The sequence below is a fragment of the Lissotriton helveticus genome, chromosome 4_1 (genome assembly GCF_964261635.1).
Source record: "Lissotriton helveticus chromosome 4_1, aLisHel1.1, whole genome shotgun sequence".
Classification (NCBI taxonomy): domain Eukaryota; kingdom Metazoa; phylum Chordata; class Amphibia; order Caudata; family Salamandridae; genus Lissotriton; species Lissotriton helveticus.
Window position 1 is genome coordinate 2,132,473,703 of NC_136063.1, and position 72,089 is coordinate 2,132,545,791.

A 72,089-nucleotide genomic window follows, 5' to 3' on the forward strand; every position below is an offset into this window, starting at 1 on the left:
ATAGCATCTTTCACAAACCAGACACCTCTGCTCGTTCGAACTCCTGCTTACGTACAGCCAACGCATACGGAAAACCTGAGTGAGCGATTAAGCCTCCTGCTACATCACTCCTAAAGTGTGGAACCATCTCCCTCAACATATCAGGGCTTCCTCCTCACTTCTTGAATTCCTCAAGAAGCTGAAGGCCTGGTTTTTTTTAGTAGTCCCACTAGACCCTAGATATGGCTAGACTCACACCTGCTCAGCGCCAGGATACCCTCCCAGGTGTTAGTGCGCCCTACAATTCTGCATTACATAACATTAACCACAGTTAGGCTTAATTTGATGGATTAAGATGGGGGTATTCACACAATCTTTTGTAGGAATGTCGCTGTTGTCCAATACATGTTTTGCCGAAACTGCTTCAGGCATTAGAATAGCCGCCCCGTCTTCCACGAGCACAGGTTCGAGCTTAGGCCTGGTCATGTCCCACAGCATATGTTTTCTACTGATCTTGTGATTCTTTGGACAAGATGTTTACCGCCCACTTGGATACTATTTATCGTCTGGCAGTATCAAGTGGAAAGTGTACACAGCATTAGGGGTATAACTTTTTATAAGGCCTCTGCCTTTCCTGGTGACACTCTCTCTCAAGCCTTTGATGTGATTTCAAGCAGCACAGGCCAGCTTTGTTCCCTATTATGTTCAATAAATCACTGAAGCGCTGGGTCTCAGATTTTGCAGAAAACTCCAGTCATTGGCGGTAGTTGGGATGTAATCCAATTGTGGACAAAAGGAATATAAATTACTAAACTGAGGTCGCTCCTGGTGAGAGTCCAACAGTTGAAGAAACAGATAGTTTGATACGATACAGCAGTATTAGGAAGAGGAATGCTTTTGTTTTCGGTACAAATATGAGAACCAGTTCGTAAAATGGCGGAATGTCGACGTCTCGGCTATAAAATCCATAAGAGACGGGGAGGGCGGAGGATTTACGTGCGTGCGTGCAAGCGGGTTTGGTTTGTACTGTTTGACTGTCCATTTGCTTCAGGTATTAGTTGCAATGAGCAGGCTGGTTTGAAGCCACGTTTCCAAATGTCATAAGCGTTTTTTTTTATTGCAGAACAGCTTTGCAGCTGTTCAGAGTTTAATGCAATCTGAGAATGAGTGAAATGCAAAATGATAGTTCATATTATTACGTAACTCTAATGCCTTGCTGTGCGAGCGATCCTTCTTTTTATTCTGGCCCTAATGCCCCCTCGCGTTTCAAGTAAACAATATTTTGACTAATTGTTTCTTTGCACAGTTGTGAATCAATGTCACATTTCAAATACCTCACAGAGAACTTGTAAAATGGAGCCAGGCTGCGGGGCCTCGTTACGCCAGGAAACTGCCTGTCTGGATTTCCCCCACGCTCGCAGTTACCAATAAGGTGTGTGTGTGGGGGGAGGGGGCTATTAATATCATTAACTCCAGAAGTGAGGACAATTACAAGTGGGACCCGAGGATCGTTTTAGAAATGACCAATTTCCTAGGGAATTTGTTATTCCAAGTCCGAATCCCGCCCTAAATTCTTCATTTTCTCCCTGATTTTTTTAGGGAGAAATCGGCTTTTTGCAACCGAAATCTCATTGTGTGCAAAATACACAGGTGTGTGGACCCGTGATGCTCATAGTTCTGATGGGGCCAGTAACAGTAGGGCATTAAGAGGCCTCTCTTTGGGCCAGATGTAGGTAATTTTAATTTACCACCTCTTAAATACCGATTCATACCGAATCGGTATTTAAGAGGTGGTAAAATAGATGGGGGGAGATGTAGGTATTTCAGGTTCAGTAAATACCGAATCGTTAAGATTCGGTATTTACCGATTCTGTAAATACCGATTCGGTATTGCCCATTGATTCCTATGGGCCTTGCAGCCCATAGGAATCAATGGGCAATACCGATTCTGTAATTACAGAATCGGTAAATACCGATTTTAGCAAGGGTGCAGGGGGTGTCACTTTGACACCCTCTGGCACCCCAAAAATAGGCATGTGCGCCATGTGGCACAGAGACATGCCCTAAGGGCATGTCTGTGTGTCACATGGCACAGGTGTGCATGCACACATGTGCATGCACACCTGGATTCGGTATTTTACCACCCAATTGGATTGGGTGGTAAAATACCGATTCTTAAAGCCCTGTGGCACTCTGACATGTGCCAGCTACATCTGCATTTACAGAATCGGTACGGTAATTTTACCGAATCGGTAAATACAGAATCGGTAAAATACCGATTCTGTAAATGCATGCCCTACATCTCAAAATCCAATTACCGGTCGGTAACGGCCGAATTCGGCCGTTACCGACCGGTAATTGGCCACCTACATCTGGCCCTTAATGAGGGACTGTGTCTGGATTGTCAATATTACTCAAGGTAGAGCAGAATGTGTTCAGGCCTCACGGTACTTGACCAGCATAATAATAATGGAGTCATCCGGATTCCTGCAACACGGTGTAGTACCCGGGTGTTTTTAGGGAGATGGCACAATCACAACACATGAACTTGAATACTGTCAGGGACAGATAAAGCTATACATTCTCTCTCACTCTCTTTCTAACTCTAAAAACAAATAGGCAATGCAAAAGGAACCTATTATATGCAACGCTCATCACAAATAATCGGAATTGGCAGAATTTGGGTTACTCCGCGAAACACTTGAAATGTGGAGCTCCTGCCAAATTCCATCAATATGTGCGTGGCGAAATTATTCTGCCGTTAGCGCATCACAGGAACAATAAGAGGCTCAATAACGCGTACTTGTTTGCGCGAGCGAGATTTGATACCCCTGGTGCAATTTCAATCACCACAGAGCCTTCCAGTGGCCATATAACACAGGCAGACGCGAGTGATCGGGATCAGAAAAAGCTGCACTTTGAATCGATTTTCTGCAGTTCGAGTAGATTTCCGACTTGGAATGGCAGCTAAATCAACTTGAATGGCTGCCTGCTCTCGCTCAAAGCATGGTGCTGTTCAGTGATTTTCAGTGCTGCTCGCGCCACCAGCACTAATTTTCAGTGCTAGCAGCATATGATCTGCCTGTTGGTGGGATTCCGAAGAATCTCGTGGAGTTTTCCTGTAACTCCGTGGAATTCTACAGAGTGAAACTGAGTTCCCTCCACGCCTAATCAAAAGCCCCAAACAAGGGCTGGTCTGATTAATTGATACGCTCTCTGTTCCTTCAAACTCAAAAATACACACTTGACGGTCCAGACATTGTGGGGGCAGCCACAACCTTTGGTATAGATAACCATTGTGCTGTCTTACAGGACCTGTGACTTCAAGTACAGACATAAAGCCTGAAGTCTCCGGCTGGATTAAAAAAATTAGACATTAGTTTGAGAAATGGTGGCAATCAAAAAGGAGTTTGAACCATTGTACCTTGCTTTGGTGCTGATCCTTGTTATCCAGTGTTCAAGAACTGTAATCTTGCCACTTCTTCACGGTTCTAAAGACAAACGCTTTGTCTCCCTGGAACATGTCAAACTACCCCTTGTGGCGGATTCTAAATAGTAAGCCATGTTGTGTCACTGCTACTCCACGAGACATTACTTGCAGCCTATGAGCACCACCAATGCTGATACTCCCTGGCTCAGGGGAGGGGAGGCTAATTTCTCAACCTGCAACATGACGAAGTGGGACCAGACTCTACTGCTGAGACATCTGCAGCTTGTTGGACAGGCCACATGAAGGGCCGCTCTCCCCCGGCCCAACCAGGCCCGAACCAGCCACGCAAGTACCACACACCGCCATTACACGTCCACCGTCCCCGCAGGGACCCCTACACTCGAACCTGTTGACCGCGTAGGCCGACCCACTACCGGCCTGCGCGCCCATCCTGGGCGCCATCTTGGACACTCCACCACGAGGCCGCCTGGCCCCCGATCGACCTCAACCCTGGGCCTGGCCAGGCCTCAGACATTCCGGCACCAACATCCACCCAGGAGGTGAGCGGGCTACTTGGTCAGTCAATGGGAGCAAGAGGTGTCGATGGCTCTCCCCCGCCAAGTACCGCTCGCCCATCGCCTCCCCGGGCGCTGGCTCCACCCCCCTGCTGGGTGTCTGAACCCCCTCATCCCGGACCTCCCGACCTCCCAGTGCGAGGGTCCGGACATCAAAGCACACCAGCCCTATAACTGGGGCAGCTCCAGAGCCGGACGGGAGTTGTATCTTGGAGTCGAGAGACGCAAAGAAGAACTCATCCTTGACGGACTACTGGCGCTGCCGTAGCTCTGTCTTGTGCACCCTCGTCTTGCCTGCTGGCGCTGCCGCGGCTTTGGGAACCACCCTATCCTTCATCGTCGTCGGGACCTGCTGGCGTGGCCGCGGACCGTTTGTAACCACCACCTTCATCGGGACCTGCTGGCTCTGCCGCGGACCGTCGTCTTCCTTCATCCATCACGGGACCTGCTGGCTCCGCCGCGGCCCGTTCATCTACACCACCGAGCTCGAGGATTGAGAGCTATTTCCATCTCTTTGGTAACAAGACTGTCCCGCTACCCTTTTCCCAAACAGAGACCAGAATAGAGGGGACCCCTGAGTCCAGACCTCCTTGTACCATTCTACCGTACTTGAAGAATTGCCTATAAAGTATCGTTGAACTTTATCATTGTGTGGTGTCCGTCTGTGGGGGGGGAGTTACTTGTCTGTACGATTCACTGGAGACGGCTCTCCCCGGAGACCTCTCCCCTTATCCTCGGCCGACCCTCCCGGTCCGTCTAACATTGGTGGCCAGCGACGGGATCCGAATCACCGCATAAACCGTACAGAGAGTAGCTCACCCCACAGCGAATCACGATGTCAACTAAAGACAGCGGATCAACGGAGAAATTCCAGATGGAGAAATTGGACGAGTACAGCCATCGTGAACTTAAACAGTTCTGTATCGAATTAGGTATCGCTACCACCGGACTAAATACCAAAGATGACTTTAAGCAGGCCCTGGAATCTTGGGCAGAAACCGGGGCTGCCGGAACCCCCGATCAAGACATCGCAGCACAAACCCCCATGGCCCCTGAAGAACGAAGAACGGGTCTCTCGCCAGACGAGATCCAGGAACGAGAAAGAACCCGACTACACGAGCTGGAAATGGCCCGGCTCAAAATGGACGTTGAACTAAAGTTGGCCGAACAGAAAATCAACTTAGAGCACCTGCGTCTCCGAGAAGAAAGAGAGGAGAAACAGAGACAAAGGGAGCTCGAGGAAAAGAAACTGGCATATGAACATGAGCGGAAATTAGCTGAAATCGACCTACGCAAACAGAATAAAGAAGCAGGGGTGCCCGAGCAACCCCACACTCCAGGGGCAACAGAGAAGAAGGTACACATCCCCAAGGATGTCGTTCGAGAATACTTCCGAGAGGACGACATCCAGCAATGGTTTAAGGCCTATGAAATCGCTATGACTGCACACCGGATCGATAAAAGCGATTGGGGGGCCGGTCTGTGGGGGAGATTCCTCAATGAGGGCCGCGACGCCCTGCTGCAACTCCCGGACCACCAGATGACCTCCTATGACCATATGAAAGCTGCACTCCTCACCCGCTATGGCCTCACACCCGAGATGTACCGTCAGAGGTTCCGAGACTGCACCCGCATCCCAGGTACAACTTGGGTGGACTATGTCAATTACTTTAGCCGAGCCTTCGAGGGCTGGATCAAAGGAAGCAAGGTCACAACCTACGAACAACTGTTCAATCTTATGGTATGGGAGCATCTGTCGAACAATTGCTTCATTGAACTTCGTCAGCACCTCCTCGACAGCAAGTTAACGGATCCCCGGCAGCTCGCAGCCGAAGCAGACCGGTGGGAGATCACCAGAGTGAGTCGAAATGGGTCCTCCGAACAGAACCGGAACAACAATGGTCAGCACCGTCCCCGAGGAGGTGGAGGCCAAGGACGCGGAAGAAGCAACGCTCCGGTCACCCTCACTACCAGCCCCACCCCCCCGGCCAACCGGGGCAGCACCCCAGCGCGACCGGGACATCGAGCCAATGTTACCTGCCATCGATGCCAACGAGTCGGACACTATGCCAACGACCCAAACTGCCCCCAGTACCAGAGCCCAAGACCCCGCCAAGTAGCCGCTGCTGCTCTGGGGGAGGAACAGATCTCAGAGGAACAAGAAGAATATGAACAGGAACACCAAGAATGGGAGCCAGCCGCCATGGCTCTCGCCTGCCTAGGGGGGAGAGACATGGTCCCGCGGGTCCCCCTACCCGCTAATACCCAGAAGTACAGCCAATGGGTGGGCATCAATGGACGCCGGGCTGAAGCCCTTCGTGACACTGGGGCCAGTGTAACAGCCGTCCGCTGTCACCTGGTGACCCCCGAACAATACTTACCAAACATTCTCTGCCCTGTACGTTCAGCCGATAACTCAGAAAGTCTGTGTCGGATGGCCTGCGTCCCCTTCGAATGGGGAGGGGTCTCCGGCATGTTGAAGGTGACGGTCCGAGATGATGCCCCCGTAGACTGCCTCCTGGGTAATGACCTGGAAAGCTCTCCATGGGCAGCAGTCGAACGAAAAGAGCACCTGGGGATGCTGGGCGTCCCGGACTGGGCGTGCGTCACCACCCGGTCCATGACCGCCCGTGCCAACACCCGCCCAGAGGAACTCGAATGGCCGGCGCCACCGCCTCCGGTCGCCCCCGCCGAAACCACCGACCGTGACGTCCCCCCCGAACCAGCTCAACCTCCAGACCTCGCTAACCTCGACCAGTGGCCTCAAGAGGGGGGGCCCACGCAAGAACAATTTCGCCAAGAACAAAAGACCTGTCCCTCCCTCGAGGGACTCCGCCAGCAAGCGCTAGCCCAAAGCGCAGGGGATACCTCCGGAACTCACTGGGTCTACTGGGACAATGATCTGCTGTACAGTGAGCAAAGAATCGCGGAGCTGGGGGCCAGCCGAGTCCTAGTGGTACCCCTCCGTTTTAGAGACTTTCTGCTAAACCTGGCCCACGATGTCCCCCTGGCAGGACACTTGGGTCAAGACAAAACCTATAGCCGCCTGGTGACCCACTTCTTCTGGCCCAAAATGAGGGACAATGTACACCAGCATTGCCGATCTTGCCCCACGTGCCAAGCCAGTGGGAAGAGCGGCCGCAAACTGAAAGCCCCCCTGCAACCTTTTCCCGTGGTCACCACCCCGTTCGAGAGGGTCGGAATCGATATCGTAGGGCCCCTGGACCCGCGCACAAAACAAGGCCATCGATTCATCCTGGTGCTAGTGGACCACGCCACCCGCTACCCGGAGGCTGTTCCCCTGCGGACTGTGACAGCCCCGGTAGTCGGCCGGGCTCTGATGGGGATCTTCTCCCGGGTGGGCTTCCCCCGGGAGGTCGTCAGTGACAGAGGCACGAACTTTATTTCGAAATATATGAAATCTCTCTGGCAACAGTGCGGGGTTACCTACCGGTTCACGACCCCCTATCACCCTCAAGGAAACGGCCTCGTTGAGCGGTTCAACCGCACGCTCAAAGGGATGATCGGGGGGTTGGAAGAGCCCCTCCGTCGCCAGTGGGATGTGCTGCTGCCGTGCCTCCTCTTCGCATATCGAGAGGTTCCCCAGAAGTCCCTGGGCTTCAGCCCATTTGAACTGCTATATGGACACCCCGTGCGCGGGCCGCTCAGCCTAGTTAAGGAAGGCTGGGAGATGCCCCCTCTAAAGAACCCACCAGATGTTTTCCGCTACCTCCTAACACTCCGCAACCAGACCCGGCGATTCCGAGGACTAGCAAAAGCCAACCTAGAGGCCAGTCAAGAGGACATGAAAAGGTGGTATGACCGGAATGCCTCCTCCATCGAATTTGAACCTGGGCAACAGGTATGGGTGATGTCCCCCACCGAACCCTGCGCCCTACAAGACAAGTGGACAGGGCCCTTCAAAGTGGTCGAGCGCAAGGGTCCGGCTACCTATCTCATCGACTTGGAATCTTCCCGGAACCCCCTCCGGGTCCTCCACGCTAACAGACTGAAACCGCACTTTGTACGGACAGAACTCAGCCTCCTGATGGCCACAGACAATGGGGCTGAAGAGGACTCCGAGCCCCTCCCGGACCTCCTACGAACGCGGGAGAAAGATGGTTCCGTAGAGGGGGTCCGACTCTCAGAGGCCCTCACCCGAGAGCAACGCCAGGAGTGCCAAGTTCTCCTGTCACAATTCGCCAGCCTGTTCTCCCTCACCCCAGGTGTCACTTCCTGGTGTACGCACGATGTGGACACGGGGGACAGCCCCCCTATCCGCCACCGGGCCTACCGCGTGCCAGATCGGGTACGGGCCTGCATCCAGGAGGAAGTAGCCAAAATGCTCACGCTCGGGGTCATCGAGCCCTCAGACAGCCCCTGGGCCAGCCCTGTAGTACTGGTCCCCAAAGCAGCTGCCCCCGGCACCACACCAGAACTCCGGTTCTGCGTCGACTACCGGGGCTTGAATGCGGTCACCAGGACAGACGCACATCCCATCCCCCGGGCAGATGAACTAATCGACCGCATGGGAGCTGCCCGCTACCTCAGTATCTTCGACCTGACGGCGGGCTACTGGCAAATCGGCCTCACACCCCGGGCACAAGAACGTTCTGCCTTCTCCACTCCCGATGGCCATTACCATTTCACAGTCATGCCCTTCGGCATGAAGAATGCCCCAGCAACATTCCAACGACTCGTCAATCAGGTCCTGGCGGGGCTCGAAGGATTCAGCGCCGCCTACCTAGACGACATCGCTGTATACAGCAACCAGTGGTCCGAGCACCTCCGCCACCTCCGAGCAGTGCTGCACGCCCTTCAGCAAGCTGGCCTCACGATCAAGGCCAGCAAATGTCAAATTGGGCAAGGGTCTGTAACCTACCTCGGGCACCAGGTGGGAAGCGGCCTTGTGGCCCCTCTGCAGCTAAAAATTGCCGCCATCCAGTCCTGGCAGCCCCCCATTACCCAGACCGAGGTACGAGCCTTCCTGGGCCTCACGGGCTATTACCGAAGGTTCGTGAAAGACTATGGTACTATCGTGAGGCCCCTCACAGAGCTCACGTCAAAAAATCAGCCCCAGAAAGTCAACTGGACCCCAGAGTGTCAAGCTGCATTTGAACAATTGAAAGCCGCCATGTGCTCCGCCCCTGTGCTCCAGGCCCCCGACTACAGCCGGGAGTTCATCGTCCAGACGGATGCCTCCGACCATGGCATTGGGGCAGTCCTGTCCCAAGTGAACACCGAAGGCCGTGATCAGCCGGTGGCCTTCATCAGCCGGCGACTCCTACCACGGGAACAACGCTGGAGCACCATAGAGAGGGAGGCCTTCGCGGTGGTATGGGCCCTCAAGAAGCTCCGGCCCTACCTTTTTGGCACCCCCTTTCGGGTACAGACCGACCACCGACCCCTGCAGTGGCTGATGCAGATGCGGGGGGAAAACCCGAAGTTACTACGCTGGTCCATCTCCCTACAAGGGATGGACTTCACAGTTGAACACCGGCCTGGGCCAGATCACGCCAACGCAGATGGCCTGTCCCGGTTCTTCCGCCTCGACGAGAAGAGTCCCCAAGAGAATGGGTAACTCTCCCCGCCTTCAGCTGGGGGGGACGCATGTTGGACAGGCCACATGAAGGGCCGCTCTCCCCCGGCCCAACCAGGCCCGAACCAGCCACGCAAGTACCACACACCGCCATTACACGTCCACCGTCCCCGCAGGGACCCCTACACTCGAACCTGTTGACCGCGTAGGCCGACCCACTACCGGCCTGCGCGCCCATCCTGGGCGCCATCTTGGACACTCCACCACGAGGCCGCCTGGCCCCCGATCGACCTCAACCCTGGGCCTGGCCAGGCCTCAGACATTCCGGCACCAACATCCACCCAGGAGGTGAGCGGGCTACTTGGTCAGTCAATGGGAGCAAGAGGTGTCGATGGCTCTCCCCCGCCAAGTACCGCTCGCCCATCGCCTCCCCGGGCGCTGGCTCCACCCCCCTGCTGGGTGTCTGAACCCCCTCATCCCGGACCTCCCGACCTCCCAGTGCGAGGGTCCGGACATCAAAGCACACCAGCCCTATAACTGGGGCAGCTCCAGAGCCGGACGGGAGTTGTATCTTGGAGTCGAGAGACGCAAAGAAGAACTCATCCTTGACGGACTACTGGCGCTGCCGTAGCTCTGTCTTGTGCACCCTCGTCTTGCCTGCTGGCGCTGCCGCGGCTTTGGGAACCACCCTATCCTTCATCGTCGTCGGGACCTGCTGGCGTGGCCGCGGACCGTTTGTAACCACCACCTTCATCGGGACCTGCTGGCTCTGCCGCGGACCGTCGTCTTCCTTCATCCATCACGGGACCTGCTGGCTCCGCCGCGGCCCGTTCATCTACACCACCGAGCTCGAGGATTGAGAGCTATTTCCATCTCTTTGGTAACAAGACTGTCCCGCTACCCTTTTCCCAAACAGAGACCAGAATAGAGGGGACCCCTGAGTCCAGACCTCCTTGTACCATTCTACCGTACTTGAAGAATTGCCTATAAAGTATCGTTGAACTTTATCATTGTGTGGTGTCCGTCTGTGGGGGGGGAGTTACTTGTCTGTACGATTCACTGGAGACGGCTCTCCCCGGAGACCTCTCCCCTTATCCTCGGCCGACCCTCCCGGTCCGTCTAACACAGCTGAATTAATTTATAATGATCCACCATTGGTGGAGTCACCTTTGTTGGACTTTTTCAGTCTTGCTATTGAACCCAGGCCTCAGTTTTTTCAGCTAATTACCTCTGGGTATTACATAGATAAGGAAGATTTTTCTTCAGACAGTTCTTCTGTTTTGCATCTGCCTCCGGCACAGATTTGTGTTTTCATTTGATGGCTGAAATGCACAGATCTATTTCCACATTGGATATATGTTAGGATAATTCTCTTCCTGGCTATCTTGTACATGTGGATTGGATTTGCGACAGTTTTTTTTCTATTGATCAATGGGCGCTACCTCCCAGAACGTTCTGCTATGGAACTGGCCGATGGGCTGTTGGTCCCCCAATTTTTCTTCGCATAAACTGAAAAGAGACTTGTCCCTCATCAGCATTTCAGCTATTCCACTGACTGATGGAATTGTCTGAGATAAAGTTCTTTTCAATATATTCAGCCCCATGGAGATCCTGGAGACATCATATGTGTTCAAACTTTCTATGGGTGACATAGTAGTACCTGGGTTACATTAGATTATTGGGATGTTGAAACTGTTAATTCTATGCTTTCAGAGCTGGAATATTATACTGTTTTTGAATCGGAGAACCTATACCTCGATTCTGAAAACTATACTGATATGTTCTGTTATCGCCATTATGGACAACATTTTTCACATAGAGCCAGTAGTCAACGTACCTTTTTTAAATTATACACAATGGGAACATTGTCCAACTCCCCCGCAAGGGAGTTCTAAAACGCATAAAGATAAATTCACGTATTTCACAGGAGATTACATTTTACACCCCACGTCTTATTATTTAAAATTAGTGCCTACCCTATCAATAAAAATATATGCTTACACAGACCAAGCTAATATATACAGCTTCATTTGTTAACTGTTTAGCCCATAAAGGCTATGATTACTGACTGCAAAGACACAATTGATTTGGAAACAATTTGGAGAACACAACCTTGTCAGATCCAGGGAACGGAAACCTTATTTCTGGCCTGCTTAATTCCAACACAAATGGTCTTCTTTAATGACACCGACTACATGTCTGGGATTGGGAAAAATTAAAGACATGAATGCCCCAAATATTTCCCCCACTGCCCGCTTTTGATAATTGGCAAAAGTTTGACAAATTATAGCAAAGAACAATTCAAAAGCATGGTGCAAAATTATAAATATAATTCCACACTTTCAGGTCCTAACAGGTGGTTATTCTGGACAGTAGACACTAATGGTCGTCGTGCTTGCTTTCTGAATTCCGCACCTGGGTTCAAATCAAGCAGACCCAATCCCCGATATTTTCACTCTAAACATTCTGGTATTGTTACCACATATTCAGAGGGTAAATTGTGTGAACAATGGTTGGAACATTTCACACTGTCTGCAGTGAAACATCTTCCTATCCTAGCTGAAGACATGGATTTGTCAGATTTGTTTGGGGTGCCACATTTTCACAAGCTAAAAGATTTAATTATGCTATTTATATTGAAATTTGGAAAAAGTTCCAAATGGAAGCTGCGACATGTTTAAGACAAATAGATCAGAATAATTTGGATAAAGTGCTTGCTGTTGTTGATAATAATATTAATACGCTGTCTTCTCGAATTTATAATTTAAATAACATTTTGTTGTCTGTTATTGATATTATGCAAAGTGACATGTCAACATTGTATCATGGGCAAAGTCAGCTTAGATCTATTATGCAGTTTAGCTGGACCCTTCAAACCCTTGAGAATGGGTGTGTACCATGGCATTATTTGACTTGCAATAATGTACTTTTGCCCTTTAATTTAACGCGCAAACAACGAAAGACGCAACTTACATAATGCTGCATTCAGATACATTTTAACAACTTCCATTCACCACAGCTGAGATATTCTCAGCTGTGTGGTTGATACACAGCATTATCTCTTTACCTATTTTGATATTTCAGGTCACAGCTTGCATGAAACAGTTTCCTGTTGGCAGATATGATCCCCCTCAGAGGCAGCTTCATTCCTGAGTTATGGTCACTTCCCTTTTCCTATCGTTGTGAACATGGCAATAAGGACGTTTTCCTTATTGGAGAGGAATTTGACTCTTCTGTCGGACATTCACTCATTTGTAAACATGTTAAGATCTACAGCCAAATTTGGCCTGTTAATTAAAAGGAATACCGGTTCTTGCTATTCTATCACTTATTACGGTCCTTACAAATGGAAGTTATTTAATGAATATTGATCAAGACTGTTGCGGAATACAAGCTGGAGTCCCCTACATCTTGTCAATTTTCCAGCTCTTCACTGGTTGCAACAACGTCCTGTTTCCCCATAAGCATGGGACTGTAGATAGCTTGTTGTGGCCTTCCATTCCAACTTTTAAGGCAGAGTTCAACAAAATAAGCAGACTCAAGGAATTATTGTTTTGAAAAGAGGTAGCTCTCACATCTGCTCGTGAAACCTTTGAATTGCATGTGGCGAGAACCTCCAGCAAAATGCAGTCATTGTTAAACATAAACCTCCGCCTGCATTTTGGTGAATTGCCACATCAAATTTGTAATCATCTAAGATAGCCGGTCTCTCACATTTCTTTAAGATTGTCGGTTAATTCCAAACTGTCTTTAGTATAATTCAGGGGGTTTTATTCATTAAATTGTTTCCATTTTGTTCGGAGGATTTCAGCTGCTGGTATTCCTCATTTGCAGTATTTTAATCCTATTTTTGCTTCTCTGCAATGGATGTTACGTTTGCTAGCCTCCTGGAACTACAACCACTCCAACGATTGTGAGTGCGTGCTTCAGTATTTTAGAATATTTTTCTCCAAGAACCAGATTTTGATTGGTCATTAACATTCTGGACTGCCTGATTTGCCTGCATACAACCTGTGTTTCACTGCCTCTGGTGCCCCTTCCAATGGGCAGTGGATGTTTGCCTGACTTTGTAGACATCAGTTGCTGTGGACATTGAACTGCTAATGAATCCCTTAGCAACTCATTTTCAGGACTGTCCCTTGGGTTTGCAGCTTCTATGCAGTGAAAGGTTTGAGTCACTCCTTTTTGAGAAAATATGTGTATCGGCATATGTGCATCGGCATATGTGCATCGGCTGGACTACTAAATACAGGCTCTACTAACATGGTTGTAGGTTACCCAGTAGCAATCTTCGCATCGGCTGAGACAGAGGATCATGTCTATTCTTTCGAACTTGTGACTTGGGCTGTTGCTCATCCATCTTCTGCGGAGTCAGAGTCCTTTATGGAATTCCTGGCCTTTGAATTTATCAGTGACATCATGGATTCCTACGACGCAGCATAAATTGTCAATTTTTCAAAATCGACAAATCATTTCCTGTATAATTGTGTTGACAAAATACAATTTTGTGAATTATGCTTTGAGTTTGTTTATCTTTCAATTACATTTATATGTTTAGTGAATTATTGTACTATTATCCTGACCAAAGGGAGAGTATTGTGTGTTTTCTGTATGGCCCATTGTCGTTTTCCCTATGCTAGCTTAATTATGCACATTGTAGGCCACTTTTGTTTTGCACGCATTACTAAATATCACACTTGCTTTTGTGCCGCATTGTATTTTTCATACAGAATCACCATGCTTTCTTATTTTATTCTTTTCCTGGGATTTAATCTGACAGCCTAGGCAAGGTCAAACAACAAATGCCCCTTGTTAATCTCTCTGGTCAGACACTAGCACCTAGACATAATAAAAGAATACAGATGCTGTTTTGAATACACAACTCGTTCTATTATTAAGGACAGGGGTCCTAAAAACATACACCCACAGAGTGAAGGTCCCAAGACAAAAGTGTTGCGCCATCTGAGATGTGACATCCACCAATGTATGCTAAGGTAAGGGGTCTGCCACAAAACCCAGAGATCTCTAATTTATAACCGCTTAGCTTAAGTAGTATGGAAGGGTTTAGGCAGATCTGTTAGATAACATGACAGGGCTCTTTATTGTATATGCTTTATTAACCATGCTGATGACATTATTGACATGTATTTGCATTCTAATTGTAGCACAATGATTGCATCTTAGATCACAATAGTTTAAATAAACATTGTAAACTTCCTTTGTGTCTCTTTTTTATCTTCTTGTGGAGAAGTATGAGTGAGAGAGCGAAAGTGTGTGTCCTGTTACTGTGATCCCTGAGAGGGTCGAGAGTGCTGTGTTCTGGGGTGCCCAATCACTTGTCTCTCTGGAAAGATTAAGAGGGTAAATGGGGCAATATAAGTAGTCAGACTCTGGTTCATAGATATGGATGTGGTATTGTGACTCAGTCCCCTGCATGCTGATGTTCTATGGTACCACACATTTTTTTGTTCCTGAGCAGAATCCCTGCAACAGCACCATCTCATCTACCAGCACAGCCTAAACTCAGTAGGAGCTCAACCCCGCCTCAGCCCCGACACAGCACTACTTCAGCATCAGACCAGCATCAGCACATCATCACCTCAGCATAGCACCAGCTCAGCATCACTCAGTACTACCAGAGCACCAGCTCAGTACCATCTGAGCACTAGCGCAGCACCACCTCAGCATTAGAATAGTACCATCTCAGCATCAGTACAGCACCACCCCCTCATCAGTGCACCTCCATCAGTACAGCACCAAATCAGCTTCAGCTCAGCACCAGCGTAGCACCACCTCAACATTAACACACCTTCTCAGCATCAGCACAGCAGCAAATCCACATCAGTGTGCCGCCACCAGCGAAACCCTACCTCAGCGTCAGCACAGCCCCACCTCAGCACCAGCACAGCCCCTCCTGAGCAGCAATTCAACCCGAACGCAATACCACTTCAGCATCAGCACAACACCACCTCAGCATAGGGTGCAGCACCACCACTGCAGCTCCACCTCAGCACCAACTTAGCACCAGCCAGCACCACTTCAGCATCAGCACAGCACCACCTGAGCATCAGCGCAGTACCAAAACCTCAGCATGACGCAGCACCACCACAGCATCACTGAGTATTACCTCAGCACCAGCACAGCATCTCCTCAGTATCACTCAACACCACCACATCACCACCTCAGCATCAGTACAACACCACCTCAGCATCAGTACAACACCACCTCCGCATCAGTGCTCTGCCACCAGTGCATCACCAACTCAGCATCAGTGCAGTACCACCTCAGCACCAGCATGGCACCACCTCAAAACCACCTCAGCACCAGGGCAGCACCACATCAGCAGCAACTCAGCACAAACACAGCACCACTTCAGCATTAGCTCAGCATCACTTTTGCACTAGTGCAGCAGCACCTCATCACCAGCGAAGCACCAACTCAGCCTCACTCAGCACCACCTGAGTACCAGCACAGGACCACCTGAGCACCACCAAAACATCACTCAACACCACTTAAGCATCACTCAGCACCACCTCCTAATAAGCACCCCCACCTCAGTATCACTCAGCACCACCTCAGCACCAGTGCAGCACCACCTCAGTATCAGCACATCACCACCTAAATACCGCCCCAGCACCATCTCCGCATCAGTGCACCACTACCAGAGCAGCCCCACCTCAACACCAGCGCAGCTCCACCTCAGCACCAGTGCAACCCCACTGCAGCAGCAATTCAGCACCAATGCAGCACCACTTTAGCATCAGCGCAGCACCACCTCATTATCAGCACAGCATCACCTCAGCACAGCACCAACTCAGCATCACTCAGCGCCACCTTAGCACCAGCTCAGAACCACCTGAGCTCCAGCTCAGCACTACCACGTCAGCATGTCTCAGCACCACCCCAGCATCACTCAGCATCACCTCAGCACCAACACAGCACCATCTCAGCATCAGCACAGCACCATATTCTCATCAGTGCACCACCACCACAAGTGCATCACCAACTCAGCATCAGAGCAGCACCACCTCAGCACCAGCGCAGCAACACCTCAACATCAACACAACATCATCTCAGCATCAGCACAGCAGCAACTCCACACCAGTGCACCTCAGCACCACTGCAGCACCAACTCAGAACCATCACAACCCCACCTCAGCACCACTGCAGCCCCACCTCAGCACCAGCGCAACCCCACTTCAGCATCAGCGCACCACCACCTCAGTGTCAGCACAGCACAGCATTACCTCAACACAGCACAGTCTCAGCATCACCCAGCACCAACATTAGCACCAGCTCAGCACAACCTAAGCACCAGCTCAGCACCGTCACCTCAGCACCACCTCAGCATCACTCAGCATCACCTCAGCATCACACAGAATCACCTCAGTGTCACTTAGCATCACCTGAGCACCACCACATCACCACCTCGGCATCAGCAAAGCACCATCTCAGCATCAGCATAGCACCACCTTCTCACCAGGGCACCACCACCAGTGCAGCACCAACTCAGCATCAGACCAGCACACCTCAGCACCAGCAAAGCAAGGCTTCAATATCAACACATCATCTCAGCATCAGCACAGCAGCAACTCCACATCAGTGCACCACCAACAGCACAACCTTAGCACCAGCGCAGGCCCACCTCAGCACCAGCACAGCCTCACCTCAGCAGCAATTGAGCCCCAACTCAACACCACTTCATCATCAGCACAACACCATCTCAGCATCGGCACAGCACCACCTTCTCATCAGGACACCACAACCAATGCAGCCCTAACTCAGCATCAGAGCAGCACCACCGTGTGCACCATCACTGCAAGACCTCAATATCAACACAAAACCATCTCAGCATCAGCACAGTAGCAACTCCACATCAGTGCACCGCCAACAGCGCAACCCCACCCCAGCACCACCGCAGCCCCACCTCAGCACCAGCACAGCCTCACCTAAGCAGCATTTCAGCCCTAACGCTGCACCAACCCACCATCACTCAGCACCACCTGAGTACCAGTGCAGCACCACCACCTCAGCATGACTCAGCACCACAGCATCACTCAGCACCACCTGAGTACCACTCAACATCACCAGCACACCACCACCTCACCTTGTTGATTTCCCCTAGTGTACGTCCACTGCTTGTGTTGTAACTCAGGAACTATTTCTCAACCTCCAGCCTTCCATTGTTTATGCCCCCGCATAACAAACAAGCATTATAACAGGCAGGAAGAAGTTGCCAGCATTGCAGGGATAAAAAAAACTAGAAGGCATGTTTTATGTTACTTCATTTTTTAGTAGGGTTGTTTAGTTGTACATAATGTCTTCTTGGTTATATATAAAAAATAGGGCTCCTGCTTTTACAGTATTTATTTTTTTAACATTTCCATCTGTATTTATCCATATGTATTATTGGGCCATTCTATCTGTATTTAGCCATATTTATTTTGTGTATAAATGAAGTTGTAAAACTGCACATTTCCATTTATATTTAACTGACAGACATGCAGTCATTTTTCGATTTTAGCTATGTAAAGTGCCAAATATTACATAACAATATATCCACTAAATATTGGCATTATATCGCAAATGTATGTTGACATATACCAATATGGCTTGCAAAATAGGTCTACCTAGATCATGGTCTGAGTCAGTTATTGTCCCAATCTTTAAAAAGGGCAATAAAGGGTATCCAAGCTGCTACAGACCAATATCACTCATTGATTCTGCTGTAAAGGTGCTTGGAAGGGTGGTAGTGAGTAAACACACAGCTTGGTTAACTGAATCCAATACCCTTTCAGATCTGCAATACGGATTTAGGAAAGTAAGACGCACCACTGATCAGTGCCTTAATCTGCACCTATTAATTGGGAAGTATACCATTGCCAAGAAAGGAATACTGTACTTGACGTTCATGGATCTTTCCTCAGCCTTTGACCAGTGAATAGATTAACAGTATGGGTTATACTCCTCAAATTAGGTGTGGACAGAAATATTGTTCATTTCCTTGCCAACTTGCATAGGGCTCTGACCGCCACAGTGAGGTACGATCAAAGGGAGAACTGTACCCAGGGCATACGCATCTCAAATGGTGTTAGGCAGGGGTGCATTTTGGCCCCCCTACTCTTTACCCTTTATATCAATAACCTGGATCAAGTTTTAGGGGAAGCCAGTAAAGATATTCCTCGTGTGGGGGAGCGACTGATTCCAGCACTCCTATACGCAGATGAGGCTGCCCTCTTAGCGAGAACTGCGGTTGGCCTACAATGTCTTTTAACCTCCTTTGCTGCTTTTATGAAATCCTTGGACCTAAGTGTAAATTTTGCAAAATCACATACATTGATAATTGGTTCCAAGCCTAAAAGGGTCAAAACTCTCCATTGTGAGGGTAATGTGATAACTAGGGTTACCACTTTCCCTTACCTATGTGTTTTATTTGATGACCGAGGTACGTGGATCCCGCAATTACATGCAAAGAGAAATGTTTTGGCTAGATCCACATCTGCAGATTTAGCCTTTGCACGCAGGTTAGGGGCTAAACCAATGTAAGCATTGATAAAAGTATATAGAGCAAAATGTACCTCCATTGCAATTTATGGAGCTGATATATGGGGTTTTAGAGAAGCAAGGGAAATTCAAGTAGTTGAGAACGAATTTTTAAGAAACTTGCTATCGGTGCCACAATCTGCACCAACAAATATAATTTGCCTAGAGACTGGGACAGGTTTTGTGGAGGATCTAATTGGGATAGCTCTTCTTTTAAAATGGATGTCAACCTGGTTAAACCCAGAACTAGAATTCAATCACGAAGTCGTGAGAGATTGTTTGGCTCTAGATCAAGCCAGTAGTATCCCTTGGCTGTGTCATGTCAAAAAAGCTGGCAATGAAGCTGGAACGGCCAGAATTATGTAATTCCCCAGACAAATTAGTAAAGGGTGATATGCAGTGGGTAAAGAAATCTTATTTACACATGGCGTTTATGGAAAGAGAAGAAAGGGAGTTGGGAAAGCCAATGGTACGAGCCCACCAATTGCTAAAATCGTCTTGTGCAATCGAACCAACTCTAATCACTGCTTTCTTCTGGTAAGATTCAGACTGAACCAGCTTCATTTTCTCCTTGCCGATCCTCCGGGATGGAGAAGGGTGGAGGATCTGGGAGTATGTTCATATGACAACTTCTCCACCCAGGACACTTTGCACTTTGTTTTATTTTGCAAGCATCTTTTGCACATTGGGAAACGTTTTATAATCCCAATTTTAAAGGACAAAGGATTTTTACAAGCAAAACCAGCACTTATGTATTTACAGTTGCTGTCCAATGTCTGGGAGATTTTTAGTATAGCGAGTTTTCTTACTGCAGCAGTCAGAATAAGAAGTGAAAAAGTGAAAGTGATTTCTATGACCCAGTTCACATTAATTAATTTTAACTAATCGGGGTTCTTAATGTCGGATTTTAAACTGTTTGTTTTTGATTATTCTATGTTTATAATTTATGTAATATTTTTACTTCTAACAAATGGTATATCAATTTAAATTTTTGTGTATAGAATGCTTTTTTGGTTTTAATTTACCGAATAAAGTACTTTTGACTGACTGACATATACCATTATTTAAAGAAATTTCATCCTGTTTTTTAATTTCCTATTCTGTCCCTCTACTCAGCTGTTGGGATGGAATTTAAGAAAGACAGCACAGAGTCATTTGAAAGAAGCACAATTTTCTGTATTTATCCATTTTTAAAATCAAAAGCAGGCAGAAAACACGTTGTTTTCTGTCTGCATTTATTTGTAAAAAATCCGTAAAAACGAAAAACAGGGAACATTATATATAAGGTAACAAAAATGCTTATAACACTTTTTTTAATGACATTTTTAACATGCTGCACAGCAGTCACAATGCTCTACAACATAGGTGAAGGACATTGGCAAAGCCAATAGCTCTGGCTAAACACTTTTAAGGTCCCAAAGGCAAGACATATTGGCAATGCTAAAGCTTGTTTAAGAGTAGGCAGTGGTCCCTCTGAAAAATCTTTTCAATTGTCACAGGGGAAGGGGTCCTTTGGGGGCCCCTTCCCATTTGAGAATAGGTTACCACCGACTTTCAGTTGGCTGTAAATTGCTAATGTTGTGCAACCACAATTTGGTGGCAAAACATTTATACATACCATTCGAATTCGGTATTAGGAAAGGACACCCTCAACACACCCCTTCCTGATACTAAATCTCAATTCTAAATTGTGATTTAGTAACAAGTTACTGAATCGTACTTTGGGCGTTGTACATCCCAAAAAGCATTTTTGCGGACGCAAATAGCTTGAGTCTGTAAATTGGGCAGTTTATGACCTCAAAAATGCTTTGTACATGTAGCCCTTGATTCCTTAAAGCAGAATATTCTTGTCTTTTGCAGGTGAAATGGTTAAGGAAAATTCTTCCATACAAGAATCCAGTACATCACATAAATGCTGTTCTTCCCATCACACAAACTTGCCTGGATTATGGAAATTCTCTATATGTGAGTCTGGCCAACAAGCTGCTTCAGCATCTTCAGCTTCTGCAGAACGCGGCTGCTAGACTCATTATGGGCTCTCGGCGCCACAAACATATTAACACGATACAAAAGGATCTGCACTCGCTTCCAATCAGTAAAATAATCATTTTCAACACTATGACAATTATATTGTTCATTCAACTCCCCTTTATTACATCTGTGCACCGCCAATCAAACACTCTGTTCAGCAGGCAGAGTTCTGTAGAACATTCCCAGAACAAAAGCCCCTAACTACACAGACAGGTCATTCTCCTTTGTTGCTGCCAAAACATGGAACAACCTTCCTTTTGATCTCTGTGCTCTCGCCCAGGGCTATCTTAACAGCATTATAGGCCCTCAAGCAAAGCAGTTCACTGGGCCCTGCCTACACACCTACTCCCAGGAATAAAAATGTTTAATGGAAAATTAGTGTTAAATTCTGGCCTGCCTTGGTCCCCTATGCTTGAGGGGGCCCCCAGGGCAACTTCCCAATGTGCCCATGTGTTAAGACTTAGAAAACACTAATGGGCATGGGCTCCCAACAGTAAGGCCAAGCCACTGACCTAATACTAAACAGAACAATTGCCAATACTGTTGTCCTCAACTCTTCTTATTTTTCACAGCACATTCGGAGTTAAACCAAACATGGGTCCAAGACTTATAAATCAGTCTGAATAAATCAATATTTTATTTTGTCACTTGAAATACATTTGTCAATTAATTTATACCATTTATACAATTTTTAACTCCCTACAGTCACCATACAAAAACAATTTATACAATGAATAAAACACTATACACATTCCAGAACATTCATTACTTCCAAACAGTCAACACATTCCACACACACACGTTCACTAGCACACCCAAAAACAATGATCTATTTACATAAACAATTCAAAAATCCTTATATACAAAACCATAGAAAATGCGTTTTTCAATGCTTATATTTTTATGAACAATACTATATATTTTTAGAAATCTTATGGCGTACAGATTAACGGTACCCCATAAGATTTCTAAAAATATCTAGTATTGTTTATAAAAATACAAGCATTGAAAAACGCATTTTCTATGGTTTTGAATATAAGGGTTTTTGAATTGTTTATGTAAATAGATCACTGTTTTTGGGTGTGCTAGTGAACGTGTGAGTGTGGAATGTGTTGACTGTTTGGAAGTAATGAATGTTCTGGAATGCGTGTACTGTTTTATTCATTGTATTAATTGTTTTTGTATGGTGACTGTAGGGAGTTAAAAATTGTATAAATGGTATAAATTAATTGACAAATGTATTTCAAGTGACAAAATAAAATATTCATTTATTCAGACTGATTTATGTCTTGGACCCATGTTTGGTTTAACTCCGAATGTGCTGTTAAAAATAAGAAGAGTTGAGGACAACAGTATTGGTAATTGTTCTGTTTAGTATACATGTATTATGACGGCACTTCTCTTGCCCTTCTTATATTCCTGAAGAAACGTAAAGATCTTTGAATATTGCTGAGTTGTATGCTTTATTCCTGTTATGTTTCTCCAATAGCACAGTCTGCTGTGTATGTGTACTTACAAATATAACTTAACATAACATCATGACAGGCAACATGATAAATGTGGAAAAGAGTCCCTTAATGAGACACGTTTTTGAAACTAAATATAATGCACTGGCAAAGCCTTACAGATTAATTAGAATAATGGAGTGCTGACAGCTCCTTTGAAGACAATAGAGCAGCAGTAGGCAATAAAATGTGCAACAGACCCGCTGCTGTCAACTTTCCAGCATCCTAATCCCCAACCTCTGACTCTTCCTTTCCCTGCCTCTCCACAGCCTATGTGCATAGTGTGGGAAGGAGAAAGCCAGAGGCTGTCGAGGAAGGCACACAGCGAGTCTTCCTCCATCCCTCCTCCCCTTGCTGTGTGTCACCAGAGTCTCAGAAGGAGAGAGGAGATAATTGCCCTAAGCTTCTGTCCTCCTGGCTCTGCCAGAGAAGAAAGGCTTTATGGCAGAGCCCATGGAGACTCAGGAGCTGACTGCTGCCTACTTTCACACACTGTGGAAGGCACTCAAGCTGTGGAGGCACCAGGGGATGTAAACCACCTGCGTATCCCAGGGGGGTGCTTTTTTAAATTAGAACATTTTGCCTTTGTGGGGCTTAATGTTCTGCTGTAGTTGGCTTTACCAGCCATTAAAAATCCTTTCCTTTGTTATAGGTATGAGCTAAAATACAACAGAAACAGCTAACAGTCCATCTACCCCTAACTTTCCTACACAGACACCACCCACCAGCACTCTTTTAACAGCTTAACTCTAATTCTCTTCCTAGTTACCTCTTTAACAGAGCATATGGCTACAACCCTCACCTCATCTAAACACCCCAAGTGAACCTTCCAGCAACTTTGCAAACTTTTAACAAATCCACTATCCTCAGCACCCTATAAACCTTTGCAGCAGGGAGGGTGGGCTGGGACAATCTTGCATTCCCTCAGGCATCGGAAAAGAAAACAATGGGAATCCTTTCCCTTCACACTCCAAGTTAGTGCCCTCTAAATGAGGTTCTCCAGCTATGCTACCTACTTCATATGTTGCCCTCTTGCCCATCATTTTTTCATCGACCCCACTCAATCCTCCAACCTTTGCCATCACTTAAATGTCTAATATACAGATAACGATAAGGTGACTTTAAATTTCCCTCCTACTTGTTGTCATGCAGGGAGTTTTAAGCCATTTTTTAGCTTTTTAAAAATGTGGAGTCATCTGAATTGGGGGTGAGGACTGGCCACTTTCTTCTTATTTCCTCTTTGACAATGATTCAGTAAATAGTCGAAGTAGCCAAATAATGGCATAACAAGTGTCCAACAGGCCCCTTCATCCTCTGTTGACCAATGAAAGTATATATTTGTGGTGCATTGTACCCTTCAATCCTCTGGGCCCACTGCACCTGCTAAATCAATGCTAGATACACATCTGCAGCCAAAGCACTGCAGCAGTGATCTACTTATAATGATGTATGGATTATATACCTTTTGGAACATATACCGGCTTTCATTTCTCCTTGACCTGTCCAACACCTCCTTTCCATTCAAGCCCCTCACATACACATCTAACAGTGGCACCTGCAGCCCCACCTCCCTGCGTGGCATAGGAACAACGCTTTGTATGTCATGCTTTCTGAGGTCTGGCACACTAAAAAGCCACCAATGCCACCGTTCCTTGCCACCTGCTATGCTCTGCAACCAAGCTTAAATATTAGTGCCACCTCCTCCACCTCACTGCTCCTTCTGTCATGTGCCAGCCACGTTCTTCTAGCAATACTATAGCCTTTAAAAGGCCCGCTCCAGGGTTAAAGGACCAAGCCGAAGGTGAGGGCCTTTAACAAGGGAACGGACCTTTTATAACTATGGCTATGGCTATTACAACATTCCGTCCAGAATGTTCTAATTTGTAAAACAAGGGTCTCATGGACCCCGAAGGAATTAAAATCCCCTCAGGCTCATGAGGCCTTTGTTCACAGCAACAGCTGTGAACAAACATTGGAATGTTGGCACTTCGGGCTTCTTCCGGCCATTAGAAGCACGGAGCACTCCATCGTTTTTAATGAAGCTCCCAACATTCCAATGTTCTAATAATAAACTTTCAATGTGGCCCAAGAAAACAGGTGTTGGAACTGTACATCCTACTGTTACACCCACTCCGTCTGCTTACCTGCTGTGCTCTACCCATCACCCTCTACCCTCACTGGGATGACACTTAGGCAGATGGAGAAAATAGGAATAATTCCCCTTTGCACCCCAGCTTAATGTCTCCTATGTCACCCACCACTTGCTGATCCCTGTCCACCCTATTCTCACAATGCACACCTAACCCAAATCATCCAAAGGAGACTGCAGTGGTTACTTCCACCCTATGTTCTCCTTGTGCCCATAACTTACAGCATGAGCAAATGAGTAGAAAGGAGGGGCAAGACATATTATAAACTGGAGGACTGGATACTAACTCATGCTCTCATTGTACCCAATTGTATTTAACCAAGCAAAAGTTTGGTATTAGAGAATTGTAGAGCACATATTTGCTCATTGTTAGCTGAATAGATCTACAATGTTTGGTGAACGAGAGAGAGAACAACTATAGGGATATTTTTTAGGGAATAATAAAGTCCTTAGGACTTTTAAACATGCAGATTTCTTTACCATTACTTTGAGAGCAAAGGGTAGAAATAGTGGTGTAACGCAAAATGATGCCCTCCCCTGCAGACTGGGTTCAATGGGGCCTCTTTAATGGTTTGGCATCCCTACACTGCAGGGGCCTACTCAGTTAAACAGGATGGCTGTCCCGAGCTCTTAACTATTTCTTATTCCATCCCATTGCATGTCTTGCATGCATTCTGCAAGGCATTCAATGGCATGGTTTAGAGGGAGAAGGGCCCCCTGTGGTGTTGTCGTGTCATACCTGGAATCGGGAACACTGCTGGGTTCCAGATTCCAGGGAAGACAGTTACGACCCAAGCTTCATGAATAGACCTATAATTATATCTCACAATAAATACTCTACTTTAATCTTCTAAACTTCGAAGTGCCATCATTTCACTGGCGACGATTGGGCAAGAACCGAAGAAATAAGAGCCTGGAGTCCCTACCTGCATCGTTATATGTCAAGTTATGCGGAGGATCACGAACTGTCCTTGAATGCCTTGAAAACGGTCAACGCTGTATCACGAACCGTAGCAGAAACGTGCAGGTGAAAACGCCACAATTTTATAACCGTCTGTGACTGAAATATTTAATTTTAACAATTTGCGCATTTCGAATGCACGTCTACGCGAGTCCAGTGGCCCCACAACAAGCTTGTGCGCATGCGCGTGATGTCACAGCGTGTATGCACGCATTTTGACGCACGGCGGCCATCTTTTGGGACAAATCTTAATGAAAACCCATTGAGAACGCGTTGTAACGAACAAAAGTCGGTAAAAAGCCTCACATGTCAGTAAAAAGCCTCGAATTTAACGCTATCTTTGCCAAACAGTTTGACATGGCAATTATCAACAAATAAACAACAATATTCTAACTTCAACATTTTTATCACTACAAAATTCACCTACAATTAATTTAAATATTTACTAATTAAAATGGAAAGTTTTTCTGCTCCACCACCTTTTCTACCAAATCCAGGTGAAGCAATTCTTTAATGGAAAAGATGGAAAGAAGGTTTTTATGCTTACATTGAAGCTATAGATGGAGATGACTATACCGATAAAAGGAAACTAGCTATTTTAAAACACTGTTTAGGTGCTGAAGGAAGACATGTCTTAAGTCATTTGCCTTTGGATTCACGCAGTGTAACATCTACTGAACAAGCGATAGATGTTTTCGAGGAAGCGGTCAAACAGTTGGATAAACAATATATAAAGAAAATTAACGTTGTAGTTTCCCGTCACAAATTCTTAAGTAGAGGTCAATTACCAAGTGAATCTATAGACACATTTATGAATGACTTGAGAGTTTTGGCTTCTAAGTGCAATTATTCAACCTTTCATGATCAAATGTTGCGTGATCAAATGGTCCACAAAATTGCTGATGTCAAGCTTCAAGGAAAACTTTTAGACACTGAAGATCTAACTTTAGACAAAGCGTTAGATATTGCTCATCGTTTTGAGATCATGAAACTGGGTGTGAAAGAACTAGCGGAAAGAAAAATTGCTGAAGTCAATATAGTAAAAAATTCTAATTTTGAAGAAAGAAATTCATTTAGAAACAGAAACCAACCTTTTCAAGAGAGGAGAGAATATGCATGCTTCAAATGTGGTAGTCCAGATCACCTAGCGAATGACAGAAAATGTCTGGCAATTGGACAAATGTGCAGATATTGCAGATTGAAAGGTCATTTTAGTAAAATGTGTAAAAATAAGAACAAGTTTAAAAGTAAGGGTTTTGTTCAAAAAAGGAGTTCTGATGAACATGTTAATGAAATAGATGACGATTATTTAGAAGAGGAATTTCTTTTTGCAGTGTATGAAGTTAATGCATGTGATAAAAATTCCCCATATTGTACTGTAGATATTGGGGGGAAGAATATCAGTGTTATGGCAGACTCTGGAGCAAAACGTACTCTCATTGGCGAAGAATGGGTAAAAGAATTTCCAGGTTTAAAATTATCTCCCCCAGACATAAAGTTACTTGGGTATGGGAAGAAATTCTTGTTTTTTTTACAACATCCCTGAGTTTCAAGGGTAAAACCATCAATTCCAAGGTTTATGTAGCAAAAGATGGTTCTTGTTTATTAGGATGGCCTCAACAGAGGGACTTAATGATAAGATTGGACCCTAACCATCCTGAACAAGTCCTTGGTTATTCAGACCTGGTCATGAATGTAGAGTCTGATCTTAGTTCTGAATGCGAAAAGAAGTTTCCTTCTGTGTTTTCTACATCTGCATTGGGTCTCTTAAACAATTTTGAACATAAAATTATTCTAAGGGAAGATGCTGTAACAAAAGTCCATAAAGTTAGGAATGTCCCTTTACATTTAAGAGATGCTGTGAAGTCTGAACTCAAAAGATTATGTGATTTAAATGTCATTGAGGAGATAGAATCTTCCGTTTGGTTGTCCCCAGTCGTTGTCGCTCACAAGCCCAACGGCAAAGTGAGACTTTGTGTGGATTTGAGAGAATTAAACGAGAACATATGGGTGGATAGGCATCCGTTGCCTAATATTAATGATATGTTCACAAAATTGAAGGGGGCATCCATTTTTTCCACATTAGACCTGTCTAATGCTTATCACCAGATAGCGTTACACAAGGACAGTAGGCATTTGACGTCTTTCATCACTTCAGAAGGTGCTTTCAGGTACAAAAGGATGCCTTTTGGACTAATATCAGCATCTTCTGTCTTTTAAAGAGTGATGCACAACCTTTTTAAGGATTTTGAAAATGTCTTGTACTTCCAGGACGACATTTTGATCTTTGCATCTAATCCATCTGATCATTCTGAAATACTGTATAAGGTATTATGTGTGTTGCAAGATAGTGGTCTCACTCTCACAAAAGACAAATGGAAAAGGGCGACCACTCGGTCCCCCCGAACGTATGGATGGGTGCCCCGAACCTCCCGGGAAACCATTTTGGGCGGGGTGGGCGTAGCCCGGCTGGTATGCCCGAAGCGGCGTAGCCGGGGCGCGCCTTCCCCCGCCCAAGAGGGGTTGTCCTAGACACCTCAACGGAAGACGACCACGCCCCGTAGGCGTACCAGGGACGGGTACACGCCCTCCCGCAGAAGAATAAAGGAGCGGGAATCCAGAGGAGCGTCCTCTTGTTCCTCGGATCGGAAGGCTGCACCACTCGTTGCCCGTGAGCCCTCGACGGAACAAGCAGCAATTTTGAACTTGTTAATCTTGTTTTTCTCTTTCAGTTTCGAAGGCTCACAGATTTCAGGACCTCGTGGATCGACCAAGGGTGGAAGACTCGAAACCATGCCTAACAAGAAAGCAGGAAAGGGTTCCGAGACGGAGAGGGTGTTACGCCTGTTGTCGAACCGGATGGCTTGTATGGACCGAAAGCTCGGACAAGTCCAATCGCTCGGGAGAGGTCTAGCGGAGGTGAAGAAGCAATTGGCCGCATTGAACGACCCAGGTCAGCCGAAAAAGGTAATAGGCCCGGCCTTGCCGGGAGTCGTCCCCGGGTTAAGAGGGAAGCGGGTCAAAGAAAGGGCGGTCTCGGGGGGGGTCCCGGTCCCAGAGGTACCCTCCATCGTCCCCCTCGTACCGGCTGGTAACCCGGTTCAGGAACCAGTTTTAGGCCAGCCTATCCCTGTGGTGATCACCTCGACCGAGGATGATGAAATGCCCCCAGAATTGGCCGCACAGTTGCCGGCATGGCTCAAAACAAAAGCAGTTGCGGCAATCGAGAGATGTCGCAAAGGCGAGTGTTCCTCTTGTTCCCCCACAGGTGGCACCTGGAGTACCAGCAGCTGGTCAGGAAAAGACGGCGGCAGCAACGGCCGATCCGGGTAAGCTCGCATTGCCGATGGTGGGGGAGGGCTCAATACCCTCAAGGCGGGAAAAGGTTGCACAGCACATTCCCATGGCCACGAAAGAGTTAATATGGGGAGACAAGTATGTCAACATGTTTTCATTGTTAACTGACCATCGCGAGATGGAGTATGCTAAAACACAGAAAGATTTGTGGCACCCGAGTGTCTGGCGCGCCAAGATGGCCGAGTTCAGGGTGGACGAGACAGTGACGAACTGGGTTAAGACCTTCTCTATATTTACCGCAGTGATGGGGGAACGTAAACCCGAGGTTATGACTGATTTGATTTGCTATCAGAATCGCATTATGGATTTCTATTCAATGTATGAGGGGGAATAATGGAAAGGCTATGACATGAAATTCCGTAAAGCAAAAGAATTTGATGCTTCTTTGTCTTGGGATTGTTTGGACTCGGTGTCATGGCACAAGCAGCTCCTGCCAGGGGCGACAGGTACGTCCTCGCCAGGCGGGAGCGGGTCCGGAGTGGTCCGCCAAAAGCCCGGGGTGCCCTTTCGAGCAGGCACAGGGGGGGGCTACCAGCCCAGAGTTGGCGGGAATGGCGGAAAAGGGGGGGTCTGTTGGGGCTTCAATAGAGGCAACTGTAACAGACCACAGGGGACATGCAAGTTTAAGCATGTGTGTGCCGGCTGTGGGAATTCCTCATACCCGGAAAGTGCATGTAGATCAAAAATTGGCGGGACGGGGGGTAGAGGCGGGTCTAAACAGGAGTGAGGTAGAGTTTTGTGACCGATTGCCTACATTGATCTCATGGTTATGATTCCTTGGTTAAACAAATACCCTGATCATGTATCCGCTGGGGTGTTGAGGAAGGGATTCTTACATGGCTTCCACATCCCGGCGGGGGATTTTCGGGGGAACTCCTTTTGTAGAAACCAGTTATCGGTACAGCACAACCCAGGCGTGGCAGAAAAGAAAATAGCAAAAGAAGTCAGTTTAGGGCGAGTGGCTGGGCCCTTTCGTTGCCCGCCGGTGGCTGAGTTCATCTGTTCCCCGTTGGGGGTTGTCCCGAAGAAGGACCCAGGGGAGTTTAGACTCATACATAATCTTTCTGCTCCTAAGGGTTCCTCGGTGAATGATGCCATTGACCCAGAAGTTTGTGCAGTACGATATGCATCGTTCGACGATGCCTTGGCCATGTTGAACCACATAGGCCCTGGGGCGCTGATGGCGAAATGTGATATCGAATCAGCGTTCCGGTTGCTTCCGGTGCACCCGCAGGATCAGCGCCTGCTAGGTTTTGCATTTCAGGGGAGTTATTACATGGATAAATGCATGCCCATGGGTTGCTCCATTTCTTGTGCGTATTTTGAAATGTTTAGCTGTTTTTTAGAATGACATTCACCGAGGCTACAGAGCATAGACATGTTATGCATTATCTGGATGACTTCCTGTTTTTGGGGGCAGACGGTGATACGAACTGCGCGCAGGCGCTGTATGATTTCTGCATCCTCATAAGTGAATTTGGAGTCCCATTGGCACCAGGTAAGACGGTTGGACCATCTACTTCACTGGAGTTTCTGGGAATTGAACTCGATTCTGTGGAGGGGTGTTTCCGATTGCCAATGGACAAAGTGGTCAAGTTTCGGGCTTCCCTGATGCAATGCCTGAGTGGGGAGAAAGTGACCCTGCACCAGTTACAACAAACAGTGGGTCAGCTTAATTTTGCATTGAGGGTGATGCCTATGGCCCGCCCCTTTTCGCGCTCTATCGCGCAAGCTATGGTAGGTCTCAAAGAGGGTCACCACCGTACGAGACTGTCAGGGGAGGTTCGCCAGGATATGCGTATTTGGATGGCATTTCTGGCGGACTTCAACGGTCGAGTCGTGTGGAACTCCCAGCCGGAATCTTCAGATGAACTAGGTCTATGGACCGACTCAGCAGGGAGCGTGGGTTTTGGCACCATCTTAGGTAATCGATGGTCGGCACAAACATGGCCAACATGGTGGCACTCCAACGGTCTCACAAGTAACATTGGTTTCCTGGAGTTATTCCCCATCTGGGTTGCTCTGATGACATGGTCTGACGACTTCAGGGACCGCTCAGTGGTGTTTTGGTCTGATAATATGACTGTTGTCGAGTGCATTAACCAACAGGCAGCACGCTGCAAATTGATCTTGAGATTGTTGAAAGAAATTGTGCTGCTTTGCATGAGATTGAATGTACAGTTCAGGGCGAAACATGTGCCAGGTGTACTGAATCATGCGGCTGATGCACTCTCTCGTTCACATATGCAGGCATTCAGGGGTTATCTACCCACAGCGGACCTAGAGGCAGCACCATTCCCCGAAACAATATGGCTAATCGGTGCCCCGGATTACAAGACCTCGTGGCAGCGAGTTTAGCCCCCAGGACAAGGAAAGCATACGAAGGAGCGTTTCGTTCCTATTGCACATATTTGGGTCCCACAGAGAGTCAGAAATGGGGTCAGGAGGAATCCTTCCTGGGGTACTTGGTAGCGCTGCACAGAGAGGGCCGATCAGCGGCAACGGCCAGTAGGCATAGGGCGGCCATTTCATTCATGGCCCAGGTACACTGCATAAAAGACCCTACAGGTTCCTTTTTGGTGAAAAAAGCCCTTCGCGGCTGGCAGCGCCTTGAGGGTTGCAAGCAAGATACGAGGCACCCGATTGGCTTAGACAGACTGTCTCTGCTTTTAGCAAAGCTGGATGAGACGTGTTCCTCCCATTTTGAAGCAGTTCTGTTCCGGGCAGCGTTCACATTGGCATTCCATGGGGCTATGAGGGTGAGCGAACTTGTCGCAAGGAACAAGAGAGATATGGAGGGAGGCTTGTGCAGGGATCACATCCAAATAAGGGGTGATTCGATGGTGATCGTGATAGCCAGGTCCAAGACTGACCAGTGGGCTATGGGAAACAGTGTGGTCGTACAGCGCAAGCGTGGGTCCCCCATCTGCCCGTTGAAGTGTGTGGAAGACTATTTGGCGCTAAGGGCGGCCGCATGGGGGGGGAGCTTGCTCCGACACAAGGATGGCACTCCACTGACGAGATTTCAGTTTCAGAGGGTGCTAGCACTGTCAATCGCTGACGCGGGCATGGACCCGTGCGATTTTGGGACCCACTCCTTTAGGATAGGGGCTGCTACTGAGGCTACAGCCAGGGGTCAGAGTGCTGAGGAAGTGAAACAATTGGGCCGTTGGTCCTCGAATTGCTTCAAGAGGTATGTGCGATTCCACATGTTGTGAGTGATCAATTGACATGCACTCAAGTTTTCTGTCTTTGTTTACTTTACAGTTTCGCGAGCCTGCCACGCGGGGCGGAATTTGAGGTCGACCCAGCACCAGGAGACCAGCGGTCAGAGGCCACCGACTGGAGAAAGGATGGTATGGGTCGTGGGCCACTCATACGTGAGGCGCGCCGGCGACGTATTCAAGGAAGGTGACGCGATTCACGCACCTGGGGAATACGGGTTCAGAGTGTCCTTCCATGGGAAGGGTGGGCTCGTTTTTGACCACTTTGAATCATTTTTCGAGGGGCTTCTAGGGCGGTATAGGTCACCGCCGTCTGTAGTCATAGTACACCTGGGAGGCAACGACTTGGTGACACTGGGTAGACGAGTGTTACTTGAACGAATTTTGTCAGCGGTTAGCTGGTTGGCTAAAAGAGTCCCGGGGTGTACGATTGCCTGGTCCCACATGATTCCTAGGAAGATGTGGCAGGGGGGACTTTCGGTGTCAGCACTGAACCATTCAGTTAAACGGGTCAATAATAAAATAGGTAGATTGTTCCGTTCTGCGCAGTTGCATAACATTCCTCATGGGTGTATTCGGGGTGATCAAATGTATCTGAACGATGGGGTTCACCTGTCCAGGGAGGGGAATGACTTACTCATAGGAGACTTCGTAGCATGGCTAAGGGGTTTGAGGAAGCATGACCTTTAGGAGGATTTGGGGGGACCGGATAGTCGGTCAACTATCCGGTCTGTGGCGGTAAGGTCATGATCGGTGAGCAGTAATTTCAAGGTCCCTAGAGTGGGGCGCCACCCACAATGGATGGGAGCGCCCGGGGGAAGACGGCCATTGGCCCCTTCCACGGGGAGGCGGCACCCACTAAGGATGGGGCGCCTAGGGGGAGATGGCCATGGGCCCCTCCCAGGGGGGGAGGCGGTTAAATGCCCCTCCTACTAATTTCCCGGGGCCGGATATCCGCGACGGCGGATAGAGAGTGTGGGGATGGGGGGAGAGTCCACGCTGTCCTTCCTACAGACACCTCATACGGGAACTCGGACGACCCTTAAGATGGCGTCGAGTAGAAAGGGGGCCCCCACCACGACAAGGGAAGTTACAGTTGGCAATGAGGGTACAGTCCTCTGCGCATGCGCCGCTCACACCGTGAGGGCGGGAGTCTGGTAGTAGGGATCTGACACCGGTTAAGACCTTGCCGTTGGCCCTTAATGCTAGGATGTACAATTTGAGTTAGAGTGTATGCATTTTCAGGATGTTAGCCAAAAGTACATGACTGCATCGAAATGTAATAAATGACAAATTGTACATTATGCATAATGATGAAACTTTTATTTAATGTTTTAAATTTTGTTTCATATTTTAATAAATACGGCCGGGAGGGGGACTCCCTCCCGCCTTCCAAAAGTTCAACTATTGTCCGACTTCCCATTCTTGGGGAAACGTGTTGGGAGGGGGTGGCGGGCATCCCGGCCATATGGAAAGGGGCGACCACTCGGTCCCCCCGAACGTATGGATGGGTGCCCCGAACCTCCCGGGAAACCATTTTGGGCGGGGTGGGCGTAGCCCGGCTGGTATGCCCGAAGCGGCGTAGCCGGGGCGCGCCTTCCCCCGCCCAAGAGGGGTTGTCCTAGACACCTCAACGGAAGACGACCACGCCCCGTAGGCGTACCGGGGACGGGTACACGCCCTCCCGCAGAAGAATAAAGGAGCGGGAATCCAGAGGAGCGTCCTCTTGTTCCTCGGATCGGAAGGCTGCACCACTCGTTGCCCGTGAGCCCTCGACAGAACAAGCAGCAATTTGGACCCACCCACCAGCCCCTTATGGCAAATGTTTGGAGAAATAAAGTCTTGCAGAGAGATGGAAGTATAGGCCTTTTTTCCTTGGTAGAAAGAATGAAGGAATGTTGAGAATAAAGATTGACCTTTTGCAGAGATGTCTTCTTGCAGGAAAGAGCAATTGATGGCACAGTAGGATGATGTCGAGTTTTTCTTTCCTTAGTAGGTAAACAACTGTCGTATTTATTTGTCGGGCGGTAAGGTCATGATCGGTGAGCAGTAATTTCAAGGTCCCTAGAGTGGGGCGCCACCCACAATGGACGGGAGCGCCCGGGGCAAGACGGCCATTGGCCCCTTCCACGGGGAGGCGGCACCCACTAAGGATGGGGCGCCTAGGGGGAGATGGCCATGGGCCCCTCCCAGGGGGGGAGGCGGTTAAATGCCCCTCCTACTAATTTCCCGGGGCCGGATATCCGCGACGGCGGATAGAGAGTGTGGAGATGGGGGGAGAGTCCACGCTGTCCTTCCTACAGAGACCTCATACGGGAACTCGGACGACCCTTAAGATGGCGTCGAGTAGAAAGGGGGCCCCCACCACGACAAGGGAAGTTACAGTTGGCAATGAGGGTACAGTCCTCTGCGCATGCGCCGCTCACACCGTGAGGGCGGGAGTCTGGTAGTAGGGATCTGACACCGGTTAAGACCTTGCCGTTGGCCCTTAATGCTAGGATGTACAATTTGAGTTAGAGTGTATGCATTTTCAGGATGTTAGCCAAAAGTACATGACTGCATCGAAATGTAATAAATGACAAATTGTACATTATGCATAATGATGAAACTTTTATTTAATGTTTTAAATTTTGTTTCATATTTTAATAAATACGGCCGGGAGGGTGACTCCCTCCCGCCTTCCAAAAGTTCAACTATTGTCCGACTTCCCATTCTTGGGGAAACGTGTTGGGAGGGGGTGGCGGGCATCCCGGCCATATGCAAATTTGGTGTGTCTTCTGTTGACTATTTAGGACATACTATTAGTAAGGAAGGCATTTCCCCGAAAATAAATTTAGTCATGGCCATTGAATTAGCTCCAGACCCTATGAATAAGGATCAACTCAGGTCTTTCTTGGGGCTTGCCGAATATTACTCCAAATTTATTCCCTTGTTCTCTGATAAGACTGCAAGCATGAGAAATTTGATGAAAAAAAATGTTCAATTTCTTTGGGATGAAAATTGTAAAAAAGAGTTCATGTTGTTGAAGCAAAACATTGCATCTGCACCTGCTTTGGCAACATTTAATACTGCACATTCTTCATTTATCATCACTGATGCTAGTAATGTGGGTATCGGTGCAGTTTTAATGCAGCGTCAAAAGGGTCAAATGGTAACAATTGGATATGCATCAAGACCTTTAAGGGATGCTGAGTGCAAATATTTAACTTTAGAAAAAGGAAGCTCTTGCTTGCTGGTGGGGTATAGATTATTTCCGCAAGTATGTGTACGGTACTATTTTTAAACTCTGGTCTGACCATCGTCCTTTAGTAGATTTATTTACTACGAAAGGTTGTAGGAAAGCAACTTCAAGGATTGCTAGATGGCAATACAAGCTTCAGGAATTTCATTTTAAAGTGGAGTATATTCCTGGTGTCAGGAATGTGTTAGCTGACTGCTTGTCTAGATTGCCTGTGCCTGATGACAATGTAGTTGAAGAAGACTGAGGTAACGGGTTTTTAGGAACCCGTTTGGTGCCAGGGGATAACACCCGAAGACCTCTGAGTTCTCCCTTGTTTCGGACCACAGAAACACTGAGTCTTCTAGTCGCAGTCAGAGATCAAGTTTTATTGGCAGCTACCAAGTAACAGGTGTCCTAGAAGCACGACAAACACGGGTCATGTGTTCTCAGGAGACTGTTCGTTTTTACAGAACCAGCCTTCTCCTTATATACAAAAATAATAGCTGCAAGCAAGAATTCTTGAGTTTATGATATGGCTATACACATATTTCTACAATAATACAAAAGAGCGAAGTCATGTAGGCAAGCCCGTATTTTAGATGTCCAATTCGTGATAGATTACCCAGCCAAGCCCGGAACTCCCATCAGATATCGGTGAAGCCCCAATAAAAGAAGGCACCTCCTAGTCATAAAACTGTCCACAAACAGGGAACGCGGACAGGCGTGTGTGTAGAAAACATGATCTGGATGTAGTGAATGGTTTGGGGCATGTTATGCATTGATGCTATTGTATTAGGCCACTGGGCGAGGAGCTGCCCAAACAGGTTTGGCTGGAGGCAAGGGAGTCAGTTGGGACAGGTCAGGGGGGAGTCAGGGAAGGTGGTCGTGTCCTTTTAGATCAAGCTCGACCTTTAATTGACTTATCATGAGGGCAAGACACAAGATGGATACCGTTTACAAAATGGAGTCTGAGGGGTCGGGACGGAAACTACGATTCAGGGGTGTTAGCATGCCTTGATCATGACGCAAATGCATAGAAATGATGTCCTAATCATTATCGGTTAGTCGACACCAAATTCGTCATGGTACGTTGATGTTTCGGGACACGGGTATCGGACCTCGATACCGGGACAACAGTAGGGTCCAGAATTTCAGAACCACAGACCCTCCTTTTGCCCTCATATAAGGCAATAATTCATGTTAATCCGAGTCTAAATCTGTATGAAGGAATTCGTGGAGATGCTGCTGTAGCATCATTCTGTTGCTCAGTTCGTCCCTTGACACAGGCTTCCGTACACATGAGGTAGCACAGAGGCCACATAGTGCAGGAGCGCACTGTACACACAGGCAGAACATAAACAGAAGTGCTAAGATCATCCCAATGAAGATCAGTGTTTTCCATCCCCAGGTAGCGATCAGTTCCCAGAACCACCCTAGTAAGGACCAGTCCCCTTTTTCTACGTGAAGGGAACCAGATATCTCGTGTAGCTTAGAGATGGCCTGGTACACTGTCGGTGCGTTATCAGGGATGAAAATGCAACAACTGGATTGGATCACTCTACACACACCACCACGATCGGCGAGTATGATATCTAGGGCAACTCGGTTCTGAAGGGTCATAAGTCGATCCGACTGAAGTTCGGTCGTCAAATTTCCAAGGGCTCCGGCCGTTGTAATCACGGCGGATTCAACTATCCTCGATAACTGGCGAATATTCCTGCTGTTCACCATAGGCCCCCAAAATGGCAGAAAACCCTTTGCGAAGTCAGCGAATTCCTGACCCGCGGTGTCGTCTTTACTCACGACACCTCTAGCTGTCCTTGTCCGATGGTAATCTGCTCTGGCCGTGTAGGTGGGAGGCAGCAGAAATTAGATAAAACATGTACCTGAGAAGTCAGGGGGCAACCAGGTGTAGGCTTGGTCATGGCAGACGAAATACGTGCCTTTGGCTGCTAAGAATATAGGGGAAGTTCGGGAAGCAAACACATATGTTTCCGTGCATATACTCTTTCCTAATTGTGCTTTGGGATCCCTACCGATACCTTGTAAACATAAGTGACCTCGGTTGGGTACTATCCAAACTGGGCGGGATTTCTTTGCTGTCTGGCTCTTACTCAGGTAAACCCCATATTTAGTTACGTTCCAACGAGTGTACGGAGTGAGTTCATCTTTGGGAATCGTAAGATAGGTGTCGAACTCTCTACTCATATTTCTTATCCCTGCTACTAGTGCCTTGTTACTCGAATCACTCTCAGTAGAACGGGTCGGGTACGGTTCTAGGGCGAATAGGAACATGGTCTGGAAAGCCCACAGAGAACCATAATAACTGAAAGGCAGGATGAAGTATGGGATACCCTTATCAGTCGTGTGCGGCATGAGTCCGCATACCCAACAGTTCGATGTGTTCATTATGGACTGGTGTTGGTGTAGAAGTTGAATGAATGAGTTATTTACAAATTCGAGTCTTCTGGCAGACTAGTGTTCAGGTAGAGGGTGAAAGGAGTGTGTGGAGAGAGTGAGAGGAGGAGTTGGCCGAGTGTCATTTGAGAACAAGGAAACTTGAAAGACGAATAGGGTATAACCAGTCAAGAACATTGCTATGCTACACAACATAAAAATACATATTATCAAAAAACTTCTTTTGGCCAGTATCGGGCATAATTGTCTTTCAAAGTCCGTGAGTCTGGCAGGTCTCTTTACCCTAGGAAACTCCATCCTCTAGTTGCTGCCCGCGGTGGTAGGTTGGTTCTGCCAGGGAGTGCGCTCTGTTCAGTCCAGGGTAACTCCCTTGGACCAACCAGAACCGTTGACCTAAACGTCCCCAGTTGCACTCCCCAGACTTCAACCGCGACCCTAGCAGCAGAACCGGATGGCGGTTCGAAAATCAAAAATGAGCAAGTTTCCTGAGAGTGAGAGAGCTGAAAAAATCAAAAATAGTTCTTGGGGGAAGGGAAATCACATTAGTTTGCCTTTTATTAGTCTCTTTGTCTTGACCTTAGATTATATTGTTGTTTCCCAGGTACGGTGTGGTCTTCAAACAATGTCTTAGGTTCTGAAGTGTCCAACTGCATTGACGGTGGCACAAGTCCTTGTAAAATATGATCACTCTCCTTTTCGGTACCAGTTTCTTTTAAACGTGCATCGCTGAAAGGGATGAAGCGAGGTATGGATTCTGTCTCGGAGTCGGCAATTCCTTCGTTGACCCACCGGTCGTATGGAAGGGGCAGAGGGACCCGTTTACAATGGGTCCCGTGCACCCAGTTCTTTTTGCCTTCCACCCGAACAGCTGATCTCGTGGAAAGAAGTACCAGGTACGGTCCGGTCCTCCTCGGCTGTCCGTTGTTTGTGCGCTGGAAATTCCGCACCAAGACCCACGTGCCGGGTTTGATGGAGTGACCTGGATCGTCAGAGGCTGGCGGAGAGGAACTGTGAACCTGTTGGTGTAAAACACGCAATTTAGTTGTTAATTCGCACAAATAGTCAAGCAGTACGGGGTGCTCTATTTCGCTGAGTTTCTTTGGCCTTGGCACGCCCCAGACGTTGGCTGGGCGGCCAAACACTATCTCATGAGGACTAAGTCCTAACCTGGAGTGGACGGTCATTCTGGTTGACAAGAGTGCTAGGGGCAAGGCGTCAGGCCATTTAAGACCTGTACAGGCTTGGATCTTGGCTAATTTGAGCTTTAAAGTGCCATTGTAGCACTCTACTAATCCAGCTGATTGGGGGTGATTCGCAGAGTGAAACTTTTGTTGTATGCCTAAACACTCACACACTCTCTTCATCACGCGTCCTACGAATTCACTTCCATTATCACTCCAGACGATTCTAGGCATACCGAATCTCGGGAAGAACTCTTTGACAAGGGCTTTGGCAGTTGACAAGGCAGTATTGTCCTTAAGGGGGTACGCTTCCACCCACCTGGAGAAAGCGCAAACAACAACGAGCACATACTTCAGATTGTTGCATCTCTCCATGTGAATGAAATCGAGCTGCAAAACCTCGAACGGATACGTTGGAGGCGCAAAATGACCAGCTGGAGTTGGGGTTCCCCTACCGGGATTGTACTTCAAACACACCATACAGTTTCTGACCACATTCTCTGCATATTTCGGGATATTACCATTTTGCCATACTGGGGCCAATACTTTACAGATTCCTCTCGAACTAATGTGCGCAACTCCATGAGCCATGGTTACTACTGCAAGTACATATGCGTTAGGTAATAGCCATCGCTGGTGTTCTGACAGTTCGACCCAACAACCATTCGCGTCTAGTCTACCTTTACTTTCTCTCCATTCATTCACCTCTTTCTCAGTTGCCTCGGCTTGTATAGATTTCACGCTTTCAATGGTGTCCTCACACATTCCTACATCCGTAATCCATCTTGCGGGACCTACAACATACATCCGACTCATCGTGTTCCTTGCAGTCTCTTTCGCAACCTCGTCTGCAAATGCATTCCCGCGGCCAACATCATCTTGAATCTTTTTGTGTGCACTGCATTTCACAATGGCAACTTGTAGTGGCAAGGTCAGTGACTCGAGGAGCTAATTAACTAACTGACCATGTTGTATCTTTGCACCATGTGACGTCAGGAATCCACGTTCACGCCACAATCTCCCAAAACTGTGAGCCACACCAAAGGCGTATTGGCTGTCAGTGTACACATTCACTCGCTTTCCTTTCGCTAACACACATGCTCTGGTAAGCGCAATTAGCTCTGCAGCTTGTGCAGAATTATGGGAAATGCGCGCGGTCTCTATAATGGTGTGTAATGTCGTTACAGCATATGCTGCAGTCGTATCACCATTCGGCAGCTTGAAACATGAACCATCAACCCATAAAGTATCGTTGCATTCAGGAAGGGGAGTGTCCTGTAAGTCTACTCTCCCTTTTGTCTCTTCTTCTGTCCTAAAACAGCAGTCATGGTTATCAATCTTGTCTGTTTCTGTCGGAATGGGTAATAACGTTGCGGGGTTCAGTGTATCACACCTCTTTATGTGGATGTGACTTGCTAGCAGTGTAAGTTCGTAAAAGGATAGTCGAGCGCTAGTAAGATGTTGTGTCTTCGTCCTGTTTAGTAAAATGTCTACTGCATGCGGGACCATAATGATCAGAGTATTATTCATGACTAATCCAGCAGACTGTCGAATGCAGACAGCTGCTGCGGCGGTAGCCCTCAGACAACTTGGTAGGGCTTTAGCCACAGGGTCTAGAGTTGCCGAAAAATACGCGCATGGGCGCTGTTTGTCCCCAAAATGTTGTGTTAAAACTGATAATGCACAACCTTCCTTCTCATGGACATATAATGTAAAAGGCTTACTGTAGTTGGGGTTTCCCAACACAGGAGCCGAACATAATGCATCACGCAACTTGTGGAAACTCGTTTGGCAGTCTTCAGACCAGGGCATAGGATTTGGCGTGTCTTTGCAGAGTAGTGCCAGCAAGGGTTTAGCTAGTAGTGAGAAATTCGGTATCCATTGTCTACAGTACGATGTAATGCCCAAGAAGGCCCGAACATCTCTCTGTGTCCTTGGGGCACTCAGTTCTGCAATTGCCTGTATTCTTTCTGGTGTCAGTCTCCTTCCCTCCTTCGACAAGATGTGACCTATGTAGGTAACTTCTTGTCGGCAAAATTGTAGTTTGGAGAGAGAGACTTTGTGCTTCATGTCACATAAGTTACGTAATAATGATAACGTAGCTTTCTTGCAAATCTCTTCAGTGTCTGCAGCGCTCAGCAGATCGTCTACGTACTGAATCAGAGTTGAGCCATTCGGTAGAATAATCGTGTCTAGTTGTGTTTTCAGGGCCTGACTGAATATTGATGGGCTTTCGCAGTAGCCTTGAGGAGCGCACTTGAAGCGGAAGCTTCGTCCTCCTAAATTGAATCCAAAAATATCTCTACTCTCCTCAGCAATCGGGATGCTGAAGAAAGCGTTCTTCAGGTCAATCACCGAGAACCAAGTTGCTGAAGCTGGAACCATCGTCAATAAAGCAGTAATGTCGGGGACAACTGGAAACTGTGGGATAACTATCTTGTTCACTTCTCTGAGGTCGATGACGAACCTATACACAGGCGGTTGTAAAGGATCAGTACGCTTTAAGACGGGCAGAACTGGACTGTTACAAACATTTCCGGTTGTTTCTTCGATGACGTCTTTATCAATCAAGTCATTAACAATCGTCAATAACGCCTTTTCACATTCGCTAGATATTTTGTATTGGGGAATACGTGGCAACCTAACGGTGGCTTTCAATGTTATGACATACGGTGATATCTCCAAACGACCTACATCATTAGAGCCATTAGCCCAAAGTATATCAGGAAGTGATAACAATTCAGTCGGAATATTGTCCTTTGACAAATACATTGGAGAAATGACTTTCTTACCTAAAGTAAGTTGTACTCCCAAGGGGGAACAGTACAAAGTCGCATATAACCTTTTTAGCAAATCCAAACCTAACAAATTTTCACCGCAACCTGTTGTAAGAATGAGGGGTGCTTCTAATTCGCATGGGCCTATAGAAAGAGATATAGGACTAGAGATCGGGTTTCTAACAGGGGCGCCAGAGAAACCTACTGAAACATTCATTTCGCCAGACATAGGTGCGCCAGGAAGTTTCGAGTGCATGATAGAACTTTTTGTAGCACCAGTATCCAGCAGAAATGGCTCTGACACTCCTGAGGTAATTACCTTGACATAAGGTCCATTCTGATCTACTGGAACTGAAACAACTCCCTCTCTTTGTCCATGGCTGTCCTAGCAATCGTTACCCTCATTTTCGTGTTCGGTGTAATAGTCGTCAGCATAGTACTGAGCTGACCTAGATGATTCATTATTCTGTTGGTCAAAGCTGTTCATCGAATTCTGAGGCGGAAAAGAAGTTGTATTCTGGGTGAAATTTCCACGGCCCCTACCTCTAGGGGCATGTTGAACACCTCTTCCCCTTACACCTGAAGCACCGCTCAAACGTCGCGCAAGAGCCGGACAATTACCTCTAAAGTGACCCTCTTCTTTGCAATACGCACATTGATTCGGGCCATAAGCAATACGCTGATGGGAAAACTCGTTTCCTTGCGCGTTTCTCGAATACTGCTGTTGTGGTTGATAATTGGGCTGACTAGCCGTACGAGGCGGATAGGCTTGCTGGAGAAGAACTTTAGTTTTTAAATCTTTTGTCTTTTTGTCGACTTTATCTAGCTCGTCTTTGCGCCTATTTTCATAGTACTGGGCTGTAGCTAAAATTTGCGCTGACGTAGAGACAGCCCAAGCACTCTCTGAATCTTTCAGTTTATTACACAGTTCAGGGATTAAATTATGTACGAATTTGTCTACAAACAATCTTTGACCACCCTCGGTAGCCATATCCTGACCACTATGATCGGTGAAAGTCTCCTCAAATCTTGTGAAAAAGTCAGACACATTCTCATCTTTCTTCTGCTTGCACGCAGATAGCTTGTCCCAGTTTACGTGTACTTCAGGCATTATTGTTTTCATGTACGCGATAATCCTACCGGGAAGTTCAGCTATTAACGGCTCAGGTTTAAAACCACCTATTTGTCTAGCATCCATAGCGGTAATGTTCGCCCATGAGTCACCTAGTTCTTGGTCATGGTTCGTATGACGGATTTTGCTCCATAAAGGATGTGGAACAACGTTCCCAAACAACATGTCTATATCCGCTAAATTCATTATACATGAGCTTGCAGTTTGCGATAACTCCTTATAATACCCAGTCGGGTTTTTACGAGGATCAGGCAGTGTCTACTTGAGTGCTAAGACTTCGGATCTTTTCCAGGGGACATGTACCCATACACGCTGGAAATGAGGCAGAATTGGTAGATTCGCATTCGCATCACCTTCCCTCCAAACCGGAGGAACCTCTCTCATGGGGTACTGTCTCGCTCTTTTCCTACCTGATACGTCGTCTTGGTACAATGGTCTAGAGACGTTTCCCTTACTCCTATAAGAGAACAACAACTCTATCGCTTTCTCAACATCTGCGCCTGTAATCATACCTTCATGGAACTTAAAGCGTGTACGCCATAGTTCGTTCATTGTGTATTTGGGATCATTCGTCTCCAAATCTTCGCCCAGATATACACACATCTCTTCGAATATGTATCTCTGAGTGGGTGCATTCCATTGACGGAAAACTTCCATAACAGACTGAACATCATATCTAACAGTATCCATAATCCATTGGCGTGCTAGTTCATTCAGCACTTTTCTTTCCTCGTAAACAGGCAGTTGACTACGGGACTGTCAATGTTCTTTTTTAGGCGTTGTTTTAGGCGACCCAAAGAAAGGTGAAAATAGACTAGTGACGGTACCTGTCACTCTTTGTCTAATAGAAGGAGAACCTTGCGGAGGAGTAAGTGCCTCGGAAAAAACAGGCTGAGGCAAAGAAGAAGTAGAGGCAATAGCAGAGGAAGTTGAAATAGTAGCAGACGTAGTATCATAGACAATAGCTGGAGCTGTAGGCAAAGTCGTAGAAGTAGATGGAGTATGTAGCAAAGATGGCGGCCTTTGAGAAGGCTGCGCCGGAGAAGTAGAAACCAGCTGAAGAGGAGCTGGCGTTCGTGCAAGAGCTGGGTTACGTGCGCCGGGGCACGGTATAGTAAAATGCTTTGGCGTTGTAGTAGCGTCTAACGCATACGGTGGAGGTGAGCTTAATAAGTGGGACATTAATGGATCTTTCTCGGATCTCTCCTCTTGACCTTGTCCCTTATTTGGTAACATCGGGTAGCATTTATCTACTGCTAGTTTCTTGCTCCTAAGTATTTGTTCGTTCTCCTGCTCTTCCTCGTTATCCCTGTATGCAACGGCAGCTTGCACCATTGACATACCTCTTTTATTCTTTTTTGCTAATTTTATTTCTTTCTGTTTGGCTTCTTTGCGCCATAAGCGGAAAGAGTCAAACATCGCCGGCCGGGCTTTTCTCTTGAATAATTTGACCTCTAGGTTATCTAATATTTCTGAGTCGAAACTACCATATTGGGGCCATTTTAAAACACCATCCTTGCGGGTGTATTTTATCCACACTTCATTATATGTGATAGGACCTACGCCGTGCTTTACATAGAGCTCATATGTTGGAGTTCCAATCGGAGGAACTGGACAGGAATCCTCTAATCGGAAGTCCTTACTATAACCAGGACAAAACAAGTTTCCAAGTCTGCTAAAACCAGGCATCTTTGCTCACTAGTCTAGTTTCAAACTTCAAAGGATTATCTGTTACGATATTTCTCGTGAATACACAAGTCCTTCGGCTTTGGGGCTTGCAAGTACCAAATCAAAGCGTATCTCAAGGATACCAAAAACTAAGGACAAACTAAGGACTGGGAGACGCTCCACTTATACTTAACTGAAGTATTTGAAGATCGGTGACGTCGCTAGAAGACTCGTCTATCGTTTCGCTCTACCAAGGATCACTGGGTCCAAAACAAGGCGATAGTCAGGGCAGCAGTCCTTCGTAGCCGTCGGGACGCGGGGAACCTCGCAGCAAAGACCTTCGGAACCACGTCGACATACAGGGGTCACTGAAGTGGCTGGCCGTCCTCTGGAATTTTCACATGAAGCTCCTCACGAACATCTGGCTTGGACCGTCGCCGCTTGATACCGCCCCGAGTTGGGCGCCAACTGAGGTAACGGGTTTTTAGGAACCCGTTTGGTGCCAGGGGATAACACCCGAAGACCTCTGAGTTCTCCCTTGTTTCGGACCACAGAAACACTGAGTCTTCTAGTCGCAGTCAGAGATCAAGTTTTATTGGCAGCTACCAAGTAACAGGTGTCCTAGAAGCACGACAAACACGGGTCATGTGTTCTCAGGAGACTGTTCGTTTTTACAGAACCAGCCTTCTCCTTATATACAAAAATAATAGCTGCAAGCAAGATTTCTTGAGTTTATGATATGGCTATACACATATTTCTACAATAATACAAAAGAGCGAAGTCATGTAGGCAAGCCCGTATTTTAGATGTCCAATTCGTGATAGATTACCCAGCCAAGCCCGGAACTCCCATCAGATATCGGTGAAGCCCCAATAAAAGAAGGCACCTCCTAGTCATAAAACTGGCCACAAACAGGGAACGCGGACAGGCGTGTGTGTAGAAAACATGATCTGGATGTAGTGAATGGTTTGGGGCATGTTATGCATTGATGCTATCGTATTAGGCCACTGGGCGAGGAGCTGCCCAAACAGGTTTGGCTGGAGGCAAGGGAGTCAGTTGGGACAGGTCAAGGGGGAGTCAGGGAAGGTGGACGTGTCCTTTTAGATCAAGCTCGACCTTTAATTGACTTATCATGAGGGCAAGACACAAGATGGATACCGTTTACAAAATGGAGTCTGAGGGGTCGGGACGGAAACTACGATTCAGGGGTGTTAGCATGCCTTGATCATGACGCAAATGCATAGAAATGATGTCCTAATCATTATCGGTTCGTCGACACCAAATTCGTCATGGTACGTTGATGTTTCGGGACACGGGTATCGGACCTCGATACCGGGACAACAGTAGGGTCCAGAATTTCAGAACCACAAGACAAGGATGATGATAATGTTGTGTCAAAATTGTGAAATTTCCAAAGGTTGTATTGATGAAGATGCATGGAAATTGGCATGTAATAGTGACCCTATTTTTAGTGATATTTATAATTTTGTAAAAACTCAGTGGCCACGCAAAGTTTTGTTGTCTGATGATATACTACCTTTCTTTCACGTTGCTCAAGAGTTGTCTGTGGTTAAGGGAGTTTTGTTTAGAGGTCTGCAATTGGTGGTGCCTCGTGAATTGCGACCTAAGATTTTAGAAATGGCTCATGAGGGACATCCTGGAATGACATCTATGAAAAGGAGGATCAGAAGTGAGTTCTGGTGGCCAGGGATGGATAAATGCATAGAACGACATGTCAGGGACTGTATGGATTGCTGTTTGAGTGATAAGTCTCAAAAACATGTTACATATGAACGACTTCCCATTACTAGACCTTCACGGGTTTGGGAAAGTGTATCTTTAGATATTGCCGGTCCGTTGTCATTTAACAAGAATGCGATGTATGCTATTATCTTGGTAGATCAGTTGTCCCAATGGCCTAAGGTAAAAATGGTTTCTAGCATAACGTCTAGTGTGGTGATCAAGTTTTTAAATGAAGTATTTGAAATAGAAAGTTTCCCAGAGTCTATCACAACTGACAACGGTGTGCAATTTGTATCTCAAGAAATGAAGGAGTTTTTAGTGCGTCATGGTATAAAACATAAACGTGTGTCAGTTTACTATCCCAATAGTAATGGTATTGTAGAGAGGTGGATCAGGGTGTTTAAAGACGGTCTCCAATTAGCCTTACAAAATGGTAAAGATTGTAAACAGACCATAAGTGAAGTTCTGTGGTGCTACAGAAACACTCCTAGGAGTATGGGTGATCTCTCTCCTTTTGAGAAGATGAGAGGGAGGAGGAGTGTCTCCAACATAAGTCAACCTTGGATGAGAATGCTTGGTTCAGAAAGGGCCGTTTAAGTTGATCATTCCCTGCGTAGCAATTCTTCCCAGTTCAGTGTCAATGATTGGGTGCGAGTTAAGAAGTGCAGATTAGTCAAATCTGGGGAGTCACGGTATTCGGGTCCTTTGATGGTCAAGCGTGTTGGTCGACAGGTTGTTGAACTTTCTGATGGCAATGTGTGGAATATGTCTAAGGTGGTAAAGATTCCTAGGTGGTTGTGGCCTAAAGATATGTCCCCAGAGACTGGAATTCCATCCTACTTAAGGTCCTCCAACAGTGCTAGCAATTGGAGGAAATTCTCTAGTTCTACAACTCTTCACAATGTTCATGAAAATAAATCTACCTATGCTCCTAACGACTCTGTTCCTGTACAACGAGCACAGAGGAAATGTCTCACTCCAGTGTGGTATAAGGATTATCATCTTTATAGATAATCCGATTTGTTAATCATGCAATTTGTTCTCTTGTTATTGATGCCTCTGTTTTTCTTTTCAGAGTTCAAATTGTACTTTGATTATTTATTATTGTTCTTTTAAAGTTGATTTAAAGTGTTTCTTTATTTCTCTTTACAAAGGGGAATGTGTGGTGTTGTCGTGTCATACCTGGAATCGGGAACACTGCTGGGTTCCAGATTCCAGGGAAGACGGTTACGACCCAAGCTTCATGAATAGACCTATAATTATATCTCACAATAAATACTCTACTTTAATCTTCCAAACTTCGAAGTGCCATCATTTCACCCCCCTCCAAAACAATAAATGCTGGGGGGACCCCTTCAGCATGGAGGCTGTGGGGACCCCCTTTACACCTGTGGGTAAAAAGCTCCCTAAATATAGTACGAGAGTAGTTAAACATTTGCAACCAGGCCTTTTCTTTCTTGTTAACAGAGTGTTTTTTAAGCGACCAAGGTCATCTTGAAGATCTGAAAGGAGCGTAATAGCTTAAGAGTCTTCCACAGATGGCTGAAGGTAGCACTGACTCTCATGATGGACTAAAGGATCATACGGGCTCTCAGTTCACATTGTATGGAAATGAATGTGACCGTAGACTGCATGACTATCACAAGGAGGCAGAGATAGCCAGAATTGTTTCCCCTGGGCCTGCACTTAAGGGCCTCCCTCCCTGCAAAATGTATTTATTATGAAAAGACATGAAGGACTCTGCTGCTAGACTCATTACTGGATCAAAAAGGAAAAATCACATCACTCAGGACCTGAAATCATCAAACTGGCTTCCATATGAGGTGAGGAACCATTTGAACATTTCCTGCATGATACATAAAGCCCTGCATTTCAACACTCCGAAAGACCTTGCACACAAACTAGAGCTGTCTGGTGGCTTCAGAGCATCTAGGAGCACTAGTTGCCTTCTGCTAAAACCACTAAAATTTCACAAAAAGAAAACTTATAACGATTCTTCTCAGGCATGGCCCCGAGAATCTGGAACACCCTTCCCCCTGAAATCAGAATGAATCCCTCAATTTCCTCATTTGAGAAAGAAGTCAAAAGGATACGGATGAACAATTCTATGCCAATGAACACATGAACGATACTCCGGAACTTGATCTATCCCTTGCCTGCACGCATGTTCACTTCTCGCAAACTATTTTCTTACTCTGTTCTACTGGTTTCTGTCCATCTAGACCCTGTGGCCTGCTCTCCAGGAGAGATGCTCACGCCTGTCCCTGCCTGAAGATTTTGTTGTTATTGTTATACATTTCATCTTGATCACTGTAAAGTTCTCTGATACCTGCAAGGGTCATGTTCGTGCTATGAAAAACTTATGAATAAATAAATAAAAAGGATTATGTTAGTCTTGCCCTAGAGTGCACCACAATCACGATGTGCCTGTCTAGAGCAGTGTTTTCTTTTTTTTTTCACTCTGCATTTTCTAGGCCTGACTAGAAACCAGTTTAGATGTACTCAGAGCTTATGAAGTCTCTACAGAGATGAACATTTGTGTTTTGCACCTTAATATTCAGTCCAAAATATTGTGCTATCTGTATATCTTGGACAAAGTATTGAGGCCAACATATCATGAAGGTAAGTTTATGTAGATAAGCCAAGGTTTACTTAACATTAAGCCACATATCTGTACCTTGATGATATATATCTATATATCTTGAAGCTATGTGGATTAAGTTGGCCACAGTGTTTTGGTCTCATTAATATCAATGGGGTCACCCTGTTTCCCTAGGAACCTGGGTATTGAATGAAAAAGCTACAAGTGGTTCCGTTGGGTACGCACCTTGGAGTGCATTATAGAACCAAACCATTTCTTCACAAATAATTTTAAATTATACACAACAATTCTGAATTTACCACACCTGCAATGAATTATCAGAAGTATAAATGTATTACTTTACTTGTTTTTGTTTTAGCTTTTTTTAGAAAAAGATTTCCCATAATTTTGCACAGTAAATAAATACAGGCTGTCAGACAATACAAAGACAAATCAGTGGGTGACTATGGTGACAAAAAGTGAAATGAGTGACCTTTCAAATTCAAACACAAGCAAAACAATAACATAAATTCCCTGTCGCTTTCCGGTCATCCAATATAGCTTGCACTATCTTTTAAAGTTTTAGCTATAGTGCGCCTGGTCATGAGGCATTATCATGTCGATGTTTCGACCCCGTAGAAATGTGTGTCTGTAAATACATCAGATAGGGTCTTCTGCAGGACAAAGCAGACTAATGACAGCATATTTTAAAATGAAAATTAATATCCTTTTAGTATGGTGTGCGATAAAATATTTACAAGTGTGCGAGCAGCGTAATATGGTTTGGTTCTAATAAGCACTCCGAGGTGCTTACCCAATGGAACCACAATGTTTTGGTTGCATGATATTTCAACAAACAACTGTGGTTTGTAAGTGCCATTCACATATTAACCAGACCACATTCATCAGTAGGACTTTGGTAGATTTCAACTTCCTTCATGGCCTGCAGTGCATTTTCAGTGCACTGTTGTATATTGTTTTTTCATTCGTACATGAGTCTGATGGCTCCACATAGGAAGGGGTGCACTTGTTTCTGTTTCTTTAGTGCTAAGCAGCTATTTGCTAACTGTGGAAAACATAACATCTTCAGCATGCAAGACACCAACTTCAAGGCTCAATATTCTACTAATATGTTTTTCTTGATGTGGTGCTATAACTGGTGCTGCAGATGATACAGCAACTGCTGCATTGGTGTCTAAAGTCATAAACAGGCATCATATCTCCATGTCATACATAGCTAAAAATAACTTGTGACTCTCCACTGGGAAAAAATGAAAAACCTGGCACCAGAAGAGCTGTCCCTCCTGTTGCCATTTCCACCAGCCTTCAGACACCATCAGAGGTTTTTTAGTGGTGAAGCAGATGGCAGGTTTCTCCCTTACCTCTAAATGAGTCTGGGGATAAGAGTAGTTGGCGGGAGGGATACCTGAAATTTTTTTCAGCTATTAAGTTGTCGACAAACTCTACAACAGGCCATTAGTTCCCTATTGTTCCCACAGAGATCAGAAATAAATTCCACCCATCACTGCATAACAAACGCAAATTCAAAAGTTTCTTACTCTCCCTCCCCGATAAACAGGCTTCAAGTTGGATTCATCGATCACACTCATACACAATAGCAATCTCAAGAAGATAAAATATCACCTTTAACTGTCCCACCAATGATCATCATTTGACACGGTGGTATACTGCCTGACTATACTTCGTTAATGCTGTACTGATGACTACTCTACAAACCTTACTCACCCTCTCTATTTTGAGAGTGCTCCACTGCTTTTGACTAGATTTCAGCTATACAAATACCACATACATAAATACATGCATACATAAGCTTCTAATTGAAGCCTGTAATAAATTCAAAAGGGGCTAGTAGCCATGTAAGCAATAAACTAAAATGTACTCGCAGTATAGGCAGTGCCTTATGGGCTGGTCTGACAGAGCAGTGTGTAAGCCTGTTTTATTGCTAGGCAGAATGTTTTATAGGTCTTGGCTAAACAGCACATGCGATGTCTCAGAGAGACATGTTGTATTCAATATGTGGGTTTCAGCCCGCCCATAGGCTTCCCATTTGCTGGATCCATTGTCGCTCTCATATTCTTTCTCCTCATTTGTCCATGGCATGCATACGTCATTTCTCTTCCTGTGTTTAGCTCCCCCCGAGAGCATGGACCAATTACTACTATCCATCCACTTCTCCCATTTTTCTTAATTTAAGAGCACTTTACATGAGCACTCATGTTTTTACTCTCTCCGAGCTCCGTTTCTGTAAACAAGTCTGTGTATCTTATTCTTATATCATCACATTTGCTGTACATTTAATACTGAGGTTAATGGTCAGACGCTGTTTTCTGAGGATGCTGTTTACTTTTCTTTCTCTGACTTCAAAATGAGAGGATTTGTTTTAAATGAATGGCCAGGTGTTGCTTGTTTAAGAAAGCCTTAAACATTGCACCTAATGTATTTATTTCCCTCTTTGCACCTGTAATAAATTCTATTTTAAATTACTCTTCTGTTACCTCTGAGTCATGCAGCACGCACGGTCTCAGATGCATTTGCCCAGCAGCAATGCAAATGGGCAAGAGGAATGTTCAGGATCAAATTTTTGTATGAATATTTATGTAGTAAATGTGCTTTTGCATTACACACTGGCGCATGTGTGAGAATGCGAGAGGATAATGGATTTGCGTGAACCCTTCCCTTGAATATTAATTTGCATATTTATATTCTGAAGATGCATGGAATAAAGAAATGGCTTGCCAGTGCTTTCTTGCCGGATATGAGTTGGGCAGCACACGTCTTCCTTACCAGGAAGGCATGGCAGAAAATGAAGTGTTTATCTCACAACTCATTGTGAATGCAAAACACCTCCTGGCTGCTGCATACCACTGCAAGAAACCCTGAAAATAAATGAAAAATTAAGGCAGCCGTAAACTTCTTTTGCTGCAAGTCTGCAAGGAAATGGCTATTATTCCATAAACACTTTCGGCATTAAGTTATTTCCTTTACTAATTACGAGACTGTTCATAAATACCTAGTCAGTGCTAGGTAGAGGCGTAAACAGGCAGGAAATCTGATTGTTTATTGCTTTGTATTTCCCCAGCTGCACACCTCATTCCCACACAGAAGTGAGAGACAATAGTATGTTAAATTGGTTAATAAGTCTCCAGATTGATGCCCGTAGCAGATGCATGAACTTTGTCTCTATTACAATAGTAAAAGTGGTGCTAACGCGGGATTACTGGTTACTAATTATCTTACCAAATCCCAAACTATGTCGACTGAATCGTTGGTACCTGTCTTTGAGTAAAAGGTAATTTCGCAATAAGTCAATCAATTTAAGAACTTACACCACTCTAAATGACCACTGACCAATTTTTAAGTTTCAAAGATTTAATATAAAGTCAAAGATAACTGAAGATACAAACTTCTCAAAATGAGATTAAGAAGGTAAATCGGTATCACTATAAACATGAACTTCTTGAATAATCTAAGTCTGAAGAACAAGATAATAAGTACAAGCTCAAAAACCATAAGGGTTGTCAAAATAGATATAAGTTGCAATCTCAAAGTCATTACAGAAAAGAAAATTAAGGTTAGTCTGTCCCTACACTATCCTAAGTGACATCCCTACTTAGCAAGATCTTTACCCCTCTAGGTGTCAGCCGTGGTGACTTCCTAAGAAGATCACGCACTTCTCTTTGTCTCTTTTCTGATAATGGGTCTCTCCTGATCAGCCTATCTGCCTACCCATCCGCTTCCTTAGGCTCCCAAAATCATCTGCTCTGCTCTCCTCCCGGGTCTCTTTCCCTAATACCAAATCACATTTCTGATAGGAACGCCCCTTGGGACGCCCCTCACGTGGTACATCTTTGCGCGGTAAACTCCATGATGGTACTCTTGAAGACCCTCGTTATAGTTGACCTTGGTTCCCAGGCTTCTTCTTCAGTGCGCTGATACCCCCTGAAATTCCTGGAAACTCCTACAGGCCTGCGCAAGGCGCCACTGAACAAAGTCCCTTTCATTCGAGCTGATTAGGACCCTCGCACCTGCATACAGCTCATCCTGCAGTGGGCCTCAAATTCCAGACTCCACCATATCTTTAGTCATAAAACACTCTCAAAGCTCTGTGCTGGACACCTCTCGACCTCTTCCCTAACGAGCACATGACAATTTAAACTACATGACATTATCGGCTCTGGCCTACTTGATTTACATGCAGCAGGTCCCTGCACTCTTAAAACGTTAACTTGATTTAAACAGCAAACATTCTTAACTAGCATACGTTTCTAAAATAACACATCTATAAAGCATATACTTTTAACCCTAAGTTCAATAGTACATTTGGAAGAACCATGTCAACCTTATCTCACATTAATTTAGCAGCACGTTCAGGTTTGCTGTGAATTGCCCTAAGGCCTACACATAATACTGGATTTTCAAAGTTACATTTAATTCGGACATGATTCTGTTAACATGAGAACATGAGGTTTTCACATATATTCCAACATTTCTACCTTAATCTCACACCGTTATAATTATAGTTACTCTACTTAACACTCTATACATTTCACTACTGAATATAAACCACTCTGTATATTTCACTCCTGGATATAAAACACTCGTGTGCAAAACATGTTTAAACTAACTACGTGCTTGTAAATATGGCGTACTTATACATTTTTTTCAAACTTGTGCTCTCTCAGTCCCCCCTTTGATGACCTTCAGGGGTCATCATCACCAAGACACTAAAAATGTAGAACCCTTCAAAGTGAAGTCATGGTTGTGCCACCTCTTTTCATACTCTCCAATGCTTTCATACTCTTGTATTGAGAATCCTGCATTGCTGTCAACTCTTCCTCCTGTTTCCTCATAGTTCTCTGCAACCTATTTGCTTTATAACATTGATACAAACGCACCAATCCCCACAAAGTGATTACACAAATCACTATTATGATGATGGGTTTCAGTATGTACCAAACGATACCCTTTCCTAAGTTGGCAAACCAACTTCCAACTTTACCCATTCCATGGCCTACTTTTTCCCACACATTTACCTTTGCCAGGTCCTCAATTTCGTAGTGTATGGCAGTGATGTTTTGTATATATTTCTCTAGAGGCTTTGAATTGTCTGGAATGTAAGTACAGCATTCCTGGACCTTCAAGGCCTTACAGACTCCTCCCTCTTTTGCTAACAGAACGTCTAGAGCAAGTCGGTTCTGAAGAACCATTGCCCTAATCGATTGCATCTCACCTTCTATCAGCATCAATGATCTTGCAGTACTAGCAGATAGCCTATCTACGACTGTAGCTAACCTCCTGATCTTAATGTCATTCATTATCAATCCTAAGAAAGGGAATGCAGCACCGAGTACATCTCCAACTACTTCTGCTGCACCCAGCCCTCGCTTCCATCTAGTTGATATTTCTTTCTTAGGCGTGTCTAAATTCTCAACATGATATATTTTAGGGAAGACAACAGCCAGATAGCATGATCCGTACCAATTATCTGGTAACTTCACATAGGCACTTCTTCCACATACAAAATATACATTTGGTATTGCTTGCATTCCTCTCAAAAAGTTCTTAGAGTAATACTCCAATTGAAAGGCATGTTCACAATGGACTTGACCTACATAAAAGTTTTCATAATATGAGTAACTCCTGTGTATGCACAGTTTTCCCCGTTTATCCTTATCCAAAGCAATTGGACCAATACTACCCTTTCTTTGATGTGCCCTCTCCTCCTTGGTCCAATCTGTTTCCCATTGTCCTGATGCTTTCAAAATCTTCTGCCTCCTGTATCTAGTATCTACCTGTGCTATAAACTTTTTCTCAACCTCTGATATTTGACAAGTCAGATTGTTTCTTCGAGCATGTGAAGTATCTAACGTTTTCCATGGAATAAACCATTTGTGTAATCTGTCTTCGCTTTTGTAGTAGTCCCATTTGTTCAAATGCTTGAAATTCGGAACCTCTGGCAATGTCGAGTCGAAATTCGAGAAATAATACTCGAATCCTTCTCGTCCATAAAACATGCTCAACAATAAACTGCACGTTATTCCATATGTCAACGGAAGATGATGGTATCTGATACCCTCCTCCACTGAAGCTGGTAATTGCATACAAACGTAACAATCCTTTACTTCCATGGCATCAACATATTCATAAAGCAATTTAGCATAAGCATTTGACTTGTAATTTCCCTGTGACTCGTCGGTGTGAAGCCTTTTTATTTCTGCATCTAACAATGCTTTGTCTTTCTCATTGATGTTTCCCTTCTCTTTAATAATGGTAGTTTTCGGTGTTGATACTCCCTTATCCTCCTTAACTGCGGTTTCATCCCCTTCGTGTCCCGCTAGGAATGAAACAGTTACCACTAAAATTATAAGAGAAACCACTACTCCTAAAAGTGTAACAGCTATACATTTTGCCCTGCGGTTCGGGTTGCCAGCCTCCATGTTCTCAAACAGTGTAGTTTTTGACTTTCTTCCAGCATTCACTTCCTCTTCTTTTCAAACAAAGTCTTTCTCTCTTGCAATGTCTTTCTTTGAACACTTGGAAGCTTGACAATTTGTTTCCGCAAAACAGTTCAAAGTCCAGTAGAAAATAGACAACCCTAGCCCTTCTCCATCCACTAAAATGAAACCCCTATCACTTTTCTTCTTCCACTCGGCGCTAGGTTATCTTGCAACAAGTTTACAATTTCTTTTCAAAAGTCTTGTTTTCATCTAAAGTTATGTATGGCTCAAGGAGTGACACTACGTCTTCATAAATGTCCATCCGAAGTATCATTCCCTCAGGTTCTGGACAGTTCGTACCACAACATGGAAAGTCAACTTTTTCTAGGATTATTCTCCTTATTTCGCTCAAGACAAGTGGACGGACAAAATTGAGAGTTAGTGTTTTTTCGATTTCCACTCCTGGTACTATCAGTTCTACATCCACAATTACAAAGGGGTCCGTTCTAATCAAAATCACTTTCTTCACCTTTCCAGTTCTGCGCCCCTTTGAAGACATTCACAATATGGTATTAATCCACAACAATAAGCGCTCCTAGCATTTCTACTACTCGCTCAAGCATTTCCAAACGAAGAAGAGTTCCCTCCAATATTGGATATCGTGAACAGCAAACTGGAAACTCAACTGTCTCTAAAATCAATTTTCTTATTCCACTCAGGAGAGCAGGATGAACGATGTTGAGTGTCAGCAACCTTTCGGTCTCCGCTCCTGGTAGTAGGAACTTTATTTGCACTGTGATGATCGGGTCAGTTCTGATCAGTTCCACTTCCCTGATCCTCCCTGTTCTGTGTCTCCCAGACATCTGCAACGAGGTAGGTCCAGTCGGGAGTAGAGTATCTTCTACTAGGCACTCGCACCCTCCTTGATCTTCTAAGACCCTCCTCGGCTTGATCCTGGATATCTTCTTCTGGATCTGAGTCTTCGGATATAGGAGTAAGCGTTTCTTCCTGGGCCGACCTCAAACTTAGCCTTCTTCTCCTAGTTGGCCAAGTGGCAGCTCCAAGCCTTATTCTCCTATTCCTTGTCCTTCCACTTGGTTCTTGGTCGCTCCGATACGGGTCTGAGTCGTATTCACTTCTGCTCTCTCCTTCAGTTGCGTCTTCTGTCTCACTGCCGTCCTGCCTTTGCTCTTCTTCTGAATCCGTTGCGTTCCCAACTTCTTCTGACACCCCCTCAGCCGCCTCTATCCCTTCTTGCGACTCTTCTTCCACTTCCGGGCTTTCGTCTGGGATGGGAGCTGTTCCTTCTAGAGGTGCTGGAACTCTGCGAGTATGGGAAGCATGGATCCAATTTGGCAGCCCCCCGCACTTCACCGCGGTGTTCGTTATCAGGATTACCTGAAAGGGCCCACGCCAGCGAACATCTAGGCAGTTCTTCCGGACGTGTTTTTTAACTAAGACCCAGTCCCCTGGGTTCAGGTCATGACACAGGTTCCTCGCTGCTGGAACTTCAACTGCATGCACCTGAAGGGACACAGAATGGATGGCGTCAGACAGTCCTTTACAATAATCCAAGATCAGATCATCTGTAATATTCAATAGAGCAGTAGTTGGAACTGTAGGAAGTCTCATGGCCCTCCCCATCAGGATCTCGTGGGGAGAGAGACCTGTCCTCCTATCAGGTGTGCTGCGCATGCTCATGAGCACTAAAGGAAGAGCATCTGGCCAACTCAAGGATGTGGATGCCACTACTTTAGCCAATCTATTCTTCAAAGTGCCATTCACTTGTTCCACAATTCCTGAAGCTTCTGGTCGATAACTACAATGCAGCTTTTGATCGATATTCAGTGTGGAGCACAACATCTTCACTATTTCGCTGTTAAAATGTTTTCCTCTGTCAGATTCCAAAGAGGCAGGCACCCCGAAGCGCGGTATCAACTCCCTGAGCAACAATTTAGCCACTGTGAGTGTATCGCACCTACGTGTAGGGTACGCTTCAACCCATCTGGAAAATACGCATACAATCACCAACACATACCGAAGGCGATTGACTCTTGGCATTTCGATGAAATCTAGTTGCATTCTATTGAAAGGCCCCCCCGACCTCCCAATGTGACTCAGTGTGACTGGTGTTCGTTTGCCTACGTTCAGTTGTTGGCAGGTAACACATCGCTTACATACTGATTCTGCTGCTATTCTAAATTTAGGGCAATACCAAGTTTGCCTAAACACTCTCATCATAGCATCCCTTCCTAGATGTACTGGACCATGTATTTCTCTCGCCATGGGATTAGCTAATTCTTCAGGTAACACAGCTCTCCCATCTGCTGAAACCCAAAAATCCATTTCACTTCGCACGCAACCTGCTATTTCCCATGCCTTTTTCTCTGTTTCAGGTGCGTTCTCCTGCATTATTCTTAAATCCTCCCAAGTGTCTACAGTTTCTAACATCATACTTAATTCAGTCTTTTCTTCTGCACCTTCTATTTCCACCTTTGAGAAAGAATAACTTTGTTCCGCACAATAGCGTGCGACTTCATCAGCGTATCTGTTGCCTTGTGACACAAAATCTGTATTCTTAGTATGAGCTACACACTTCACTACCGCGATGTCAACAGGACCTTGTAATGCTTCTATCAGCAATCGCACAAATTCTCCATTTCGAATGGGCGAACCAGAGGAGGTCATGTAACCCCTCTGAGACCACAACTGCCCGAAATCATGAACCACACCGAAACCATATTGGCTGTCCGTGTAGATGGTGACTCTCTTTCCATTTCCTGCTATGCAGGCACGAGTTAGGGCAATAATTTCTGCTACCTGTGCGGAATGTACTCCTTCCAGGCAAGCGGCTTCCACAACTCCAGTAATGGTACAAACAGCATAAGCTGCTTTCAACCGACCAGTATCGTCTCTTAAACATGAGCCATCAACAAAGTAAATTTCATCGGGGTCAGACAATGGCTCATCCACAATATCTGGTCTGGGTTTCGTGCATAGTTCAGTCACATCAAGGCAATCGTGGTCTTCACATCCTTCGCCTTCTATTACCGTAGGTAATGGCATCAAAGTAGCAGGATTCAAGACAGAGCATCTCCTGAGAGTCACGTTTTCTGCGGCAAGTATAACTTGCTCGTAACGCGTGAGCCTGCTATTGGTCAGATGCTGCGTCTTCGTCCTGGTCATTAACAATTCAACTGAATGTGGTACATACACCACTACTGGATGTCCCATCACAATACTCTCGCTCCTTTCAATGCTGACACCCGTTGCAGCAACGGATTTGAGACATCCGGGCAACGCTGCGGCTACTGGATCTAATGTAGCCGAAAAGTATGCAACTGGTCTACGGGCATTACCGTGGGTCTGTGCCAAGACTGACAAAGCACATCCCTCTCTCTCACAGCAATAGAGTGAAAATGACTTTTCGTAATCTGGCATTCCCAGAGCCGGAGCACGACATAAATCGTCTCTCAGCTGTAAAAACGCCACCAGACATTCTTCATCCCATGGTACCGGATCACTCACCTCCTTGTGCGTCAGTTTCTGTAAGGGCTTTGCTTTCAGTGAAAAGTTAACTATCCACTGTCGGCAGTAACCCACCATTCCTAGGAACATTCTAACTTCTCTCTGTGTTGTAGGCGCATTCATTTTCATTATCGCCTCAATCCTCTCCGGGGACACCTTACGTTTCCCTTTCTCTAACCTGTGCCCTAGATACTGTACTTCTGTCAAACAATACTGCAACTTGCTCGGAGATACCTTATGTCCATTTTCAGCTAAATGATTCAGTAAGGCAATTGAATCTGCTTTACAAGCTTCCTCTGTTTCTGACGCAACAAGTAGGTCATCTATGTACTGTACCAGAACCGAGTTCTGTGGCAGTACTAGATTCTCAAGATTCTTCTTCAGCAACTGATTAAAGATGGATGGGCTATCTGTGAATCCTTGTGGGATTCGACACCATGTTAAAACGCGATCTTCCATTTTAAAAGCAAAAAGATACCTGCTCTCTTCATCCAATGGGATTGAAAAGAAAGCCTGACAAAGATCTATCACTGTGAACCATTCTGCTTGACATGGTATTTGAAACAATATCACTGATGGATTCGGTACCACGGGACAACATGAAACGACTATGTTGTTAATTTTTCGTAAATCCTGCACTATCCTGAATTTCCCGCTAGGTTTCTGCAAACCCATAATCGGGGAGTTACAAGGACTACCCACGATTTCTTTCAGTATTCCCTGTTGTATCATTGACTCGATCACAGGCTTTATTCCTGCAATCGTTTCCTGTGACAATTTGTATTGAGGCGTTCTTGGAAACTCAACATTTGGTTTTACCAATATCTTTACCGGTTCTACCCCCTTAATCAATCCTATTTCTTCTCCTGTGAAATCCCATACCTCTGACGCCACTGCATCTCGTAGGTCTTGGGGAAGATCTTCTATTGTCAGAGTAGGATATAGTTCTACACAAGATTTTGAATTGGCCACCTTAAAAGTAGCATCTTCGTCGGTAGTCTGTACCTCCACTCCTTGCGGGGTGCAGTATATGGTGCAGTTCAATTTGCACAACAAATCCCTTCCTAACAGACATACCGGACTCGAGTCACAAACCACAAACTGATGTTCGTTCATGTGGTTTCCAATTTTCACAGACACTGGTTCTGTCAAGGGACTAGTCATTCTTTTATTTGCGACTCCTACCACCTGAATTGTTTCCCCTGACATTGGCAAGTCTGGAACCACCGCTGATCTCAGAGTCGAACGAGTAGCCCCAGTGTCCACTAAGAACGTAGTGGGACACCCTGCCACTTCTGCCTCAACAAATGGCCCTCTCTGATCCACTTCTAGAACTGCCCCGAGGGTACAGTCCTCTTCACTGCTCACCCGTTGTCCTGTCAATGGATCAATGTAATAACATTTTTCTTCCTCGATAAACAGAGGCATTTGTTTAAAGACCTTTCCTCCAGCTGCTATCTTCGGTGGCTGTGGGAATTGGGCCCGTGGAGCCGAAGTCCCCCCTTTGGCCACCTTATTACTTGGGACTGTCACCTTTTGCACTGGGACTTCTTGGACCTGCTCTTCTACTTCCAACTCTCCATTTTCAGGGTTAAAGGGACACTCGCGTCGCCAATGCCCCACCTGGTGACACTGATGACACTTTGTCGTTTTCTTTAAAGTGGCAAAGTCTACCCTAGGTCTCTGCCCTTCCTCATTGTCCTTATTCTGACCGTTTGGTTTTCGTTCCATCCCCTGCTTCTGCTGGCCACCCTTCCCAGCGGACTGCATTTGCACCACCATCAATTTCTCCTTTAGATTCTTGGCTTTAGAATCTATCTCGTCACTGCAGTACCTCGCATAACGTAAAATCTCATCTAGTGGTTTGTTCTGCCAACAGATTAAATGTTGCTGTATCATCAAACAAATATCAGGTCTCAACCCCAAGACAAACTTTGACACAAACTGCCCTATATCTTTGGGATCCATTACATCCAGTCCACTGTATTGCTTGAATGTTTTCAATAACCTTTCATAAAACTCGTGAACTGTCTCCTTGGGTTCCTGCCTTGTTCGGTCTATTTTTACCCAATCTATGTCCTGTGGTGGTACCTTATCTTTCAGCCATGCTATTACCCTTTCATACTTTTGCATGACAATCTCGGACGGTCCATTAGTCCGAGCATCCCTCACTGGTTCAGTATTTGGCCATTCAACACTAGTCTTGCACGGGGTCCACAAATCAGATGGGACCACGATGTCAAACAACGTGTTCAAATCTATCCACAGTACTTTCGAGATTTTGACAAACCTCTCTACCTGTTTATACCATTCGACTGGATTGTCCCGCAACTTCGGAAATGAGTTGGTAAATGCAGCTAAATCTCCTCTACTCCAGGGCACATGTACATAATTTCCATTTGATATTTCTCGCAAAGGGAATGCCTCCATCTGCATTACCCTTCCCTCAGGGGTCATCACATTTGTACTTCGCCTAACTGTGCCCTTTTTCGACCACCTTTCTTCCCATTTATCCAGTTCCCTCCACACTCTTATCCCTGTTACCAGCTCTCTTATGTGTGTTTTTAATCCAGTAGTTCTCTTCTCATCTAGATCTTGGTCTGCGTACTGTAATCTGTGGTTACTCTGTAATGCCCTTGTCCTAGACAAATCCACGGCATACCTGTCTGCCAAATCAGTCAATTTCTCATGAAACGCTCTAGCTTTCCTAGTAATATCCTTTGCCATGAACAATAACTCATCCTGTTCATACAATTCTATCCTTTCCAAAGGCAATGTTCCATCTATTATCTCATCAACATCTGATTTTAAACTAGTAACATCAAGCCTTTTTGCCTTAATTTCAGCTTTTAAGACACTCAATTTAGCTCCTCCATCCGCATCTCTCCCATCCCAGCTCCGAGATCCACGTTTAGGTATTGGTGAATTATAGGGAGTCCTCCCCTGTTCCCATCTCTCTAGATCCCATGCCTTTCCATCTTCTCGGGGTGGGTGGTGAAACACTCCTTCATGCCTCCTAGCCTCTCTCTCCCCATCCTGGCTAGTTTCACGGGATGCAGGGTAAGATGTTCCATTACTCCCTCTTTCCTCCCTACTTCCCTGTGATTCCTGATTATTCGAGGCGTGGCGGGACCTATCGCTGTTCTCCTTTCTCCAATGTTGAACGTCTTCCCCAAGTGTATGATGAAGGCACCTAAACCTATTCTGAAAAGCCCGTACCGCCTCATCTCCTCCTTTCCCCCAGAGACGGGACATTTCCTCACATTCTACAATCTTAGTATTTTGTTCCGGTTGTTCTCTCTGATTTGTAGGACATGCATCACCTCTATTCTCTTGACTTTGGCCTTCCCGGCCCTGACTGCTTTCGCTGGCCCCACAATGAGATACAGTCCCGTTACCCCTGCTTTCCCACTCTGGTTCTGTTCTTGTCCTGTTACTTGGAGATACTACGGACCCGTCCCATTCCCTCAAACCAGCTCTTAACTCTGAAAAAGATCTTGGCCGTGGTCCCCTTAGATCCATTGGTCCTCTCGGACCTCCCTGTTCTGAATTGGGACCGACAGTTGTGTCTAATGGGGTGTTCCATGTTACCGAACCTGGCAATTGCTTCCATGCATTTGTCACGTTATTCCTCCTTTCCATCTCGATCCTTTCTCTATCCAATTGCCTTTGTTGTTCCCCCCTATCTCTCTCAGAATTATAGATCGAAACTATGGGTCCTATGGTAACAGGCACTTGAAGAGCGTCTGGCAATCCCACAGACTCAACCCTTTCTGTGATTGGCGTTTTCTGCACCACAAACCTTCCCACTACACTCTGTACAGTGTTGTTTGGAGGTGTTTCTCCACTTTTGATAGGTGTCCATTCCGATATAGGGAGTGGTGTATATCCCTCTATGTCATTTCCATCTTCCCTTGCGAGCCCTCTATCTTCTATTAACCCCACTCTCGGAGGTGGTCTATCCATCAACAATCTGTTTATCAGATTGTCCTCCGACTCGCTTTCCTCGTCTTCTTCCATGAGGTTTCCTCCTCCTGACACCTCCCTCATCGGATACATTTTCTCCACCTCAATAGTCTGTACCCTCCAACGCTTTTCCTCCTCATCCCATTTGGAATCTCGCACTGCCCTTACCGATCGCGTCAGCCTTTGTTGACGCCTGTTCAAATTTCGGTCGTGTGCAGCCTTAATCCATGCATTAAGAGCCTCAAACTGTGTTGGTCTGGGCGAGGGTTTCAATGAGGACATGGTTGCTTTTAGCCGATGTAACACCTCTAATTTAAACGTCCCGTACCTCGGGAACTGCATTTCCTCATTCCCTTCCGTAAGCTTATTCCAAGCCCCAATCCACAATATGGTATGCAGCCCAACATTCGTTGCCATATAATGAGCTGGCGTACCCTCTGGGGGAGCCTCTTCCCCGTAATAATGTTCACTTCGTTTACGTTTAAAAATCCCTTTCAAACACTTAAAACACTTCATGATTTCTCTTTTCTCCGCGTTTGTTTACTTCCTGATGACACTCCACCAATCTCAGCGCCGTTCTCACTAACTGGCCTATCCGTACGCGACTTTCCTCCGACGTCACGCTAGCCACCCAACCAGAGCGCGGCTCTAGCTAACGTCACACTAACCGCTCAATCACAGCGCGGCTCTAGCCGACGTCACCCGTCCCCCTTCGCAGCAGTTCCCCTCCTTTCTCAGCTCGTCTCCTCGGTCATGCACGCATCCCATTCATACTCTGAAAAATGATTACTTCCGTCCAAGCGATCACCTTTCTTGACTGTACGCCCACAGTCTTTCTGTAGTTGTCACCTTAACTTGGCAAGATGTCTTTCCGTTTACTTCCAGACAATCGCCTTCTCCGATAGGTTACTCACACGCAGTAACTTTCGACCAGCGTCCGTTACTCATACATTCACTCTTACACTCCCCCTATCTTGGATCCACGGCGGTCAATGGTACCTCGTGACCTCCGTACTATGGTCGACAACTACCCTGGATGTTCGATACACCCAAAACCACTTAAGCTCTGGCCTGAACTTAAGATTTCACCAGTTCACCCGTTTACCAGGTTACCAGTTTACCAGGTTGCGCGCGCTCACAACCTTCTCTCTTTCACACTACAGGCATTCAACTCCGCAAGACATTACAATACAAATACAACACAAAACACCGCAATCTGTTCACGCATGACCCTTTTTATACTCACTCTCCGATACTGCTGCTTTTCTCGCACCGTCTGCACCTTTCGGCACACGATTCTTCCGCTGCTCGTCTCTCGGCGTCTCGGGCCTTGGGGTAAACTAACCTCTCTAGATTACCTTCCTCAAGAAGATAACCATCCTCACTCTGCTACCAACTGCTAACGCGGGATTACTGGTTACTAATTATCTTACCAAATCCCAAACTATGTCGACTGAATCGTTGGTACCTGTCTTTGAGTAAAAGGTAATTTCGCAATAAGTCAATCAATTTAAGAACTTACACCACTCTAAATGACCACTGACCAATTTTTAAGTTTCAAAGATTTAATATAAAGTCAAAGATAACTGAAGATACAAACTTCTCAAAATGAGATTAAGAAGGTAAATCGGTATCACTATAAACATGAACTTCTTGAATAATCTAAGTCTGAAGAACAAGATAATAAGTACAAGCTCAAAAACCATAAGGGTTGTCAAAATAGATATAAGTTGCAATCTCAAAGTCATTACAGAAAAGAAAATTAAGGTTAGTCTGTCCCTACACTATCCTAAGTGACATCCCTACTTAGCAAGATCTTTACCCCTCTAGGTGTCAGCCGTGGTGACTTCCTAAGAAGATCACGCACTTCTCTTTGTCTCTTTTCTGATAATGGGTCTCTCCTGATCAGCCTATCTGCCTACCCATCCGCTTCCTTAGGCTCCCAAAATCATCTGCTCTGCTCTCCTCCCGGGTCTCTTTCCCTAATACCAAATCACATTTCTGATAGGAACGCCCCTTGGGACGCCCCTCACGTGGTACATCTTTGCGCGGTAAACTCCATGATGGTACTCTTGAAGACCCTCGTTATAGTTGACCTTGGTTCCCAGGCTTCTTCTTCAGTGCGCTGATACCCCCTGAAATTCCTGGAAACTCCTACAGGCCTGCGCAAGGCGCCACTGAACAAAGTCCCTTTCATTCGAGCTGATTAGGACCCTCGCACCTGCATACAGCTCATCCTGCAGTGGGCCTCAAATTCCAGACTCCACCATATCTTTAGTCATAAAACACTCTCAAAGCTCTGTGCTGGACACCTCTCGACCTCTTCCCTAACGAGCACATGACAATTTAAACTACATGACATTATCGGCTCTGGCCTACTTGATTTACATGCAGCAGGTCCCTGCACTCTTAAAACGTTAACTTGATTTAAACAGCAAACATTCTTAACTAGCATACGTTTCTAAAATAACACATCTATAAAGCATATACTTTTAACCCTAAGTTCAATAGTACATTTGGAAGAACCATGTCAACCTTATCTCACATTAATTTAGCAGCACGTTCAGGTTTGCTGTGAATTGCCCTAAGGCCTACACATAATACTGGATTTTCAAAGTTACATTTAATTCGGACATGATTCTGTTAACATGAGAACATGAGGTTTTCACATATATTCCAACATTTCTACCTTAATCTCACACCGTTATAATTATAGTTACTCTACTTAACACTCTATACATTTCACTACTGAATATAAACCACTCTGTATATTTCACTCCTGGATATAAAACACTCGTGTGCAAAACATGTTTAAACTAACTACGTGCTTGTAAATATGGCGTACTTATACATTTTTTTCAAACTTGTGCTCTCTCAGTGGTAACATTCTATTTGTTTTATTTTTTTATTTTTTATTTTGTCCTCATTAGCCTAGGTAAGCGCGAAGGCATAGAAAGATAGTCTTTCGCTTGCTTGACCTAAGTTGCATCACTCTATGCCTTGCTATTTCATACTCCGACCATAGGAGGCCTTATCCAGTACCCGAGCCTGTCATCCCGACAGCCACCAATGGAGTAACCAAGCAATTGATGGTATAGAGGCCTAATCATCGGACAGTTGTTCAGGAATATCAGTACCATTTATCCAATTTTCTAGGGGAACGCAAAACTAATTTCGCCTGGTCGTTAGTGCTCTATCCAGTACAAGTATATATTTAAGTGAGGAAAACCATTTAATTTTATTAGGAGGCATAGCATTAACCCATTTTTTACAGATTTCTCTGCGGGCCAACAGTATTAAATAAAAAATACTTTTTCTAACATTTAAAGTAAGACAGTCGAAGTTCTCTGATAATCCCAAAAATACAAGGAAGACGCTTACCTGGAGCTGTACTCCAATTACTGTATACAGTGTATTACTTACATCCCTCCAAAAAGCTTGCAATGCCGGGCACTCCAAAAACATATGCACATCATTGCTTCTTACTTCACCACATTTTGGACACTTCGGGATAGCACCTTTTGCAAATTTTGCTAACTTGTGGGGTGTCCAGTATACTCTGTGAATACAAAAAAGGTGGTTCCGTCTTAGGTTTGCAGCACGCACTGTGGAATATAGCATGTTGCAAGATACTTGCCATAAATTTATCAACTCCTCTCCCGGCAAGTTCTCTTCCCACAGTGTTGCTGGTAGATTGAATTCTCCATCAGCGCTGTCCACCAAACTCCAAAACCACCTTGCCACCTCTTTGTGGCTGGGACCTCTAGCCATTATTGAAGCTTCAGTCAGGTTCAATTTTCCTGCATCACACCCCTCTGCGAGGCTCCAGCTTTTCAATTGAAGATATTTAAATCTAGACAAATTCCCCTTCGGTATCTCTTGAGCCTCTTCCCAGGAGATCAATTCCCCTTCCTTCATCAACTGCCCCCAAGTTTCTATCCCCGCTTCTCTCAGGGGACGTGCCAGACTGTCACTTAACCATTTAGGGGACCGTGGAGAATTCCACACCAGCGCAAATTCACTGTAATAGTTCATATTGCTCTCTCTCCTTATTTTAAACCATATTAATGCGAAGCTCTGCAGAGTTTTGAGCCGTACCTTTTTGAGGTAGCGTGGATCTCCATACTTTTGTACAAACCCCTTTTCTTGTATCCTGGATAAGATTGCTCCAAACATCTTACCAGTCTCTGAGCTATCAGGGACGCTCATCAAAGACTTCCCTCTTTTTCATAGAAAAACCCAGGCGTAATATGTCGAATCTGGTAGTCATAGGCCTCCTTTATCATACTGCCTTCTGAGTTTTTTCCAGGCAATCCTGGTTCTCCTCGATGCCCAAACGAAATTACAAATCCTGGATTGTGTTTTTTTCATCCAGCATTCGTTAAAGGCCATTGGTATATTTTGAAATAAGAAGGTAAATTTAGGCAGAATTGCCATTTTTCAACAGATTTACTCTGCCATAGATTGTTAGTGGTAGGTGGGCCCAGCTGAGTAAAAGTTTCCCTACTGCCTTATTCACCTTTTGATAATTCACTTCCGGTATCTGTTCTACCTTGTGTACCACTTGGATCCCAAGATACCTCATTTCCTCCTTAACACAATTTAGTCCCGAATTAGCATTCCATTCCATCACCACCGTTTTATTTTCATTAATTTCATATCCGGACAGCCAACCAAATCTTGTTGCCAAATCATACACTGCTGGCAGAGCAGTATTCAGTTCTGAGGTGTATATAATTAAGTCATCTGCATATAGTAATAATAACATGAGCGGGGAGTTCCCATTACTCTAGAGGACCAAAAAGTTTCAATGTAAACAATTGCCCACAGAAAAGCTGCTTGATATCAAATCATTTTATTCTCATATATATTTTATAAAAAAGACTTCATTTCTTTACAAATTCTATTGACATACAAAGTTCATGTAATGTTAGCCCAGAACAACAGAGAACAGTAAAAACATTATATACAATAATCACTCATACCTTCAAGCATACACACATCCAACCGTCACCACAAACATCAAAATGTTGAGAACTACAGACACATTAAGAACCAACAGACAGAAAAAAGCGCCGACGCGCGTTCGGAACAAGTGCCAACATAGAGGATTCCTTCATCAGGGCGCAAGTAATTCATTTGTATGCGGCCATTACGGTCCTCCAATTAGTTATGGGAATGAAAATTTTTTAAAGTTCAAATCCAGATTTTCTGGGCAAAAAACAGCATATCGTAGCGTATCAGATGAGAGGGCAGCATTTGGGTCTTCTAGACTGTAAACGACAGGTCACTCAGACATGGACCGCTGACATGAAGTGGGGTAATAGATTAATGGACTCTGGGAACTGTTGAAGTCCTAAGTGCAGTTATTCAACGGGAAGGCAGAGATGTAAAAATCCCGATACACGCAAATTGTGAACACGTAATATAGTGGGAATACTCCCAAAAAATTTTTCCACAAGAATATGGTCGAGAGCGGCAGACCGATAAACGTTACACACACTGAAACAGGCCAGGTGGAGTCTTCCACTATATTACGTGTTCACAATTTGCGTGTATCAGGATTTTTACATCTCTGCCTTCCTTCACTAACCTTTCCCAGTGAGAAAGAAACAAACGTGATAACTTAGAAATAAGGAACAGAAAAAGAAGAGTAAAAAAAGAAAAAAATGGCGTATATATGCATGGCTTAAATTGCGGTACACGCCAGCACTTGTGGCTAAAATCCAAAGGAAAGAAAAGAAAGAGAATAAGTAGGTAGAACACCTACCACTTGCGCAAACACATCTAATAAATACTTGAGAAAACAAGCTTATGTGTTAAGCTAAAAAAAAAGGGGTTAGAACCTGAGAGTTAACCTGAGGTAAACCATTCTCATCACTTTCCATTTTTCTTATCTTTCCTTCGGAAAGGATATTGATTCCAAATATGCTTCAGCCTCTTCTACAACTCGAAAGTTCTGCATTTTATTGTTATGCATGGCGCGCAGGCTGACAGGGAATCTTAATTGCGCAGTTGCGCCAAGCTTCCTGAAAGGTTCGATCAACTTCCCCAACTCCCACTGTTTACTAGCCGTTACCTGAGACACATCTGATCTAATATCAAAAATCATTCTGTTTTAAGGCTTTTGAGAGTATCTGTTCCTTGACTTTATAAGTAAGGAAGTTGACTAAAATTCTCCTTGGATTGGGTTTCTTTGCATTAAGTCTAAAGGGATCTCTATGCACTCTCTGAATATCTTGGATGAAATCCTCTTCCGATATGTCTACTTGTACTCCCTGCTTAATTAATTGCACCACGAAAGCTCTTACATCCTCCCCTTCAGATCCTTCCGGTACTCTTAGAAATCGAAGATTATTTCTCCTTTGGTGATTTTCCAACGATTCTAGTTTTTCTTTAAGCATAGTCTCATTCCACTTTAAGATTGTAATTTGCTTTTGGTTCGCCTCAATTTTCTCCTCCAGATCTTTTACCGTACACTCTAGCTGTATTGTCCTCTCGGTGATGTCATCCATTTTTTTTTCCAAGCTGTCGCAGGACATCCTAATCTCTTTTTGATTTGTCTCTGAAGTCTAAAATCTACTTCTTACCTCCTTTGTCAGTATTTGAATCAGTTCTGACACTGATTGTGCTTGTGTTTGCGGCAGTGTTTGTGGCTGAATCAGGTCTTGTGCGTTACTTTGAGGGTGAGAACTGGCCATGTCCCCTGTAGCAACCAAATTTGCTGTAGGCTGAGCGACTAACAGTTTATTGCTATTGATTTGTATACTCATATTGCCAGGCGATGGATCTCCTTCCTCTATCTGTACCAATGTTTGGTTTGTTGGCAGAATCGAGGCCTGAGACTCACCGTCCTCGGTGATCTCCCCCAGTACCTGATATCTATTAGGACTTAGAATAGCTATATCAGCTCCCGGGTTTTCAACACCTAACGTAGGATTCTCCAATTCCACTATTTTGAGTGCTATTATAAAATATGATCTCAGGCATGGCGTGACTTTTACTCTGGAGAGTGGATTTTTCTTTCCCCCTCTCCTCCCTTTTTTCTCCAGAGCCTACTTCAATACCTTTTTCATTGACTCTGCCTGGAGTGTTTTGCGCATACAAGGCAGTGTTTGTGGAATTTGCCTTCTTTCTTTCCTCCAGCTTCCTCAAATTATAGCCGCAAGACCGGATAACTTTTTCTCTCTGCCCTTTTGGTACCCTCTGTTCTGCCACCTTTAAATCAATGATCCTGCCGCTTGAGATTACTTCAGAAGATATACTGCTTGAGTATGGAAAATACACATCGCCGGCTTTTTTACAAGTGCAGTGATAGCGGGTTCCATTCTTTTTGTGGACTCTCTCCCCCTACCTGGTCTCTCCACCTCAAGCCCTTTGCGGGCAAACACGCCTCCAGATCCAGCAGCAGCCGTAGCTCCACGCTTCCCCTCTCTCACCTTCACCAGGAGACCTCCGGGACCTGTGTGACTTGTTCTGACTCTGCCACCGCCGCCACCGCCCCCACCAGCCCAAGCACCGGAGCCTCTCAGCGAACGCTGTCCCAGCGCCTTCCTGCCTCTTCCAAGCGCTCTAGCAGCGCGGGACCAGCAGGATTCCTGCCCTTCCAGATTCTGGGACTCCACGATTCAGACCAGGCGTCCCTCACCGTCACAGGACAAAGACCGACCATAACAGGCAACCACCTCGGCGTCTACACCGAGAAACACCCCAGGACTCGGGACTTCCGCACTTCCGAACTCCCGCAAGGTTAGTTATTGTAAATTCATCTCTTTCCTTACAAGCCTATGCTACAAACTTCTTCTCCAGCCCTTATTTCTATTTTACCGTCACTGAGATTAGTAAAACGATAAAACGATCATTGCAGCTCTCTCATCCTTGGGAGCCTCCGCAACCGAGCTTCAAGCGGCCGCCATGTTTTCCGCTCCTAGAAGTAATTTGTTGCCCAAAGTGGTAACATTCTAACTACTGAAGTCCTTGAGCTTGCGTAAACGGTTTGTTTACATTTAAAAAAATACCACCGGCTATGTTTCGTTCTGCTTTCGAAGAGTGAATCATGACTTCATCAAAACAGAGAATTAGTATTTCTCAGCCCTGTTTATTAATTCAATCCTAATGGTGTTGTACATTTTTTGTTGCATAGAAGGATGGGAAAAATACCAGTGCTTAATGATGTACTGCCTACAGCTGTACGCATGCATGGCACCAACTGCATACAGTATGTCTGCTTTCAAATTAAGTACAATCTGCTCATAACCCCATTTCAGAGGTTCACTGATAAAATGTTGACTAGTAGAACATCGACCTACAAAAAAATTGACTACATAAATATCGACTAACTATACTTAAAACGGTAGGTACAAAAATTTTGAAAATAAAATACAGTTTACAATAATGAAGTTGTATTAAATATCAATTTTCAAATATATAGAAATTAAAATATTACAAATAAAATATATTATATACTAACATTAATTTAATAAAATAAAATATGTTTAATATATACATTTTAACAAATATAAATAAACTTAATTTAAAAAACGTAAACACATATTAACATATATATTTAAAAAATATAATTATAATAATATATTATTACCACACACTTCTTTACATATATATATATATGTATATATATATGGAATGGACCGCACTCCATAGCTCAAGTAAATACTATTTTATTTTCAAATTTGCAGCATAACAGTTTCACGTTTCGGCGTTTCGGCTTCGCGCCTTCCTCCAGCTGTTGCTGCACAAAATGTTATTACATTTTTTAAATAAAGTTTCACATAGTGACAGGAAATTACGTAATTTCCTACATTTCATTCAAATAAACGATGCACATAGTTCATTTCTTTCAGTGCGGCCATCTTAGAATGTGTTTTGTTTAACCAGTATTTCATCTAATTATATGGCCCCCACAACTCAAACAATAAATTAAGCCCTGAATGGGCACAATATCAGACAAAATAATAAAAAAAATGATTAATTCAGGCGATACATTAATTGAAGAATTAATTTCCCAAAAATAATTTCGAACAAAAATCAAGACCTAGATGGGCGTAAGATCAGACACAATTTGTCAGTTTCAAATCCTGATGCAGAACTATCAATAATTCATTCA